At 42.2% G+C, this 59,746-nt stretch overlaps 1 protein-coding gene across 1 annotated transcript; it reads right to left on the bottom strand.

Annotated features, from left to right (window-relative positions):
- Positions 1-15,874: 15,874 nt before the first annotated feature.
- Positions 15,875-57,879, bottom strand: LOC139570615 (uncharacterized). Its single transcript, XM_071392626.1, has 10 exons — positions 57,571-57,879; positions 56,568-56,703; positions 55,373-55,483; positions 22,983-23,115; positions 20,274-20,452; positions 19,928-20,001; positions 19,624-19,786; positions 19,426-19,511; positions 18,671-18,861; positions 15,875-17,991 (listed from the first exon to the last, which is right to left on the bottom strand). The coding sequence occupies exons 1-10, from the start codon at positions 57,680-57,682 to the stop codon at positions 17,515-17,517; spliced, it is 1,662 nt and encodes a 553-aa protein (XP_071248727.1). The 5' UTR covers positions 57,683-57,879; the 3' UTR covers positions 15,875-17,514.
- Positions 57,880-59,746: the final 1,867 nt, after the last annotated feature.

Genomic DNA, 59,746 nt, shown 5'->3' with positions numbered 1-59,746 from the left:
AATGTACTACATGCATGCAATACAACATTGGTAAGGGTACTCCCCTGAAACCAGGGAAACTTCCAGCGCAGGCCGGCCCGTTCACCCAGTTAGCTATGGATTTCATAGACATGGCTGAACAAAAGGAAAGAAAGAGATACTGCCTGGTAATAATTGACCGCTTTACTAGGTGGGTTGAAGCATTTATTATAATTATTATATATTATTATATATTAGTATTCAAATTTGTTTTATCCAGTCAGATAAACACTCCAAACAGCCTACCCAACCGCTCGGAGGCATCTGCATGGTCCTAAAGCACACCGATGCCTCATTTTGTATCACATTCCAATGATAAAACTGGGCAGGACAGCACCCCTGAATTCTCTGCAAACTCAATATTTTTTATTGAACCAGGCAAGTCAGTTAAGAATTAACAAATTCTTATTTTCAATGATGGCCTAGGAACAGTGCCTTGTTCAGGAGCAAAACAAGAGAGTTTTACATTGTCAGCTCAGAGATTTGATCTTGCAACCTTTTGGTTACTAGTCCAACACTCTAACCACTAGGCCAGCCTGCCACACCACTAGACCAGCCTGCCGCACAATGATCTCCTCTTTCAACAGATTCCCTTCTAATTCTCTCAGTTTGGAGTATTGGTGTTGAATGTTGTACATGTGTTTCCACAACTTATCTTTCAATTCTTTGGATAAGACACCTTTTCTTTTACTGTCAAATGTACTGTGAACTTCTCCATGTTTCCTTCTTTGTTTTTCTTTCTCTCTCTCTTCAGCTTTGTTTTTCCACTCAAACCACCATATCTGCTCACCAGCATCAAAGTCAGATGTTTTAAGCTCTTTTGCTTGGGAAAGGGAGCACTCTTTGTGCATGCACTCTTTCTTCATTGTTGCTGCAGGTGATCACTTTGTGATACTGTAGTTTGTCGGCCATGGACTGGAGGTTGGCGTGGGTTTTGCAGAGACATGTGTCCCTATCCTGGACTGTTGGCTTGACAACCCAAAAAGGACGTCTTTTGCAGAATTCATAGTAGGACATTTTAATCTCTAAATATTCCCTCTTAAAATTCTGATAAAGGTTCGTAATTGTGCCATTCAAGAAGCCCTTCTGCTTTTCTTTCTTGTTCCTCATTAGTGTGTCCTTTTTCCCGGTTGTTGCTCTACTGTTGACATCGCTTTCATATAATCTATTGATTCTCTCTTCTTCTTGTTAACAAACTATAGTTTGGGCAAGTCGGTTAGGACATCTACGTTGTGCATGACATAAGTTATATTTCCAACAATTGTTTACAGACAGATTATTTCACTTATAATTCACTGTATCACAATTCCAGTGGGTGAGAAGTTGACATACACTAAGTTGACTGTGCCAATAAACAGCTTGGAAAATTCCAGAAAATTATGTCATGACTTTAGAAGCTTCTGATAGGCTAATTAACTATGTACTTCAAGACCTACCTTCAAACGCAGTGCCTCTTTGCTTGACATCATGGGAAAATCAAAAGAAATCAGCCAAGACCTCAGAAAAAAAATGTAGACCTCCACAAGTCTGGTTCATCCTTGGGAGCAATTTCCGAACACCTGAAGGTACCACGTTCACCTGTACGAACAATAGTACACAAGTGTAAACACCATGGGACCACGCAGCTGTCATACCGCTCAGGAAGTAGAGACATTCTGTCTCCTAGAGATGAACGTACTTTGGTGCGAAAAGTGCAAATCAATCCCAGAACAACAGCAAAGGACCTTGTGAAGATGCTGGAGGAAACAGGTACAAAAGTATCTATATCCACAGTAAAACGAGTCCTATATGGACATAACCTAAAAGGCCGCTCAGCAAGGAAGAAGCCACTGCTCCAAAACCGCCATAGAAAAGCCAGACTACAGTTTGCAACTGCACATGGATACAAAGATCGTACTTTTTGGAGAAATGTCCTCTGGTCTGATGAAACAAAAATAGAACTGTTTGGCCATAATAACCATCGTTATGTTTGGAGGAAAGAAGGGGGAGGCTTGCAAGCCGAAGAACACCATCCCAACCGTGAAGCAAGGGGGTGGCAGCATCATGTTGTGGGGGGGCTTTGCTGCAGGAGGGACTGGTGCACTTCACAAAATAGATGGCGTCATGAGGAGGGGAAATTATGTGGATATATTGAAGCAACATCTCAAGATATCAGTCAGGAAGTTAAAGCTTGGTCGCAAATGGGTCTTCCAAATGGACAATGACCCCAAGCATACTTCCAAAGTTGTGGCAAAATGGCTTAAGGACAACAAAGTCAAGGTATTGGAGTGGCAATCACAAAGCCCTGACCTCAATCCTACATAAAATGTGTGGGCAGAACTGAAATAACGTGTGCGAGCAAGGAGGCCTGCAAACCTGACTCAGTTACACCAGCTCTGTCAGGAGGAATGGGCCAAAATTCACCCAACTTATTGTGGGAAGCTTGTGGAAGGCTACCTGAAACGTTTGACCCAAGTTAAACAATTTAAATGTATTTGGCTAAGGTGTATGTAAACTTCCGACTTCAACTGTATTAACACCACTAACAAATATTCATAACAAGTGTGTTGTGAGTGGGTATTTGCAAACCTTATGGCAAAAACAAACAAAAATGTCCAGGCCTTATTTAATTTGGTACTCCTCTTACGGCCCGGTCCGGATACCCTTATACTAACAACACTGCAGAATTTCACTCACTGCTCTCCAAACACCATAGCCTCGGGAAACATTCCAAAGGGGAGATAATGAAACCCCTTCTCCTGGAAAATAAAGTGTCAATTTATTCAGCATTCACTATACTAATATCTTAATCAGCAATGCAAAAGTTTTAACTACAAACAAACCATGATAATGATAAGTCCACTATACTCCCTCAAATCATGAATCGTTTTGTTTTAACCTTAATTTAGCATGCGCTACCCTTAGACATGGCAACATGTATCTCGCCACAGAGTCTAACGATTCACTCCCATATTATATTATATGACCGGTCTCTCTTTTCCATAACCATGTAACATTATCCTGGTATTGTTACTGGACCAATGTCCAACGACATAGGTAATAGCTGTTTCACCTTAGATTATTCCTGTTACCCCTCTAAATGTAATACTTTTTCTGTCGCAAATGTAGTCAATTTCTCAGCGTAAAGAATCAGTGATATTTGATCCCAGGCATCTATTAAAAAGTTGTTTGAGACGTGGTCTCCTACGTCTCCCTTAACTTAGGGATAAGCGTCCCGTCAACGGGACAGTTGTAAATCATGCACCGCCTTGTGTCAACTGGACTGCACTGTCCAATTTACAGTAGCTATTACTGTGAAAAAAATGCCATGCTATTGATTGAGGAGAGCTCCTAACCTCAAAACACTTTTTTCACCATGATAGGTTTGATAAATTCACCTCTGAAGGTGAAATGTGTACTTACATTCTGAAATCTTGCTCTGATTTATCATCCAAAGGGTCCCACATGAAGTGTTGTTTTGTTAGATAAAATCCTTTTTCATATACTAAAAAGGTCCATATAGCATGCACGGTCGATTTTGTATTTCCACTCGTTCAATTTGCAAAGAAAGGAATCTGTGAAAATCTAACCCTAAACGTTGTTTCAACCAGTCAAATCATGTTTGTGTTTATTCCTCATAGATCCTAGAAGGTAACCAGACTTCACTATATCATTAGGGGTGTAGTATATCCTATAGGACACCAAATTTGGTCAGAGAGCGACGCCTTCATGGCACGCCGATGACGCGGGCGGTCTTCACTTCATCGACTGTAACTTTGTCAAATAAACACCAATCAGGGTCAAACAAAGCTAGCTAGATAGCCAATGAGCTGGGCTTTAGGGGAGTACCTGTAAACCCCGTGTCTGTTGCAAAATGTAGCTGCTAACCTTGTGCGACAGCATGCCTTTTCCTTTTGGACAAAAATCATAAGAATATGGAGAGTTATGAAGTTGTGATAACTGGGTGTTTTGCATATGTTGAACTTATAATATGGCTACTAATACTGGAAAAGCTAAATCAGAGTCCAAGTACACAGATTTGCCGATATTCTTGCAGAAAAATGTAATGTGAATGCAAATATCTCCTTTGAACACTGACAGTCATAGCATTTACATGCACATTTTCACATTTTAGTCTACGCCAGGGATGGCCAACCTCTCTCCCTGGGAGAGTTACAGGGTAGGCAGGATTTAGATCCAAGCCCAACCCTGCTCTTACACCTAATTCGAATCACCTGCTCATCAGGATGAGCTGAATCAGGTGTGTTAAAGCAGGATTGGAGAAAAACTTGCACACACCGTCACTCTCCAGGAGGAGGATTGACTTTATTAAGATCATTAAGTTATCATTCAGATCACTGTGTACAGACTACAGAGGATGAAAGTATCAGAAACAAACATTCAATAATGATTAGGCTAAACTTGAGACGTTTTATCCTACAGTAGAATAGCTGGCTATTTATTTCAAGACAATAATCACATCATGACACATCAAATTGTCTAATCCCCTCTGATCCTGGAAACTCAAATAAAATAAAATAAAATGTTATTGGTCACATACACGTGATTAGCAGATGTTATTGTGGGTGTAGCGAAATGCTTGTGCTTCTTGCTCCGACAGTGCAGTAATATCTAACAAATTACACAACATATACCCAATACACACAAATCTAAGTAGGAATGAATTGAGACTATATACATATGGACGAGCGATGTCAGAGTGGAACGGACTAAGATATAGTAGAATAGTATAGAATACAGTATATAAATATGAGATGAGTAATGCCAGATATGTAAACATTAAGTGACTAAGATACCGTAGAATAGTATAGAATACAGTATATACATATGAAATGAGAAATGCAAAATATGTAAACATTATTAAGTGACTAAGATACCGTAGAATAGTATAGAATACAGTATATACTACATATGAGATTAGTAATGCCAGATATGTAAACATTGTTAAAGTGACTAGTGTTCCATTCCTTAAAGTGGCCAGTGATTTCTAGTCTATGCCTATAGGCAGCAGCCTCTAATGTGCTAGTGATGGCTGTTTAACAGTCTGATGGCCTTGAGATAGAAGCTGTTTTTCAGTCTCTCGGTCCCAGCTTTGATGCACCTGTACTGACCTCGCCTTCTGAATGATAACGGGGTGAACAGGCAGTGGCTCAGATATCCTTGATGATCTTTTAGGTCTTACTGTGATATCGGGTTCTGTAGGTGTCCTTGCGGGCGGTGCAGTTGCTGTAACAGGCAATGATACAGCCCGACAGGATGCATTCAATTGTGCATCTATAAAAGTTTGTGAGGGTTTTAGGTGACAAGCCAAATGTCTTTAGCCTCCTGAGGTTGAAGAGGCTCTGTTGCACCTTCTTTGACACACTGTCTGTGTGGGTGGTCCATTTCAGTTTGTCAGTTACGTGTATGCCAAGGAAATTTAAGCTTTCCACCTTCTCCACTGCGGTCCCGTCGATGTAGATATGGGGGTGCACCCTCTGCTGTTTCCTGAAGTCCACGATCAGGCAACACACTCCCAGACCAGCTCACCAATTAACTTCTTATGGCTGCAGGGGCAGTATTGAGTAGCGTGGATGAAAGGTGCCCAGAGTAAACGGCCTGCTCCTCTGTCCCAGTTACTAATATATGCATATTATTAGTAGTATTGGATAGAAAACACTCTAAAGTTTTTAAAACTGTTTGAATTATGTCTGTGAGATTAACAGAACTCATATGGCAGGCAAAAACCTGAGAAGTTCCACTTCCTGTTTGGATTTTTTCTGGGGGTGCCATATTTTCAACCAAGCTCTCATTGAAAATACAGAGAGATATGGATTGGTTTTCACTTCCTACGGCTTCCACTAGATGTCAACAGTCAACAGTCAATAGAACTAAGTCTGATGACTCTAATGTGAAGGGGGGTCGAAGGAGACAGAAATTAGTAATCACTGCCATGAGGTGACCATGCATTCAACATGCGCGTTCACGTGAGAGGCAGCTCCGTTCCATCTCTCAATTGAAGTCGATGTAATTCTCCGGTTGGAACGTTATTCAAGATGTACAGTGGGGCAAAAAAGTATTTAGTCAGCCACCAATTGTGCAAGTTCTCCCACTTAAAAAGATGAGAGAGGCCTGTAATTTTCATCATAGGTACACTTCAACTATGACAGACAAAATGAGAAAGAAAATCCAGAAAATCACATTGTAGGATTTTTTATGAATTTATTTGCAAATTATGGTGGAAAATAAGTATTTGGTCACCTACAAACAAGCAAGATTTCTGGCTCTCACAGACCTTCTTTAAGAGGCTCCTCTGTCCTCCACTCGTTACCTGTATTAATGGCACCTGTTTGAACTTGTTATCAGTATAAAAGACACCTGTCCACAACCTCAAACAGTCACACTCCAAACTCCACTATGGCCAAGACCAAATAGCTGTCAAAGGACACCAGAAACAAAATCGTAGACCTGCACCAGGCTGGGAAGACTGAATCTGCAATAGGTAAGCAGCTTGGTTTGAAGAAATCAACTGTGGGAGCAATTATTAGGAAATGGAAGACATACAAGACCACTGATAATCTCCCTCGATCTGGGGCTCCACGCAAGATCTCACCCTGTGGGGTCAAAATGATCACAAGAACGGTGAGCAAAAATCCCAGAACCACACGGGGGGACCTAGTGAATGACCTGCAGAGAGCTGGGACCAAAGTAACAAAGCCTACCATCAGTAACACACTACGCCGCCAGGGACTCAAATCCTGCAGTGCCAGACGTGTCCCCCTGCTTAAGCCAGTACATGTCCAGGCCCGTCTGAAGTTTGCTAGAGAGCATTTGGATGATCCAGAAGAAGATTGGGAGAATGTCATATGGTCAGATGAAACCAAAATATAACTTTTTGGTAAAAACTCAACTCGTCGTGTTTGGAGGACAAAGAATGCTGAGTTGCATCCAAAGAACACCATACCTACTGTGAAGCATGGGGGTGGAAACATCATGCTTTGGGGCTGTTTTTCTGCAAAGGGACCAGGACGACTGATCCGTGTAAAGGAAAGAATGAATGGGGCCATGTATAGTGAGATTTTGAGTGAAAACCTCCTTCCATCAGCAAGGGCATTGAAGATGAAACGTGGCTGGGTCTTTCAGCATGACAATGATCCCAAACACACCGCCCGGGCAACGAAGGAGTGGCTTCGTAAGAAGCATTTCAAGGTCCTGGAGTGGCCTAGCCAGTCTCCAGATCTCAACCCCATAGAAAATCTTTGGAGGGAGTTGAAAGTCCGTGTTGCCCAGCAACAGCCCCAAAACATCACTGCTCTAGAGGAGATCTGCATGGAGGAATGGGCCAAAATACCAGCAACAGTGTGTGAAAACCTTGTGAAGACTTACAGAAAACGTTTGACCTCTGTCATTGCCAACAAAGGGTATATAACAAAGTATTGAGATAAACTTTTGTTATTGACCAAATACTTATTTTCCACCATCATTTGCAAATAAATTCATTAAAAATCCTTTAATGTGATTTTCTGGATTTTTCTTTCTCATTTTGTCTGTCATAGTTGAAGTGTACCTATGATGAAAATTACAGGCCTCTCTCATCTTTTTAAGTGGGAGAACTTGCACAATTGGTGGCTGACTAAATACTTTTTTGCCCCACTATGTTAACAACATTCTAAAGATGGATTCAGTACATCGTTTGACATGTTTCAACTGACTGTAACGGAACGTTTGGACATTTCGTCACGTTATAGTGGTCGCGCTTTGAGACTTTGGTTAGGGTGTTTGGTAAACAATTCGAAAGTAGCTAATTTGACATCAATAACGGACATTAACGAACAAATCAAGCATTTATTGTGGACCTGGGATTCCTAGGACTGCATTCTGATGAATTCATCAAAGGTAAGGAAACATTTATCATGTATTTTCTGGTTTCTGTTGAGTCCAACATGGCGGCTAATTTGGCTATTCATCTGAGCTCCGTCTCAGATTATTGCATGGTTTATTTTTCTGTAAAGTTTTTTTGAAATCTGTCACAGCGGTTGCATTAACCTTTTATGGCTGCAGTCTCGTTAACGGGATCGATATGACAACAGCCAGTCGAAGTGCAGGGCGCCAAATTCAAAAAACAGAATTCTCATAATTAAAATTCTTCAGACATTCATGTGTCTTATATCATTTTAAAGGTAATCTTGTTGTTAATCCCACCAAAGTGTCCGATTTCAAATAGGCTTTTCAGCGAAAGCACTACAAACGATTATGTTAGGTCACCACAAAACCACAATAACCACAGCCATTTTTTCCAGCTAAAGATAGCTTTCACAAAAACCAGAATAGAGATAAAATTAATCACTAACTTTTGATTATTTTAATCAGATGACACTCATAGGACTTCATGTTACACAATACATGCATGTTTTGTTTGATTAAGTTCATATTTATATCAAAAAATCTGAGTTTACATTGAGGCGTTAGATTCACTAGTTGCAAAAACATCAAGTGACTTTTCATAGCCACATCGTTTCAACAGAAATACTCAACATAAATATAAATGATAATACAAGTAATACACATAGAATTATAGATATACCTCTCCTTAACGCAACCGCTGTGACAGATTTCAAAAAAACTTTACGGAAATATAAACCATGCAATAATCCGAGACTCAGATGATTAGCCACCATGTTGGACTCAACAGAAACCAGAAAATACATGATAAATGTTTCCTTACCTTTGATAAATTCATCAGAATGCAGTCCTAGGAATCCCAGGTCCACAATAAATGCTTGATTTGTTCGTTAATGTCCGTTATTTATGTCAAATTAGCTACTTTCGAATTGTTTACCAAAAACCCTAACCAAAGTCTCAAAGTGCGACCACTATAACGTGACGAAATGTCTAAACGTTCCGTTACAGTCAGTAGAAACATGTCAAACGATGTACTGAATCAATCTTTAGAATGTTGTTAACATACATCTTGAATAACGTTCCAACCGGAGAATTAGCTCACTCTCACGTGAATGCGCCAGTTCAATGCGTGGGCACCTCATGGCAGTGATTACTCATTCCTGTCTCCTTCGAACCCCCTTCAAATTAGAGTCATCAGACTAAGTTCTATTGACTGTTGACATCTAGTGGAAGCCGTAGGAAGTGAAAACCCATCCATATCTCTCTGTATTTTCATAGAGAGCTTGGTTGAAAATCTGCCACCCCAGAAAAAATCCAAACAGGAAGTGGAACTTCTCAGGTTTTTGCCTGCCATATGAGTTCTGTTAATCTCACAGACATAATTCAAACAGTTTTAGAAACTTTAGAGTGTTTTCTATCCAATACTAATAATAATATGCATATATTAGCAACTGAGACTGAGGAGCAGGCTGTTTACTCTGGGCACCTTTCATCCACGCTACTCAATACTGCCCCTGCAGCCATAAGACGTTTTTAAGGAGAGGTATATCTATATTTCCATGTGTATAACTTGTATTATCATCTATATTTATGATGAGTATTTCTGTTGAAACGATGTGGCTATGAAAAGTCACTTGATGTTTTTGCAACTAGTGAATCTAACGCCTCAATGTAAACTCAGATGTTTTGATATAAATATGAACTTAATCAAACAAAACATGCATGTATTGTGTAACATGAAGTCCTATGAGTGTCATCTGATGAAAATAATAAGGTTAGTGATTAATTTTATCTCTATTCTGGTTTTTGTGAAAGCTATCTTTAGCTGGAAAAAATGGCTGTGGTTATTGTGGTTTTGTGGTGACCTAACATTGTAGTGCTTTCGCTGAAAAGCCTATTTGAAATCGGACACTTTGGTGGGATTAACAACAAGATTACCTTTAAAATGATATAAGACACATGAATGTCTGAGGAATTTTAATTATGAGAATTCTGTTTTTTGAATTTGGCGCCCTGCACTTCGACTGGCTGTTGTCATATCGATCCCGTTAACGGGACTGCAGCCATAAATGGTTCCAGGTAGGCTAGTTGAGAACTAGTTCTCATTTACAACTGCGACCTGGCCAAGATAAAGCAAAGCAGTGCGACACAAACAACAACACAGAGTTACACATGGAATAAACAAACATACAGTCAATAATACAATAGAGAAAGTCTATATACAGCGTGTGCAAATGAGGTAGGATAAGGGGGAAAGGAAATAAATAGGCCATAGTGGTGAAATGATTACAGTATGGCAAATTAAACACTGGGGTGATAGATGTGCAGAAGATGAGTGTGCAAATAGCGGTACTGGGGTGCAAAGGAGCAAATTAAATAAATAACAATATGGTGATGAGGTAGTTGGATGGGCTATTTACAGATTGGCTATGTACAGGTGCAATGATATGTTTGCTTAAAGCTAGTGAGGGAGATATGAGTATCTTACTTACACGCACTCTCTATCTGGATTGGTGTCCAAGGTGGCTTAGCAGTTCAGACGTCTTTTTCCGTATTGTCGTGTCGTGTCCTGTATATATATATATTTACACCTTTTCTTCGCATATCTTTTATTTATTTTATTATCCAAGAACTCAACTACAAAAGCTTTCCTGCGAAAGCTTTCCTGCAACCCGCTTCAGCAATTACAAAAAGTATTATTTACCTCAATCTGAAAATCCATCGTGGAAGCTAGCCAGGGGCTAATTCAGAAGCTAGCCTGAAAGCTAACCAGAAGCTACTCCGATAGCTAGCCAGAAGCTAATCTGTAGCTGCCCCGAAATTAGCCGGTTTGCTGGCTAGCGTTGGTGTTTCAGCTGCCCACGTTTTGTGGTCATCAGCTATTCCTTTAGCTCGATAATCTACCGGCACTTTTGTGCAACGCGACTCGGACCGGAGCATTCCGGGACTTTTTTCTCTCAGTTTCCCCGGATTCCAGCCGCAGGCTCTGGACACTTGCACCTTGATTTCGCAGCTAGCTAGCTGCATACCGTGTGACTATTGGCTTACGTCGACCCCGGAGCAAACTCAAATCATGCTGGAGCTAGCCAGCTGAGGAGTTCCATCACCATCCGGACCCGTTTCTTTTGTTGCTGCTGCAGATACGGAACCCCACCGGGCCTTCACGACTGACTGCCGCGACTGACTGCCGACGTTATCTGCCCGAGGGATTTATCCAACCGGCACCTCCGTCCCGACGTTACCTGAACGCTCATCTGAGGCCCGCTAATCGTTAGCTGTCTTATCGGCTGCTATCTGAACAAAACCCCACTACACGGAACCTACCGACGGAAACGCACGAGGTATCTACAAACAGACCTCCATCCTATGCTGCTACCGATAGCCATATACCCGGCCAGCTGTCTGGATCGCCACGACCCCAACCAACCTCTACTCACTGGACCCTTATTGATCACTCGATTAAGCATGCCTCTCCTTAATGTAAATATGCCTTGTCCATTGCTGTTCTGGTTAGTGTTTATTGGCTTATTTCACTGTAGAGATTCTAGCCCTGCTCTCTATACCATATCCAACCTCTCAGTTCCACCACCCACATATGCGATGACATCACCTGGTTTCAATGATGTTTCTAGAGACAAGATCTCTCTCATCATCACTCAATACCTAGGTTTACCTCCACTGTATTCACATCCTACCATACCTTTGTCTGTACATTATTCCTTTAAACTATTTTATCGCCCCCAGAAACTTCCTTTTACTCTCTGCTCTAGTAGCTCTAGGCGACCAATTCTCATAGCTTTTAGCCGTACCCTTATCCTACTCCTCCTCTGTTCCTCTGGTGATGTAGAGGTGAATCCAGGCCCTGCAGTACCTGGCTCCACTCCTATTCCCCAGGCGCTCTCTTTTGATGACTTCTGTAACCGTAATAGCCTTGGCTTCATGCATGTTAACATTAGAAGCCTCCTCCCTAAGTTTGTTTTGTTCACTGCTTTAGCACACTCTACCAACCCGGATGTTTTAGCCGTGTCTGAATCCTGGCTTAGAAAGACCACCAAAAATTCAGACATTTTCATCCCCAATTACAAGATTTTCAGACAAGATAGAACGGCCAAAGGGGGCGGTGTTGCAATCTACTGCAAAGACTGCCTGCAGAGTTCTGTTATACTATCCAGGTCTGTTCCCAAACAATTTGAACTTCTACTTTTAAAAATCCACCTCTCTAAAAACAAGTCTCTCACCGTTGCCGCCTGCTATAGACCACCCTCTGCCCCCAGCTGTGCTCTGGACACTATATGTGAACTGATTGCCCCCCATCTATCTTCAGAGCTCGTGCTGCTAGGCGACCTAAATTTGAACATGCTCAACACCCCAGCCACCCTACAATCTAAGCTTGATGCCCTCAATCTCACACAAATTATCAATGAACCTACCAGGTACCACCCCAATTCCGTAAACACGGGTACCCTCATAGATATCATCCTAACAAACTTGCCCTCCAAATACACCTCTGCTGTTTTCAACCAAGATCTCAGCGATCACTGCCTCATTGCCTGCATCCGTAATGGGTCAGTGGTCAAACGACCTCCACTCATCACTGTCAAACGCTCCCTGAAACACTTCAGCGAGCAGGCCTTTCTAATCGACCTGGCCGGGGTATCCTGGAAGGATATTGATCTCATCCCGTCAGTAGAGGATGCCTGGTCATTTTTTAAAAATGCCTTCCTCACCATCTTGAATAAGCATGCCCCATTCAAGAAATTTAGAACCAGGAACAGATATAGCCCTTGGTTCTCTCCTGACCTGACTGCCCTTAACCAACAGAAAAACATCCTATGGCGTTCTGCATTAGCATCGAACAGCCCCCGTGATATGCAACTTTTCAGGGAAGCCAGAAACCAATATACACAGGCAGTTAGAACAGCCAAGGCTAGCTTTTTCAAGCAGAAATTTGCTTCCTGCAACACAAATTCAAAAAAGTTCTGGGACACCGTAAAGTCCATGGAGAATAAGAACACCTCCTCCCAGCTTCCAACCGCTCTGAAGATAGGAAACACTGTCACCACCGACAAATCCACTATAATTGAGAATTTCAATAAGCATTTTTCTACGGCTGGCCATGCTTTCCACCTGGCTACCCCTACCCCGGACAACAGCACTGCCCTCCCCTCTGCTACTCGCCCAAGCCTTCCCCATTTCTCTTTCTCCCAAATACAGTCAGCTGATGTTCTTAATGAGCTGCAAAATCTGGACCCTTACAAATCAGCCGGGCTAGATAATCTGGACCCTTTCTTTCTAAAACTATCTGCTGAAATTGTTGCCACCCCTATTACTAGCCTCTTCAACCTCTCTTTCGTGTCGTCTGAGATCCCCAAAGATTGGAAAGCAGCTGCGGTTATCCCCCTCTTCAAAGGGGGGGACACCCTTGACCCTAACTGCTACAGACCTATATCTATCCTACCCTGCCTTTCTAAGGTCTTCGAAAGCCAAGTCAACAAACAGATTACCGACCATTTCGAATCACACCACACCTTCTCCGCTATGCAATCTGGTTTCAGAGCTGGTCATGGGTGCACCTCAGCCACGCTCAAGGTCATAAACGATATCGTAACCGCCATCGATAGAAAACAATACTGTGCAGCCGTATTCATTGACCTGGCCAAGGCTTTTGACTCTGTCAATCACCACATCCTCATTGGCAGACTCGACAGCCTTGGTTTCTCTAATGATTGCCTCGCCTGGTTCACCAACTACTTCTCTGATCGAGTTCAGTGTGTCAAATCGGAGGGTCTGTTGTCCGGGCCTCTGGCAGTCTCTATGGGGGTGCCACAGGGTTCAATTCTTGGACCGACTCTCTTCTCTGTTTACATCAATGATGTCGCTCTTGCTGCTGGTGATTCTCTGATCCACCTCTACGCAGACGACACTATTCTGTATACTTCTGGCCCTTCTTTTGACACTGTGTTAACAACCCTCCAGGCGAGCTTCAATGCCATACAACTCTCCTTCCGTGGCCTCCAACTGCTCTTAAATACAAGTAAAACCAAATGCATGCTCTTCAACCGATCGCTGCCTGCTCCTGCCCGCCTGTCCAACATCACTACTTTGGACGGCTCTGACTTAGAATATGTGGACAACTACAAATACCTAGGTGTCTGGTTAGACTGTAAACTCTCCTTCCAGACCCACATCAAACATCTCCAATCCAAAGTCAAATCTAGAATTGGCTTCCTATTCCGCAACAAAGCATCCTTTACTCATGCTGCCAAACATACCCTTGTAAAACTGACCATCCTACCAATCCTCGACTTCGGTGATGTCATTTACAAAATAGCCTCCAAAACCCTACTCAATAAATTGGATGCAGTCTATCACAGTGCCATCCGTTTTGTCACCAAAGCCCCATATACTACCCACCACTGCGACCTGTACACTCTCGTTGGCTGGCCCTCGCTTCATACTCGTCGCCAAACCCACTGGTTCCAGGTCATCTACAAGACCCTGCTAGGTAAAGTCCCCCCTTATCTCAGCTCGCTGGTCACCATAGCAGCACCTACCTGTAGCACGCGCTCCAGCAGGTATATCTCTCTAGTCACCCCCAAAACCAATTCTTCCTTTGGACGCCTCTCCTTCCAGTTCTCTGCTGCCAATGACTGGAACGAACTACAAAAATCTCTGAAACTGGAAACACCTATCTCCCTCACTAGCTTTAAGCACCAGCTGTCAGAGCAGCTCATAGATTACTGCACCTGTACATAACCCATCTACAATTTAGCCCAAACAACTACCTCTTTACCTACTGTATTTATTTATTAATTTATTTTGCTCCTTTGCACCCCATTATTTCTGTCTCTACTTTGCACTTTCTTCCACTGCAAACCAACCATTCCAGTGTTTTTTAGTTTTTATTTTACTTGCTGTGTTGTACTCACTTCGCCTCCATGGCCTTTTTATATTTTTATTTATTTATACATATATTTGTTTGCCTTCACCTCCCTTATCTCACCTCACTTGCTCACATTGTATATAGACTTATTTTTTTTCACTGTATTACTGACTATATGTTTGTTTTACTCCATGTGTAACTATGTGTTGTTGTATGTGTCGAACTGCTTTGCTTTATCTTGGCCAGGTCGCAATTGTAAATGAGAACGTGTTCTCAATTTGCCTACCTGGTTAAATAAAGGTTAAATAAAATAAATAAAATAAAAAATCTCTTCTCTCTGTCTCTCTCTCGCATACACACACAGTCCCTTAGTGTTCCCAGCATTCCATTCCAGCTGGTCCTTGTCCATTAGCAAATCAAATCATGTAATGTTAATTACCTCTGTGTTAAATAAAGGTGAAATAAATAAATAAAAAATAGAAAAAAAGAGAGCATGAGAAATAAAGAGGGAGAGAGATCAATACAGCAATAGAAAGGGAAATGTCTTGTCAGAGGCAGGATGGATGTTATGGAGAGTTAGAGGTCTTCTGGCCTCCTCAACCTGTAGACTGCTTTCTCCCATCGTAAACACCCTGTATATAGAGCAGGCCATAGAGGACATTCAATAACATGATGTGACATAAAAGGCTAAACCGCTCAGATACATACATTACCCAACCATACCAGGCTCAGATGACTACTGAATCATCATCCTCTGTAATCTAGTAGTAATATGGTATGTCCCTGTGGGATATTGAGGAAATCAGTGATAGTAATGGCAGATGACTGGATGTGGTTCTGCTATAAAGGAGCAGGTCAGAGAGGTAACGAGAGGTAAGCTAATGATAACACGTGTCACGAAGGATGTTTCACACAGTGAACCCCTCTCGCCTAATAAGTAACGTTGCCCGAGACCTGAAAACTTGTGTTAGTGCCTAGTGCTAATGCCTTTTTAGCTCAAAGGGCATGCAATTATCCAAATGACATTGCGGTTATAAGCTAACACTAGTCACTTACCAATGGTTTACACCACCAATAACAAAGGCAAGCATCATCATTTCATCATATTGAACTTTTATTTAAAACAACAATGACACCTAGGTTAAAAATAAATGTTCTAGTGGGAGGTATTAAAAAAACTGAGGTAACAATTCAAGAGAACAGTTATCTCCAATGAAACAGTTTTAAAATACATCCGTGCATTAAAATGTGAAACAGAGAATGAACGCCACAGGATATACTAGTTAAATAGTGGGATCCTTCACAGGCCAGACAAAATCAGTCAGTTGTTCATAAACTAGCTACATCGTTGTAGAAGTACTGTCGGCTTTAAAATAGTTCAGAGCATCACATAAAACAGAGAATTAGCTCCAAATGCATACATAGGAAATGCTTACCAAGACAGACAGGGGTTAAGTCAGTGCATTATGTGAGGAGTTTGATGTTGGTTTGTTCGCTGGCAAGATTTCCACATTCATTCTACTATAGTCTATATATTAAAAGTGTACATTTTTCAATACCTACACTACCTTTCAAAAGCTTGGGATCACTTAGAAATGTTTTTTGTCCATTAATATAACATCAAATTGATCAGAAATACAGTGTAGAGATTGTTAATGTTGTAAATGATTATTGTAGCTGGAAAAGGCAGATTTTTTATATGGAATATCTACATAGGCCCATTATCAGAAGGCCAAAATCCTGGAGTCGCCTCTTCACTGTTGACGTTGAGACTGGTGTTTTGTGGGTACTATTTAATGAAGCTGTCAGTTGAGGACTTGTGAGGCGTCTGTTTCTCAAACTAGACACACGAATGTACTTGCTCAGTTGTACACCGGGGCCTCCCACTCCTCTTTCTATTCTAGTTAGAGCCAGTTTAAGCTGTTCTGTGAAGGGAGTAGTACACAGCGTTGTATGAGATCTTCAGTTTCTTGGCAATTTCTCGTATGGAGTAGCCTTCATTTCGCAAAACAAGAATAGACTGACGAGTTTCAGAAGAAAGATCTTTGTTTCTGGCCATTTTGAGCCTGTAACTGAACCCACAAATGTTGATGCTCCACATACTCAACTAGTCTATAGGACAGTTTTATTGCTTCTTTATAAAATCAGGACAACAGTTTTCAGCTGTGCTAACATAATTGCAAAAGGGTTTTCGAATGATCAATTAGACCTTTTAAAATGCTCAACTTGGATTAGCTAACACAACGTGTCATGGGAACACAGGAGTGATGTTTGCTGATAATGGGCCTCTGCACGCCTATATAGATATTCCATTCCAGCTACAATAGTCATTTACAACATTAACAATGTCTACACTGTACTTCTGATCAATTTGATGTTATTTAAATGGGATTTTTTTTTTGCTTTTCTTTCAAAAACAAGGACATTTCTAAGTGACCCCAAACTTTTAAACGGCAGGAATGTTCCAGTATAATGTTTAACAGACATGTTTACGACCGCACTCTCAAAAGACTATCTAAGTAACATGTTATCTCTAATGTTAAGATCTCTTAGAACTCATTCTGGTCTACACACTACTTGTTATATGTTTAATAGCTGTATTTGCTTCCCGAGGTAATGCCTAGGCTTTAGCTCAACAGGCTAGAAGATCCAGCTGGTTTTAAGAATGGAAAACGGACAAAATATACATTGTTCTTCATTTCACCATAGGTTTTCATAGGAGTCCATATTATCTAAATGTCTATGGAGATCTTGTCCCCCGTGAGTCCATAATCTAACCGTCTCCTCCCCTCCAATAGGAAGGTAAGCACCGTTGTCCAGCGTTGTCCTAGCGACCGTGGCCGAGTCTCGCAGGTAGGTTTGAAGTAGGTGGTAGTTCCAATGGCGATGGCGTCAAACTGTTCCGTCAACAACCACACCTCCCAAAGGATTGTCAGAACGTTCATTATCGTCAAGGAGACCACCCAGAACTGTGCAGCTACTGCCCTAACCAATGACTGGTCCTCAAGGGACACCACGACCACATACAGGTGGTAAGTTGCCACGGCAATGAAAAGGAGGTGTGCTGTGGCCATGGAGAGGATAAAGATGATGAAGAGGCGGTGGTTGCCACCGCCAACACAGCGGTTCAGGAACAGGCAGTGGTGGTCGTAATCCCTCACACACACATCACACAATTTACAGTGTTTAGTATGGTCTGGCTGGAACAACTAGATGGAGAGAGAGGGAATAGCAGTGACAAACACTTATCTTTTCTATAATCATATCATATATAAAAACTATATGTTTTAAGTGACATAGTGTTGGCAATTCCCCAACAATTAAGGAAATTTAAATAAGCAAGCCTACCCTAAATTTGACATATGAACAATAGCTACTGCTATTGATGTGCATACACTGTACAATTTGAGTTGAGTCAACTTTTTAAAAATCAAGGCAACCAGCTGCAACACGATTTCTAGTTTACTTTGGGGCAGGAAAGGTCTGCTTACATACACTCCTGAGTTGCCTCAACACATTTGCCAAAGTTGAGTCAACTAGAAATGTCAGAATGCCAAAAATCTTTGTAAAAGAAAACTGCTGAATGGATCGAGGCGTTGTTTGATGAGCATTTAGGGAATGTAGTTCTCTGTGGATGTGCACAGTTTCGTTCAAGAATATTGAGGATTGACGAGTCAACTTAACATGCATTGCCCAATCAACACTTACTATAGTGGGGACTATAGTCGCCACTATAATACCATGACAAAAGGAGGGCAGGATAAACTGGCCACAACTAAATTCTCAGCTGGAACACTAACTTAAACTTGCTCTCCTCATGTTACAGTAGATACAGAACCTCTGTCTGTTTCAACTCATAATAAAGATTGATTGACTGGTTCTCCTCACCTCACAGTAGATGCAGAACCTCTGAGGATTCTGGTTGTTCTCCAGCAGGTCTGTTATGGAGGAGTAGCGAGGATCTGCATCTCCCGGTCCCAACTCTCCAGGATCCTGGGTTAGAACCATCCAGAACAAGACCAGAACCACAGAGAACTGGACCAGCGACACATGACCCAGAACACCATCACCCCACAAGCGTCACAGCGGGTTAAGACTCAACCAACATTATAAACTGGGTCGTTCGAGCCCTGAATGCTGATTGGCTGACAGCCGTGGTATATCAGACCATATACCACGAGTATGACAAAACATTTATTTTACTGCTGTAATTACGTTGGTAACCAGTTTATAAGAGCAATAAGGCCCCTCGGATGTTTGTGGTATACGGCCAATATACCACAGCTAAGGGCTGTATCAAGGCACTCTGCGTTGCGTCATGCATAAGAACAGCCCTTAGCCGTGGTATATTGGCCATATACCACACCCCCTTGTGCATTATTGCTTAAATATACTACATGTAGGCTACATACATATGATGTATGATGGATAGTCAGTGTAAAATATATTCATCATGATTCAGCTACAGAATAATTGACCACAACTTCCAGTAACTACAGTCACTAGCAAGGTTTGCAATTTGATGTGGTTAAAGCCACAGTCTTCATCAGGCATTCAATGTATGTGAAAAGTATATACTTTGTAATAGAATTAGGCAGTACACGATATTAGGTCATATACTATCACTGTAATATAAAGGATATTAGGCGGTAGTATTCTGTAGTAGAAGCAGACTAGAGAGTGGAACAATCCAGCTATCACAGTCCCTAGGTAGACGGGGTTGGCCAACCTGCAACACAACATAGGACAGGTAATGGAACAAAGACCAATACAATGGATGAATTTACTGTATAGTGCAGATACACACATAGTTAGCACACACACACACACAGTGTTTATACCTCTGGTAGGTCGTCATGCGGTGGAACTGGGAAAATATACTCCTGGCCAGCCAGGGGAAGAGGACGGCGCACGTTATCCCTCCGTAGCCCCCCAACATTGTTGCGATAATCAGAATAGCTCCTCCAATCAGACATGGGAAGAATAACGTCCAGTAGTAAAGGACTGGATGCATGCACGCGCAAACACACACACCCAGAGAGAGAGACGCACGCATACACGCACACACACAATTATACAGTGAAACACAATTCAATGTCATACAATGTTCATTACAGTTAAACTTATCACAGCCTCAGCACTTACGGTGGGACTCGTCCGGTTTGTTGAATGGTGGCTCCCTCATGTAGCGGGTCAGTAGTTTGGTCAGCTGCAAGTGTCTGTGGAAATACAACCCCAACATAATAGAGATGGTTAAAATGTTAAAGTGATGTTCCAGGTGACGGTATGGCAATGGGACAGTTAGATGTACAGAAGGCGTTGACAGTGTTATATATTCCTGGGTTGTATTCATTAGGTTACACAATGGAAAAGTTTTTTTAAATGTTTCACAAGATGAAAATAAAAATTACATTTTGGTCAGTTTTCTTCCGTTTTGTGCCTAATGAACAAAACCAATTTGAAGGTAAATGTTATAGATATTGGGACCCACCTGAATGTCTTTCCCTGCCTGCAGAGGTCCAGAGGCGTGTGTCCGCTATAGGTCTTCAAGTGTAGCATCCTGAAGCCGGATCTCTGTAACAGCGTCCAACACACCTCTACACAGCCCCTCTCAGCTGCCACATGGACCGCTGTCAACCCATCCTCATCCACAGTCTCCACCATACACCTCTGCCACACATACAAACAAAAAATACTTTAAAACAGTGCAGCAACAATCCTAAAAAGATAAAGGATACTACTGCCGAGGGCTCCTTCGGGCTCCAGATCTTTTAGCAAAGAGCGCATGTCACAGAGATTAGAGGTCAACCGATTATGATTTTTCAACGCCGATACCGATTATTGGAGGACCAAAAAAAGCCGATACCGATACCGATTATTGGAGGACAACAATACTGAATGAACACTTATTTTAACTTAATGTAATACATCAATAAAATCAATTTAGCCTCAAATAAATAATGAAACATGTTCAATTTGGTTTAAATAATGCAAAAACAAAGTGTTGGGGAATAAAGTAAAAGTGAAATATGTGCCATTTAAGAAAGCTAACGTTTAAGTTCCTTGCTCAGAACATGAGAACATATGAAAGCTGGTGGTTCCTTTTAACATGAGTCTTCAATATTCCCAGGTAAGAAGTTTTAGGTTGTAGTTATTATAGGAATTATAGGACTATTTCTCTCTATACGATTTGTAATTCATATACCTTTGACTATTGGATGTTCTTATAGGCACTTTAGTATTGCCAGTGTAACAGTATAGCTTCCGTCCCTCTCCTCGCTCCTACCTGGGCTCTAACCAGGAACACATCGACAACAGCCACCCTCGAAGCAGCGTTACCCATGCAGAGCAAGGGGAACAACTACTCCAAGTCTCAGAGCGAGTGACGTTTGAAACGCTATTAGCGCGCACCCCGCTAACTAGCTAGCCATTTCCCATCGATTACACCAGCCTAAACTCGGGAGTTGATAGGCTTGAAGTCATAAACAGCGCAATGCTTGAAGCACATCGACGAGCTGCTGGCAAAACGCACAAAAGTGCTGTTTGAATGAATGCTTACGAGCATGCTGGTGCCTACCATCGCTCAGTCAGACTGCTCTATCAAATCATAGACTTAATTATAACATAATAACACACGGAAATATGAGCCTTAGGTCATTAATATGGTCGAATCCGGAAACTATCATCTCGAAAACAAAACGTTTATTCTTTCAGTGAAATACGGAACCGTTACGTATTTTATCTAACGGGTGGCATCCATAAGTCTAAATATTCCTGTTACATTGCACAACCTTCAATGTTATGTCATAATTACGTAAAATTCTGGCAAATTAGTTCGCAACGAGCCAGGTGGCCCAAACTGTTGCATATACCCTGGCTCTGCGTGTAATAAACGCAAGAGAAGTGACACAATTCCACCTAGTTAATATTGCCTGCTAACCTGGATTTCTTTTAGCTAAATATGCAGGTTTAAAAATATCTACTTCTGTGTATTGATTTTAAGAAAGGCATTGATGTTTATGGTTAGGTACAGTCGTGCGACGATTGTGCTTTTTTCGCAAATGCGCTTTTGTTAAATCATCCCCCGTTTGGCGAAGTTGGCTGTCTTTGTTAGGAAGAAATAGTCTTCACACAGTTTGCAATGAGCTAGGCGGCCCAAACTGCTGCATATACCCTGACTTTGTTGCAAGAGAAGTGACACCATTTTTCCTAGTTAAAAGAAATTCATGTTAGCAGGCAATATTAACTAAATATGCAGGTTTAAAAATATATACTTGTGTATTGATTTTAAGAAAGGCATTGATGTTTATGGTTAGGTACACGTTGGAGCAACGACAGTCCTTTTTCGCGAATGCCACCGCATCGATTATATGCAACGCAGGACACGCTAGATAAACTAGTAATATCATCAACCATGTGTAGATAACTAGTGATTATGATTGATTGATTGATTGTTTTTTATAAGAAACGTTTAATGCTAGCTAGCAACTTACCTTGGCTTCTTACTGCATTCGCGTAACAGGCAGGCTCCTCGTGGAGTGCAATGTAATCAGGTGGTTAGAGCGTTGGACTAGTTAACCGTAAGGTTGCAAGATTGAATCCCCGAGCTGACAAGGTAAAAATCTGTCGTTCTGCCTCTGAACAAGGCAGTTAACCCACCGTTACTAGGTCGTCATTGAAAATAAGAATGTGTTCTTAACTGACTTGTCTAGTTAAATAAAGGTGTCCAAAAATACCGATTTATGATTGTTATGAAAACTTGAAATCGGCCATTCCGATTAATCGGTCGACCTCTAACAGAGATTCAGCACCATTCTACTGGACAGCGACGTCCACTAGAAAGTCAGCACCACATAACCGAGGACAGTGACCATCTCAAGTGCAGTCAGTCGTCACCAAGAGAGGACACGATAAGTATGCAATTGAGATTCTCCATCCCTTCACTGATTTGAATAATAAATATGGTATAATAAATATGGTGAAAACTCCCAATTGCCCATGCCTCCACAAATGCAATGCTTTTAGGAGAAAGGAGATATTATTAGTACACGACCCACAACCTTACATGCCCTGTTCGTAAGAGATAATGTGATTTGAGGAACGGAACTCTAAGGGAAACTCCATAGCAAAACTCCCCAATAGAAGTGAAACATGAACGTCATCATCAGACTTCCTTACCAAGCAAGTGTGTACGTCTCACCTTTCCTCGGAGCAGGTAACGGACCACCTCAGTGTTGCCAGTATCAGCAGCCAGGTGTAGAGGTGTAACATGGTACATGTCTCCATCACACCACCGAAACATTCCTGTCTCCCACAGGTACTGCATCGCTACACTGGGAGACACAACTCGGGGTTAGAGTGTGTGTGTTTTGATGTGTGTGCATGCGTGTGTATAATAAAAAGCATGAGCTGGAGCACACCCAGAGAAAATTATTTTACGTAGAGGTGCTGACTCTGCGAATTAACAGTAAGCTATAAAAATAAATGAGTGTCGCACACTCTATATACAGTCCCAGTTAAACGTTTGGACACACTTTTTCTTTATTTTTTAAAACTATTTTCTACATTGTAGAATAATAGTGAAGACATCAAAACTATGAAATAAAACATACGGAATCATGTAGTAATCAAAAAAAGTGTTAAACAAATCAAAATATTTGATTTGATCAAAACTTTGAGATTCTTCAAAGTAGCCACCATTTGCCTTTATGAGAGCTTTGCACACTCTTGGCATTCTCAACCATCCTCATGAGGTAGTCACCTGGAATGCATTTCAATTAACAGGTGTGCCTTGTTAAAAGTTCATTTGTAGAATTTCTTTCCTTCTTAATGTGTTTGAGCCAATCAGTTGTGTTGTGACAAGGTAGGGGTGGTAAACAGAAGATAGCCCTATTTGGTAAAAGACCAAGTCCATATTATGGCAAGAACAGCCAAAATAAACAAAGACGACAGTCCATCATTACTTTAAGACATGAAGGTGAGTCATTCCAGAAAATTTCAAGAACCATCAAGCGCTATGATGAAACTGGGTCTCATGAGGACCGCCACAGGAAAGGAAGAGCCAGAGTTGCCTCTGCTGCAGAGGATATGTTTATTAGAGTTAACTGCATGTCAGATTGTAGCCCAAATAAATGCTTCACAGAGTTCAACTGTTCAAAGGAGACTGCGTGAATCAGGCCTTCATGATCGAATAGATGAAAAGAAACCATTACTAAAGGACACCAATAATAAAAAGAGACTTGCTTGGTCCAAGAAACATGAGCAATGGACATTAGACCGGTGTAAATCTGTCCAAATTTTAGATTTTTGGTTCCAACAGCCGTGTCTTTGTGAGACGCAGAGTACAGTGGTTTCTCCTTTCAAAGTTGCGTCATACTGCGGTACACCTTGCGGGCTGCTGCAGCATTCTGTGGCACATTATTTATTTGTCAGCCATTTTTCTGTTAACTTCTTATGGCTGCAGGCGCAGTATTGAGTAGCTTGGATGAAAGGTGCCCAGAGGTGCCCATAGGAAACTGCCTGCGCCTCAGTCCCAGTTGCTAATATATGCATATTATTATTAGTATTGGATATAAAACACTGAAGTTTCTAAAACTGTTTGAATGATGTCTGTGAGTAAAACAGAACTCATATGGCAGGCAAAAACCTGAGAAGAAATCCAAACAGGAAGTGGGAAATCTGAGGTTGGTCGATTTTCAACCCTGCCCCTATTGAATACACAGTGGGATATGGATCTTTTTGCACTTCCTATGGCTTCCACTAGATGTCAACAGTCTGTAGAACCTTGTCTGATGCCTCTACTGTGAAGTGGGGCCGAAGGAGACAGGACTTAGTCAGGTCTGCCATGAGGTGACCATGCTGTGACCATGCGCGTTCACATGAGAGGGAGCTCTGTTCAATCGCACATCTGAAGTCAATGGTATTCTCCGGTTGGAACGTTATTCAAGATTTATGTTAAAAACATTCTAAAGATTGATTCAATACATCGTTTGACATGTTTCTACTGACTGTTAAGGAACTTTTTGACATTTCGTCTGCTTTTAGTGAACGCACTTCCTAACTTTGTTTACCAAACATGCTAACAAAAATAGCTATTTTGACATAATTGATGGACATTACCGAACCAAACAAACATTTCTTGTGGAAGTGGGAGTCCTGGGAGTGCATTCCGACGAAGATCAGCAAAGGTAAGTGAAGATTTATAATACTATTTATGAGTTTTGTTGACTGCACAATTTGGCAGGTAACTGTATGGCTTCCTTTTGTGGCTGAACGCTGTTCTCAGATTATTGAATATTGTGCTTTTGCCGTAAAGCTTTTTGAAATCTGACACAGCGGTTGCATTAAGAACAAGTGTATCTTTAATTCATTGTAAAACATGTATCTTTTATCAAAGTTTATGATAAGTATTTATGTTATTTGACGTGGCTCTCTGCAATTTCTCCGGATATTTTGGAGGCATTTCTGAACATGGCACCAATGTAAACTGAGGTTTTTGGATATAAATATGAACTTTATCGAACAACACATACATGTATTGTGTAACATGAAGTCCTCTGAGTGTCATCTGATGAAGATCATCAAAGGTTAGTGATTAATTTGATCTCTATTTCTGCTTTTTGTGACTCCTGTCTTTGGCTGGAAAAATGGCTGTGTTTTTCTGTGATTTTGGTGACCTAACATAATCGTTTGTGGTGCTTTCGCTGTAAAGCCTATTTGAAATCGGAACTTTGGTGGGATTAACAACAAGATTACCTTTAAAATGGTATAAGATGCATGTATGTTTGAGGAATTTTAATTATGAGATTTCTGTTGTTTGAATTTGGCGCCTTGCACAACTGGCTGTTGTCATATCATCCCGTTAACGGGATTGCATCCATAAGAAGTTTTAATGCAAGTTATTGCTAGTTTGACCACCAGAGGGCATCTTTGAGAATCATTTTATAGTCTTCTGTATTGGCATTAACAGAGAATTTAAAACCTTTTTCTAATAACATAGTATATGGGATTGATTTTAAGACATTTGGCTTAATACATTTGTTTAATATTATGGTGTTTCTATTCAGAGAAAAACAAAACCCTCAGGGTTTCCATTTGAATGGAATGGAAAATATGGCGCTGTACAACAGGAGGAAGGAGTAGGCTATCCTTGTAAATAAGAATTTGTTCTTAACTGACTTACCTAGTTAAATAAAGGTTCAATTTAAAAAAATGCTGGCAACCGCAGTGCAATCAATAGGAGGTGAAGAGTGGCTGGTGCTGAAAATATAGCTAACTTGTTATGCAAGTGTTGCACACCAACAGATGCAGAAAACCTACACCAGTCGAGCAATTCATTTCAAGAATAATCTTCATGTTGACTGAATATAAGCAGGTGATGTTTGCTAAATAATCAAGTTAGGTTTTCTCCAGAAATAAATATTTATAAATAACAAACTGGCTTTATTTACAAATTAGTGAGAATGTCTCACCCCATGTTCAAGAATTGCCTTTTTCTCACTCACTCTAGGTTAAATGAAAACGAAATCTCCAAAATATCGTTACTTTTTAAACAAAGCGATTTATTATATTTATTGTTATTAATTCATTAAGAATGATATAAAACCCCCTTAGATATTCTCAGATATTCTCACAGATCCTAACGGAAAATGCCCCTTAGATATTAATATAGAGTCCTGCAATCCTCTAAATGTAATTATTGGCGGAGAGTCACATCATTGAAAAAATATTTTCCGATATACTGTAGGCCTACCATAGGCCATATGAGTCTCACTACTGTTGAGTAATGTGCTGTTAAAAATAGTGTAGGTCTTATTTATTTAAAGAGCATATTGAAGTTAGAAGCAAAAACCTACAACTATTTTAGCACCGTTTCGCTCTGCTCTGAGGCAAGCATGGGGACTGGTCTTGATAAATCAATGAGATTTAAATGTTCACTTTATCTCTGTTTGAGTATTGGTTAGACAAGAATTAGAACATTCAGGTGCAAAAATTTTATGCTCTTAGTGTAACCTTTATTTAACTAGGCAAGTCAGGTAAGACCAAATTCATATTTACAATGAAGGCCTACGCCGGCCCAACCCGGATGACGCTGGGCCAATTGTGCGCCGCCTTATGGCACTCCCAATCACGGTCCGATGTGATAGAGCCTGAATTCGAACCAGGGACTGTATTAAAGCCTCTTGCACCTAAATGCAGTGCCTTAGACCGCTGCGCTACTTGGGAGCCATGACCCCAAAATAATAATAATAATAATAATAATAATATTATATATATACAGTGGGGAGAACAAGTATTTGATACACTGCCGATTTTGAAGGTTTTCCTACTTACAAATCATGTAGAGGTCTGTAATTTTTATCATAGGTACACTTCAACTGTGAGAGACGGAATCTAAAACAAAAATCCAGAAAATCACATTGTATTTTTAAGTAATTACTTTGCATTTTATTGCGTGACATAAGTATTTGATAACCTACCAACCAGTAAGAATTCCGGCTCTCACAGACCTGTTAGTTTTTCTTTTAGAAGCCCTCCTGTTCTCCACTCATTACCTGTATTAACTGCACCTGTTTGAACTTGTTACCTGTATAAAAGACACCTGTACACACACTCAATCAAACAGACTCCAATCTCTCCACAATGGCCAAGACCAGAGAGCTGTGTAAGGACATCAGGGATAAAATTGTAGACCTGCACAAGGCTGGGATGGGCTACAGGACAATAAGCAAGCAGCTTGGTGAGAAGGCAACAACTGTTGGCGCAATTATTAGAAAATGGAAGAAGTTGAAGATGACGGTCAATCACCCTCGGTCTGGGGCTCCATGCAAGATCTCACCTCGTGGGGCATCAATGATCATAAGGAAGGTGAGGGATCAGCCCAGAACTACGCGGCAGGACCTGGTCAATGACCTGAAGAGAGCTGGGACCACAGTCTCAAAGAAAACCATTAGTAACACACTACGCCGTCATGGATTGAAATCCTGCAGCGCACGCAAGGTCCCCCTGCTCAAGCCAGCGCATGTCCAGGCCCGTCTGAAGTTTGCCAATGACCATCTGGATGATCCAGAGGAGGAATGGGAGAAGGTCATGTGGTCTGATGAGACAAAAATAGAGCTTTTTGGTCTAAACTCCACTCGCCGTGTTTGGAGGAAGAAGAAGGTTGAGTACAACCCCAAGAACACCCTCCCAACCGTGAAGCATGGAGGTGGAAACATAATTATTTGGGGATGCTTTTCTGCAAAGGGGACAGGACGACTGCACCGTATTGAGGGGAGGATGGATGGGGCCATGTATCGCGAGATCTTGGCCAAAAACCTCCTTCCCTCAGTAAGAGCATTGAAGATGGGTCGTGGCTGGATCTTCCAGCATGACAACGACCCAAAACACACAGCCAGGGCAACTAAGGAGTGGCTCCGTAAGAAGCATCTCAAGGTCCTGGAGTGGCCTAGCCAGTCTCCAGACCTGAACCCAATAGAAAATCTTTGGAGGGAGCTGAACGTCCGTATTGCCCAGCGACAGCCCCGAAACCTGAAGGATCTGGAGAAGGTATGTATGGAGGAGTGGGCCAAAATCCCTGCTGCAGTGTGTGCAAACCTGGTCAATAACTACAGGAAACGTATGATCTTTGTAATTGCAAACAAAGGTTTCTGTACCAAATATTAAGTTTTGCTTTTCTGATGTATCAAATACTTATGTCATGCAATAAAATGCAAATTAATTACTTAAAAATCATACAATGTGATTTTCTGGATTTTTGTTTTAGATTCCGTCTCTCACAGTTGAAGTGTACCTATGATAAAAATTACAGACCTCTACATGCTTTGTAAGTAGGAAAACCTTCAAAATCGGCAGTGTATCAAATACTTGTTCTCCCCACTGTATATATATATATATACACTGCTCAAAAAAATAAAGGGAACACTTAAACAACACAATGTAACTCAAGTCAATCACACTTCTGTGAAATCAAACTGTCCACTTAGGAAGCAACACTGATTGACAATACATTTCACATGCTGTTGTGCAAATGGAATAGACAACAGGTGGAAATTATAGGCAATTAGCAAGACATCCCCCAATAAAGGAGTGGTTCTGCAGGTGGTGACCATAGACCACTTCTCAGTTTCTATGCTTCCTGGCTGATGTTTTGGTCACTTTTGAATGCTGGCGGTGCTTTCACTCTAGTGGTAGCATGAGACGGAGTCTACAACCCACACAAGTGGCTCAGGTAGTGCAGCTCATCCAGGATGGCACATCAATGCGAGCTGTGGCAAGAAGGTTTGCTGTGTCTGTCAGCGTAGTGTCCAGAGCATGGAGGCGCTACCAGGAGACAGGCCAGTACATCAGGAGACGTGGAGGAGGCCGTAGCAGGGCAACAACCCAGCTGCAGGACCGCTACCTCCGCCTTTGTGCAAGGAGGAGCAGGAGGAGCACTGCCAGAGCCCTGCAAAATGACCTCCAGCAGGCCACAAATGTGCATGTGTCTGCTCAAACGGTCAGAAACAGACTCCATGAGGGTGGTATGAGGGCCCGACGTCCACAGGTGGGGGTTGTGCTTACAGTCCAACACCGTGCAGGAGGTTTGGCATTTGCCAGTGAACACCAAGATTGGCAAATTCGCCACTGGGGCCCTGTGCTCTTCACAGATGAAAGCAGGTTCACACTGAGCACGTGACGAACGTTCTGCTGCCTGCAACATCCTCCAGCATGACCGGTTTGGCGGTGGGTCAGTCATGGTGTGGGGTGGCATTTCTTTGGGGGGCCGCACAGCCCTCCATGTGGTCGCCAGAGGTAGCCTGACTGCCATTAGGTACCGAGATGAGATCCTCAGACCCCTTGTGAGACCATATGCTGGTGCGGTTGGCCCTGGGTTCCTCCTAATGCAAGACAATGCTAGACCTCATGTGGCTGGAGTGTGTCAGCAGTTCCTGCAAGAGGAAGGCATTGATGCTATGGACTGGCCCGCCCGTTCCCCAGACCTGAATCCAATTGAGCACATCTGGGACATCATGTCTCGCTCCATCCACCAACGCCACGTTGCACCACAGACTGTCCAGGAGTTGGCGGATGCTTTAGTCCAGGTCTGGGAGGAGATCCCTCAGGAGACCATCCGCCACCTCATCAGGAGCATGCCCAGGCGTTGTAGGGAGGTCATACAGGCACGTGGAGGCCACACACACTACTGAGCCTCATTTTGACTTGTTTTAAGGACATTACATCAAAGTTGGATCAGCCTGTAGTGTGGTTTTCCACTTTAATTTTGAGTGTGACTCCAAATCCAGACCTCCATGGGTTGATAAATTTGATTTCCATTGATAATTTTTGTGTGATTTTGTTGTCAGCACATTCAACTATGTAAACAAAAAAGTATTTAATAAGAATATTTCATTCATTCAGATCTAGAATGTGTTATTTTAGTGTTCCCTTTGTTTTTTTGAGCAGTGTATATATGCATATTATCGAACAAAACACACAATATATGTATAACATGATGTCCTATGACTGTCATCTGATGAAGTTAATCGAAGGTTAGTGATTCATTTTAACTATATTTCTGCTTTTTCTAACTCCTATTGTTGGCTGAAAAAATGGCTGTGTGTGTTTGTGACTTGGCTCTGACCTAACATAATCATATGTTGTGCTTTCACTGTAAATCATTTTTGAAATCGGACACCATGGGCAGATTAACAAGATGTTTATCTTTCATTTGCTGTATTGGACTTGTTAAAACCTGTTCGGGATAGAGGGCACTATTTTCACTTTGGGGAAAAATCGTGCCCAATTTAAACGGCCTCGTGCTCTATTCTTGCTCGTACAATATGCATATTATTATTACTATTGGATAGAAAACACTCTCAAGTTTCTAAAACCGTTTGAATTATATCTGTGAGTAAAACAGAACTCATTTTGCAGCAAACTTCCTGTCAGAATGTGAAAAATCTCAAATTGAGGCTCTGTTCCAGGCCCTCCCTATCATTTTGCTTGAGATTTATGACTATACATGCACTTCATACGCCTTCCACTAGATGTCAATAGGCTGTGAGAGGTGAAATGGGATCTCTAGCTCTTTCTATGGTGAAAAGAGGCCTCTTGGAATGACAGGACCCCAATTTCCTCTGTTCAGGATGACGCGGGATCGACATCAGCTTTGGCTTCTGAAAAGCTTTCCCTATAGACGTGTAATATCTCCGGCTTTGATTTTATTTGATAAATGTGACAATATCATCGTAAAGTATGTTTTTTCAATATAGTTTAATCAGATTATTGATTTTTTTCGGGAGTTTTTGCGTGTTCCGTTCACTGCGTTTGTTCACGAAGGAGAGTTTAGCGGCACTTGGCTGGTTTTGCTTGCTAATTCGCGAGGGAAAAAGGCCATTCTAAAACCAAACAACGATTGTTCTGGACAAAGGACCACTTGTACAACATTCTGATGGAAGATCATCAAAAGTAGGACCCATTTATGATGTTATTTCATATATCTGTCGAAAATTGTTTACTATTAGTTTGCGCTCAGATTTTGGGCACTCTCTCGCCATAACGTAAGCTGGATGTCGTACTAAAGTTATTTTTAGAATTCTAACATGGCGATTGCATTAAGAACTAGTGTATCTATCATTTCCTATACAACATGTATTTTTTAGTCAAGTTTATGAATAGTTATTTGGTCAGAATAGGTGGGTGTCAGAAAGAGATCCGGACATTCTGGGAAAAAGATGCTACATGTTTACAATGTATAACCACGGAATTCAGCTCTAAATATGCACATTTTCGAACAAACCATATATGTATTGTGTAATATGATGTTATAGGACTGTCATCTGATGGAGTTTGAGAAGGTTAGTGAAAAAATTAATATCTTTTGCTGGTTTATTCGCTATGCTTTTTTGTGCATGCTACCTCTGCTGTGAAAAATGTCTGTGCTTTTTTGTATTTGGTGGTGAGCTAACATAAATATACGTGGTGTTTTCGCTGTAAAACATTTAAAAAATCGGACATGTTGGCTGGATTCACAAGATGTTTATCTTTCATTAGCTGTATTGGACTTGTTAATGTGTGAAGGTTAAATATTTAAAAAAAATATTTTTTGAATTTCGCGCTCTGCCTTTTCAGTGGAATGTGGGAGGAGTGGCGCTAGAGGAACCCCTGTCCTAGACAGGTTTTAATGTGTGAAAGTTAAATATTTCAAAAAAATATATATTGAATTTCGCGCACTGCCTTTTCAGTGGAATGTTGTGGGTGTTCCGCTAGCGGAACCCCGGGGCTAGAAAGGTTAACTAGACTGAGGCAGACCGTCTGATCGCTGTGTAATCCTGAATTCAGAGTCAGAGGTGGAAGTGAGACACACAGAGCTAATTTCTACTAGAAGAGAGAATTAACTTCTTATGGGCAGGTGGGACGGTGGCGTCCCACCAGGCCAACATCCGGTGAAATTGCAGAGCGGGAAATTAAAAAATACCAAATTCAAATACTTAACTTTCTTGAAAATACACTGCTCAAAAAAATAAAGGGAACACTTAAACAACACAATGTAAATCCAAGTCAATCACACTTCTGTGAAATCAAACTGTCCACTTAGGAAGCAACACTGATTGACAATAAATTTCACATGCTGTTGTGCAAATGGAATAGACAAAAGGTGGAAATTATAGGCAATTAGCAAGACACCCCCAATAAAGGAGTGATTCTGCAGGTGGTGACCACAGACCACTTCTCAGTTCCTATGCTTCCTGGCTGATGTTTTGGTCACTTTTGAATGCTGGCGGTGCTCTCACTCTAGTGGTAGCATGAGATGGAGTCTACAACCCACACAAGTGGCTCAAGTAGTGCAGCTCATCCAGGATGGCACATCAATGCGAGCTGTGGCAAGAAGGTTTGCTGTGTCTATCAGCGTAGTGTCCAGAACATGGAGGCGCTACCAGGAGACAGGCCAGTACATCAGGAGACGTGGAGGAGGCCGTAGGAGGGCAAGAACCCAGCAGCAGGACCGCTACCTCCGCCTTTGTGCAAGGAGGAGCACTACCAGAGCCCTGCAAAATGACCTCCAGCATTGAAAATGCAGAGCGCCAAATTCAAATAAATTACTATAAAAATTTAACTTTCTTGAAATCACACATGTAATACACCAAATTAAAGCTACACTTGTTGTGAATCCAGCCAACGTGTCAGATTTCAAAAAGGCTTTACGGCGAAAGCAAACGATGCTATTATCTGAGGACAGCACACCAGCAAACAAACACAGTCAATCATATTTCAACCCTCCAGGCGCGACAAAAAACGCAGAAATAAAGATATATTTAATGCCTTACCTTTGACGAGCTTCTTCTGTTGGCACTCCAATATGCCCCATAAACATCACAATTGGTCCTTTTGTTCGATTAATTCCGTCGAAATATATCCAAAATGTCCATTTATTTGGCGCGTTTGATCCAGAAACACACCGGTTTCAACTCGGGCAACATGACTACAAAATTTCTCATAAGTTACCTGTAAGCTTTGTCCAAACATTTCAAACTACTTTCCTAATACAACTTTAGGTATTTTTTTACGTAAATAATAGCTAAAATTTAAGACGGGACTAACTGTGTTCAATACCAGAGGAAAACAAAGTGTAGCGTGCTTTTCAGGTCACGCGCCTCTATCAAAGAGTACACTTCTCTCTACCCTTGTTCTGAACAGTGCTACTTCTTAATTCTCAAAAGGAAAAACCTCAACCAATTTCTAAAGACTGTTGACATCCAGTGGAAGCGAAAGGAACTGCAAGAAAGTCCCTTAGGAATCTGGGTACCCAATGAAAACCCATTGAAAAGAGTGACCTAAAAAAAAAAAGTCTGAATGGTTTGTCCTCAGGGTTTCGCCTGCCAAATAAGTTCTGTTATACTCACAGACATGATTCAAACAGTTCTAGAAACTTCAGAGTGTTTTCCATCCAAATCTACTAATAATATGCATATCTTAGCTTCTGGGCCTGAGTAGCAGGCAGTTTACTTTGGACACGCTTTTCATCCGGACGTGAAAATGCTGCCCCCTATCCCAAATACGTTTTAACATACACTGAGGTTGGGGTCATTAAAACTCGTTTTTCAAACACTTCACTAATTTCTTGTTAACAAACTATAGTTTTGGCAAGTCGGTTAGGACATCTACTTTGTGCATAACACAAGTAATTTTCCCCAAAAATGTTTAAAGACATTACATTATTTGACTTATAATTCATTGTATGACAATTCCAGTGGGTCAGAAGTTTACATACACTAAGTTGACTGTGCCTTTAAACAGCTTGGAAAATTCCAGAAAATGATGTCTTGGCTTTAGAAGCTTCTGATAGGCTAATTGACATCATTTGAGTCATTTGGAGGTATACCTGTGGATGTATTTTAAGGCCTACCTTCAAACTCAGTGCCTCTTTGCTTGACTTCATGGGAAAATCAAAAGATCTCAGCCAAGACCACAGAAGAAAAAAAAATTGTAGACCTCCACAAGTCTGGTTCATCCTTGGGAGCAATTTCCAAATGCTTGAAGGTAGCATTTTCATCTGTACAAACAATAGTACGCAAGTATAAACACCATGGGACCACGCAGCCGTCATACTGCTCAGGAAGGAGACGCATTCTGCCTCCTAGAGATGAACGTACTTTGGTGCGAAAAGTGCAAATCAATCCCAGAACAACAGCAAAGGACCTTGTGAAGATGCTGGAGGAAACAGGTACAAAAGTATCTATATCCACAGTAAAACGAGTCCTATATCGACATAACCTGAAAGGCCGCTCAGCAAGGAAGAAGCCACTGCTCCAAACCCGCCATAAAAAAGCCAGACTACGGTTTGGAACTGCACATGGGGACAAAAATCGTACTTTTTGGAGAAATGTCCTCTGGTCTGATTAAATAAAAATAGAACTGTTTGGCCATAATGACCATCGTTATGTTTGGAGGAAAAAGAGGGAGACTTGCAAGCCGAAGAACACCATCCCAACCGTGAAGCATGGGGGTGGCAGCATCATGTTGTGGGGGTGCTTTGCTGCAGGAGGTACTGGTGCACTTCACAAAATAGATGGCATCATGAGACAGGAAAATTATGTGGATATATTGAAGCAACATCAGTCAGGAAGTTAAAGCTTGGTCGCAAATGGGTCTTCCAAATGGACAATGACCCCAAGCATACTTCCAAAGTTGTGGCAAAATGGCCTAAGGACAACAAAGTCAAGGTACTGGAGTGGCCATTACAAAGTCCTGACCTCAATCCCATAGAAAATGTGTGGGCAGAACTGAAAAAGTGTGTGCGAGCAAGGAGGCCTACAAACCTGACTCAGTTACACCAGCTCTGTCAGGAGGAATGGGCCAAAATTCACCCAACTTATTGTGGGAAGCTTGTGGAAGGCTACCCGAAACGTTTTACCCAAGTTAAACCATTTAAAGGCAATGCTACCAAATACTAATTGAGTGTATGTAAACTTCTGACCCACTGGGAATGTGATGAAAGAAATAAAAGCTGAAATAAATCATTCTCTCTACTATTATTCTGACATTTTGCATTCTTATAATAAAGTGGTGATAATAACTGACCTAAGACAGGGTCTTTTTACTAGGATTAAATGTCAAGAATTGTGAAAAAGTGAGTTTAAATGTATTTGGCTAAGGTGTATGTAAACTTCTGACTTCAACTGAATTTACACACACACACATTTATTTGTATTTTTTTCCAGAACATTAACCGTGTGTATGTAGATGTGTGTAGGTAGATGCGGAAAGATAGATACAAATTTTTTGTTGCAAGTTGGGGGGGGGGGGGGGGGGGTTTCACACCTAGCCCGGTTATTAACAATTCTTTAGTAAAGGTTGAATAGTCTATTGTTCAGCTAATAGCCCATCCTGCTACATTTGTGAAAAAAATATTATTATTAGTTTTTCCCTTTCCACATGTTTAAGACTCCAATTGCTAAAGTGTCTTTAGCCACAATCGTCCCCAACCCCAATTAATACATTTGGGCACAGTGGATAGCCTGCTGGACTTCGGGCCAGAATGTTGAGGGTTCGAAACCTGCTCCCTGCTTGTTTCATTACATGATTATGCCAGTCTCAGAGCAAATAGCCTGGATTGTTACTTCCATCTCGTTCCTGCTCTCATCCACGTGTCATTCTCCTCTGGAGTGGCTTGCTTGTGGGCGTGCTGGCAGGATGTTTTTATTCTGTATATATGAATTGTAAATCAGCCTTTACTTAAATCATGTTCCTAGATACAATATGTAATCATTGATGTCCCAGTAGCAGGAGTGGTAAACACTGTTGAAGTGTATAATTATAATACATACATGCAGACACAGCACCATTCACAGAATGGAGTTTGATACACCTGGTATTGGAAATGACTGAAAAAACTTGATAAATAGCCAACTTTATGACAACAAAAAAATATGCACAATCGTTTGTCTCTACATTAAATAACATATTCCTCTCAATTGTAAATTTTTTGCTTGACTCGTTATGACGTTATAATTCCTTAAATTAGCTTCCACCGTAATGTTTTGTCAGCCATCTTTGCTGAAGAACATCACCAGGGATGGGTGGCTCGCGTCAAATTCGTCATTGGAACCACTCGATGTGATTGGTCATATAAAAACCTTGGGACCTGTCAACGATTGGGTGCAGAGATGTAGCGGAGTCAGGCGCAGGACACAGGTTTGAGCAAAACAACTGAGTTTACTCGCAATATTCCAATAAGGAAAATACAGACAGAATAACACCTACACGAACCACTAAGACACCAACAATCACGGACAGAACAGAAAGGTATGCCAGAGGGTTAAATAAGGAACATGATATGGGAATTGAAACCAGGTGTGTGTAATACAGACAAAACAAAACGAAAATGAAACATGGATCGGTGGTGACTAGAAAGCCGGTGACGTTGACCGCCGAACGCCACCCGAACAACGAGAGGGGCCGACTTCGGCGGGAGTTGTGACAGTACCCCCCTTCATGCGCGGCTCTAGCAGCGCGCCGACACCGGCCTCGGGGACGACGGGACGCAGGGCGATCCGGGTGGAGACGGTGAAACTCCTGTAGCAATGAAGCATCTAGGATGTCCTCCACCGGTACCCAGCATCTCTCCTCCGGGCCGTACCCCTTCCACTCCACGAGGTACTGAAGGCCCCTCGCCAACGCCTTGAGTCCATGATGGCTCGTACGGTATACGCCGGGACCCCCTCGATGTCCAGAGAGGGCGGAGGAACCTCCCGCACCTCAGACTGCTGGAGCGGACCAGCCACCTCCGGCCCGAGGAGAGACACATGGAACGAGGGGTTAATACGATAATCAGGGGGGAGTTGTAACCTATAACAGACCTCGTTCAGTCTCCTCAGGACTTTAAATGGCCCCACAAACCGCGGACCCAGCTTCCGGCTGCCCCCAGGTGAAGGGGCAGGTTTCGGGTCGAGAGCCAGACCCGGTCCCCCGGTGCATACACCGGGGCCTCACTGCGGTGGCGGTCGGCACTCGCCTTTTGCCACCTGACGGCCCGTTGTAGCCGCACATTGGCAGCGTTCCATGTCTCCTCCGAGTGCCGAAACCATTCATCCACTGCAGGAGCCTCGATCTGGCTCTGATGCCATGGGGCCAGGACCAGCACACACTGAAACGGTGATAGGTTGGTAGAGGAGTGGCGGAGGGAGTTTTGGGCCATCTCTGACCAGGGGATGAAAACCGCTCACTCCCCCGGCCGGTCCTGGCAATAGGACCGCAGAAACCTACCCACATCCTGGTTGACTCTCTCCACCTGCCCGTTACTCTCGGGGTGGAAACCTGAGGTAAGGCTGACTGAGACCCCCAGGCGTTCCATAAACGCACCCCAGACTCTAGACGTGAATTGGGGACCCCGATCAGAAACTATATCCTCAGGCACCCTGTAGTGCCGGAATACGTGGGTGAACAGGGCCTCTGCAGTTTGTAGAGCCGTAGGGAGACCGGGCAAAGGAAGGAGACGGCAGGACTTAGAAAACCGATCCACAACGACCAGGATTGTGGTGTTACCGCGCGACGGGGGAAGATCCGTCACGAAATCCACCGATAGGTGTGACCACGGTCGTTGTGGAACGGGAAGGGGTTGTAATTTCCCTCTGGGCAGATGTCTAGGTGCCTTGCACTGTGCGCATACCGAACAGGAGGAAACATAAACCCTCACGTCCTTAGCTAAAGTGGGCCACCAGTACTTCCCAGCAAGGCAGCGCACCGTCCGACCGATGCAAGGATGACGTGTGAGCCCAACAGATCAAACGATGGCGGACATCAAACGGAACACCCAACTGGACACTGAGGGGGAGTGGGCTCTGCACGTGACGCCCGCTCGATGTCCGCGTCCACCTCCCATACCACCGGTGCCACCAGGCAAGAAGGTGGAATTATGGGAGTGGGATCCGTGGACCACTCCTCTGTATCATACAGCCGGGACAGTGCGTCTGCCTTAACGTTCTGGGAACCTGGTTTGTAGGATAGGGTGAAAACAAAGCAGGTGAAAAACATGGCCCACCTTGCCTGGCGAGGGTTCATTCTCCTCGCCGCCCAGATGTACTCCAGATTGCGGTGGTCAGTCAAAATGAGGAAAGGGTGTTTAGCCCCCTCAAGCCAATGCCTCCATGCCTTCAGAGCCTTGACAACAGCCAACAGCTCCCGGTCCCCCACATCATAGTTTCGCTCCGCCGGGCTGAGCTTCTTCGAATAGAAAGCACAGGGGCGGAGCTTCGGTGGCGTACCCGAGCGCTGAGACAGCACAGGTCCTATCCCAGCCTCGGACGCGTCCACCTCTACTATGAATGCCAAGGAGGGATCAGGATGAGCCAGTACGGGAGCCGAGGTAAACAGAGCCTTCAGGTGACCAAAAGCCCTGTCCGCCCCAGCTGACCACTGCAGTCGCACCCCCCCTTCAGCAAGGAGGTAATGGGAGCCGGTACCTGACCAAAGCCCCGGATAAACCTCCGGTAGTAGTTGGCAAACCCTAAGAACCGCTGCACCTCCTTTACCGTGGTTGGAGTCGGCCAATTACGCATGGCTGAAATGCGGTCATTCTCCACCCCTGACGCGGAAAAGCGGTACCCTACCAAGGAGACGGACTGTTGGAAGAACAGACATTTCTCTGCCTTGACGTATAGGTCATGCTCCAACTGTCGACCAAGCACCCTGCGCACAAGGGACACATGCTCGGCGCGGGTAGCGGAGTATATTAGAATGTCATCTATATACACCACCACGCCCTGCCCGTGCAGGTCCCTGAAAATCTCATCCACAAAGGATTGGAAGACTGATGGAGCATTCATTAACCCATATGGCATGACGAGGTACTCATAGTGCCCAGAAGTGGTGCTAAATGCCGTCTTCCACTCATCTCCTCCCCGGATACGCACCAGTTTGTAAGCGCTCCTGAGGTCCAATTTTGTGAAGAAGCGCGGCCCGTGCAATGACTCTGTCATACTGGCGATGAGAGGTTGCGGGTAACTGTATTTTACCGTAATCTGATTTAAACCTCGATAATCAATACACGAGCGTAAACCTCCATCCTTCTTCTTCACAAAAAAGAAACTCGAGGAGACAGGTGAAGTGGAAGGCCGAATGTATCCCTGTCCCAGAGATTCGGTGACATATGTTTCCATAGCCGCCATCTCCTCCTGTGACAGAGGATACACGTGACTCCTGGGAAGTGCAGCGCCTACCAGGAGATTTATCGCACAATCCCCCTGTCGATGGGGTGGTAATTGAGTCAGGTGAGTGCCAAATCGGCATATTCGGGGGGAATGTGCATGGTGGAAACCTGGATTGGACTTTCCACCGTAGTGGCACCTAAGGAAACACCTACACACCTCCCTGAACACTGACAGGACCATCCCTTGAGAGCCCTCTGTTGCCACAAAATAGTAGGATCACGAGAGGCCAACCAGGGAAGGCCCAACACAACAGGAAACGCAGGAGAGTCGATCAGGAAGAGACTAATTCTCTCCTCGTGACCCCCCTGCGTTAGTAATGGGAGCTGTGACCTCCCTAATTAGCCCCGACCCCAAAGGACGACTATCTAAGGCATGTACAGGGAAGGGAACATCAACAGGAACAATTGGAATCCCTAATCTATGTGCCAAGGAGCGGTCAATAAAGTTCCCAGCTGCGCCTGAATCTACTAGCGCCTTATGCTGGGAATGCGGGGAAAACTCTGGAAATTCTATAGGTAGCCACATGTGTGCAACAGGGGGCTCTGGGTGAGTTGTGTGCCTACTCACCTGGGATGACCCACCAGTGCTCCGCCTGCTACCTCGACTTCCTGGAGAACCACCCCAGCACCGACCAGCAGTGTGGTCTCTGCGGCCACAGCTGGTGCAGGGAATGGTCCCCCCTCATAGCAGCCCCTCCCAACTCCATCGGTGTTGGATCCAAGGTGCTGGGGGATGGAACGGACGGACCCAGATCCGGACGTCCGCGGGAAGCCAACAGGTTATCCAGCCGGATAGACAAGTCCACCAGCTGGTCCAGGTTGTGAGTGGTGTCCCTGCAGGCTAGCTCCCTACGAACGTCCTCTCGTAAACTACACCTGTAGTGGTCGATCAGGGCCTGCTCATTCCATCCCGCACCAGCGGCCAGAGTTCTGAAGTCCAGTGCGAACTCTTGGGCGCTCCTCATCCCCTCTCAGATGGAAAAATCACTCTCCCGCCGCTCTCCCTCCAGGTGGATGATCAAAAACTGCCCGGAAGCAGCTGGAGACGTCCTCGTAGTCATCCAGAGTCGGGCCTTCCCTTCCCCAGATGGCGTTGACCCAGTCCAGGGCTTTTCCAGTCAGGCAGAAGATGAGGGCGCTCACTCTCTCGCATCCCGAAGGGGCCGGCTGAACAGCTGCAAGGTAGAGCTCCAGCTGGAGTAGGAACCCCTAGCACCCGGCAGCTGTTCCGTCATACGCTCCCGGGAGCGAGAGCCGAATCCCACTGGGTCCTGACGACGGAGGGGTGGACATCGGTGTAGGTTGAGGTGCGGGCGGAGGTGATGTTGTTGGATTTACAGGAAAGCCTCCTCTCTCCCATCTGTCCATTGTTTGCAGCACGTGATTCATGGCTGTCCCGAGACTTTGTAACATGGTCGCGTGCTGCTGGACGCGCTCCTCTACTGGGAGAGAAGGGCTGGCTGCACCTGCTGACTCCATTTGAATGGTCCGTGATTCTGTCAACGATTGGGTGCAGAGATGTAGCGGAGTCAGGCGCAGAACACAGGTTTGAGCAAAACAACTGAGTTTACTCACAAAAAAGGCAAGCAATATTCCAATAAGGAAATTACAGACAGAATAACACATACACGAACCACTAAGACACCAACAATAATGGACAGAACAGACAGGTATGCCAGAGGGTTAAATAAGGATGATATGGGATGATATGGGAATTGAAACCAGGTGTGTGTAATACAGACAAAACAAAACGAAAATGAAACATGGATCGTGGTGACTAGAAAGTCGGTGACGTCGACCGCCGAACGCCACCCGAACAAGGAGAGGGGCCGACTTCGGCGGAAGTCATGACAGGACCCAAATGCATAATGAGTGCTCTAACTCCCCCTTGCAGTGGTCTGGAGCAATGAAGCAGTGACACTGGGTACCTCTAAGTCCCGCGATGTAAGCTCGCAACTTTTAAAGGAGGAACCACTGTAGGTGAACTGATTATCTCTGCATTTGAAGTTCCCACCATGAAGCATGGAGGAGTAGGTGTGATGGTACATTGCTGGTGACACTGTCTGTGATTTATTTAGAATTTAAGGCACACTTAACCAGCATGGCTACCACAGTATTGTGCAGTGATACGCCATCCCAACTGGTTTGGGCCTAGTTGGACTATCATTTGTTTTTCAACAGGACAATGAACCAACACACCTCCATGCTGTGTAAGGGGTATATGACCAAGAAGCAGAGTGATGGAGTGTTACATCAGATGACCTGGCCTCCACAATCACCCGAACTCAACCCAATTGAAATGGTTTGGGATGAGTTGGACCACAGAGGGAAGGAAAAGCAGCCAACAAGTGCTCAGCATATGTGGGAACTCCTTCAAGACTGTTAGAAAAGCATTCCAGGTGAAGCTGGATGAGAGAATGCCAAGAGTGTTCAAAGCTGTCACCAAGGCAAAGGGTGGCTACTTTGAAGAATCTAAAATCTAAAATATATTTTGATTTGATTAACACTTTTTGGTTACTACATGACTCCATGTGTTATTTCAAAGTGTTGATGTATTCACTATTAATTTACAATGTAGAAAATAGTGAAAATAAAGAAAAACCCTTGAATGAGTAAGTGTGTCCAAACTTTTGACTGGTACTATACAGTATGTATGTGAACCCTTTGGAATGACCTGGATTTCTGCATAAATTGGTCATAAAATGTGATCTGATCTTCATCTAAGTCACAACAATAGACAAACACAGTGTGCTTAAACTAATAACACACAAATTATTGTATTTTTCATGTCTATATTGAATACATAATTTAAACATTCACAGTGTAGGTTAGAAAAAGTATGTGTACCCCTTGGCTAATGACTTTTCCAAAAGCTAATTGGAGTAGGAGTCAGCTAACCTGGAGTCCATTCAATGAGACGAGATTGGAGATGTTGGTTAAAGTTGCTCTGCACTATTAAAAAAACTCGCAAAATTTGAGTTTGCTATTCACAACAAGCAGTGCCTGATGTGAACCACACCTCGAACAAAATAGGTCTCAGAAGACCTAAAATTAAGAATTGTTGACATAAAGCTGGAAAGGGTTACAAAAGTATCTCTAAAAGCCTTGATGTTCATCAGTCCACGGTAAGACAAATGGTCTATAAATGGAGAGACTGCAAGAGCACAGAGCAGAATGCTCAATGAGGTTAAGAAGAATCCTGGAGTGTCAGCTAAAGATTTACAGAAATCTCTGGAACATGCTAACATCTCTGTTGATGAGTCTACAATACATAAAACACTAAAGAATAATGGTGTTCCATGGGAGGAGACCACAGACGAAGCCACTGCTGTCCAAAAGAAACATTGCTGCACGTCTGAAGTTCGCAAAAGAGCACCTGGATGTTCCACAGCGCTACTGGCAAAATATTCTGTGGACAGATTAAACTAAAGTTGAGTTGTTTGGAAGGAACACACAAAACTATGTGAGGAGAAAAGACACTGCACACCAATATCAAAACCTCATTCCAACTGTAAAGTATGGTGGAGGGATTATCATGGTTGCGGCTGCTATGCTGCCTCAGGGCCTGGACAGCTTGCTATCATTGACGGAAAAATGAATTCCGAAGTTCATCAAGACATTTTGCAGGAGAATGTAAGGATATCTGTCCGCCAATTGAAGCTCAACAGAAGTTGGGTGATGCAACAGGAAAACGAGCCAAAACACTGAAGTAAATTAACAACAGAATGGCTTCAACAGAAGAAAATACGCCTTCTGGAGTGGCCCAGTCAGAGTCCTGACCTCAACCCGATTTAGATGATGTGGTATGACCTCAAGAGAGCGGTTCACCCCAGACATCCCAAAAATATTGCTGAACTGAAACAGTTTTATAAAGAGGAATGGTCCAAAATTCCCCCTGACCATTGTGCAGGTCTGATCCGCAACTACAGAAAACGTTTGGTTGAGGTTCTGCTAAAGGAGGGTCAACCAGTTATTAAATCCAAGGGTTCACATACTTTTCTCACCCTGCACTGTGAATATTTACATGGTGTGTTCAATAAAGGCATTAAAATGTATAATTGTGTTTGTGTTTGTGTATTGTTGTGACTGAGATGAAGATCAGATCAAATCTTATGACCAATTTATGCAGAAATCCAGGTAATTCCAAAGGGTTCACATTCTTTTTCTTGCGACTGTATTTATATATAAATAAATATGTATTAGTGTGTGACTCTTTATGTTTATAGCTCATGAAAATCATATCTAATGACATCATGTCGCTTATGCACTACATATATACAGTATACTGAACAAATACAGTGCATTTGGAAAGTATTCAGACCCCTTGACTTTTTCCACATTTTGTTACATTTCTGCCTTATTCTAAAATGGATGAAATATATTTCCCCCCTCATCAATCTACACACAATACACCATAATGGCAAAGCAAAAATGTGACCGACCCGCTCAAATCGGTCTTATGTAACAACATTTGAAATTGTGTTTCTTACATTGGATAAAAGTAGAGACTCCGAGCTAGAAAATGGTATATCATTCACTACATTTGAGGAACAATGGGAAAGTAATTATACTTTGAAACTTGATAAAACTGACTTTTGAGAAAATGGCCTTTGAATATTTTGGTACACCTACTGGAGAGCTCTTCTTTGTCTACACCCATTCAGCATCGTTCACGCCCTCTTAAGCTTCAGCCCCGTCCGTAAACTCAGAGCGTTGTCAGATTATCAGTTCGTCAATTCAGAGCGTTTCGCTCTCGGAGCATTCAGAGCGCACACTGGACGCTCTGGTCGAGGAGTAGGGTTGATCTGAGCATTCTGTACTAATAACAGCAGTCAAGCACCCAAGCTAACTGGCTAACGTTGGCTAGCTACTTCCAGACACAAATGAGAGAACAGCTCACTCTGACCATTTTATTCGCCCTAGCAGAGCTGGTTAGGCTGTTTTATGTTATCCAGGGTGTTGGTGACTGCAACTGTGCTGCTGGCAACAATTTAATTACGCTTTTTCATCAGTTATTCTGCGCTCTGGCACACTCAGACGAGAGTGCCCCCGAAATTGGAGTAGATAGCCAGAGAGAATTTATTATCAACAGTTGTCCCAGTGACATCATGAACATTCTATTGAAATGGTTATTGCATAGTGGAGTCTTTTGTTAAGACATGTTACTAGCTAGCTAAACAATGAACCATAATCCCAACTCATGACGTTACTACCCTGCATGAATCTGCAGGTAGCTCATGAACCAGGTTTAATGTTAGCTAGCTAACATTAGGCTATAACTAGCAAAGCAAATGGCTGAGATACGAATAATATTACTACACAGATCATACATGTAACGTTAGCTAGCGAGCCAGCCAGCTAATGTTAGTACACTTTAACTTTAAATGAAAATGACTGACAAAATTAGAAACGTGTAATATCTGAAAATGCAGCTACAGTGGTTCTTCTTTTAAAAGTTGCGTCCTACTGCAGCACAGCTTGCGGGCTGCCGCAAAATTCTATGGCACGTTATTTAAGTGTCAGCCATTGTTGCCATTAATGCTAGTTAGTGCTAGTTTGACCACCAGAGGATATCTTTGAGTAACGTTTGACTGTTTTTAATATTGGCTGTACTAGAGAATTTAAAACCTTTTTTTTGTAAGAACATAGTATATGGGATTGATTTTAAGAAATGTAGCTTAATTAATTTGATTAACATTATGGTGTATCCATTCCAAGAAAAACAAAAAATGATTCTGAATCCGGCGCTGTTTGTTAGATGTAACACTAAACAAGGATTAGATGGAGGCAGACGTTATAGGAAGAGCCATTGATGTGTAGCTGAGGGAAAGGTGGGAAGTATCTGGGCAACTACAGTACCTTTGATTAGCTAGAAAATAGGAGAATAAGAAAGAGAAAAAGTTTTTTTAACACGGGGGGGGGGGGGGGGGGGGGGAAACAGTGACTGGCTTTCAAAAGTTGGCGCTGTACAACGTAACTGGTCGGGAGTAGGCTACTAACTGAGATTCAGTGAAAATAAAAATCAATCAATAAAAATAGATTTATCAAGACCAGTCCCCATTCTTGTCTCAGAGCAGCGCAAAACAGTGCTGAAATAGTTGGCCACACGCGGGTAGGCTGTTGCTTCAATCCTATTATAACAATTGGAGGACTTTGCGTGTTCCAGTAAGTAACAATTTGTTGCCTTGATTAGCCTACTTTATTCTTAAAAGAACTCTAGCACAGAGAAGAGAAAGGAGCCTTAACTTCTTGAGGGCAGGGGGCAGCATTTTCACTTTCGGATAAATAGCATGCCAAAATTCAACTGTCTGCTACTCATCCCCAGAATATAAGATATGCATATTATTAGTAGACTTGGATAGAAAACACTCTGAAGTTTCTAAAACTGTTTGTGTCTGTGAGAATAACATAACTTATGTAGCAGGCAAAACCCTGAGGACAAACCATTCAGATTTTTTTTTTTTTTTGATGTCACTGTCTTTTCAATGAGTTTTCTTAGAGACACCAGATTTCTAATGGACTTGCTTGCAGTTCCTACCGCTTCCACTGGATGTCACCAGTCCTTGGAAATCGGTTGAGGTTATTCCTTTGTGTAATGAAGAAGTAGGGCTATCGTAAATGAGGGTCACATGAAGTACATTTTTTGAGAGAGGCACGTTATGAAAAAAGTTGCGTCAGTTTGTTTTCTTTTTGTATTGAACACAGATCATCCCGTCTTCAAATTGATCGATTATTAACGTTTAAAAATACCTAACGTTGTATTACAAAAGTAGTTTGAAATGTTTTGGTAAAGTTTACATGTATTTTGTAGTGAAGTGGCGAAAGTTGGAAGCTGTGTTTTTCTGGATGAAACGGTCCAAATAAATTGACATTTTGGATATATATCGACGGAATTAATCGAACAAAAGGACCATTGGTGATGTTTATGGGACATATTGGAGTGCCAACAAAATAATTTTGTCAAAGGTAAGGCATGATTTATATTTTATTTCTACGTTTTGTGTCGTGCTTGCAGTGTTGAAATATGCTATTCCCTTTGTTTACTGTTGTGCTATCATCAGATAATAGCATCTATTGCTTTCACCGAAAAGCCTTTTTGAAATCGGACATGTTGGCTGGATTCACAACGAGTGTAGCTTTAATTTGGTATCTTACATGTGTGATTTAATGAAAGTTTGATTTTTATATCATTTTATTTGAATATGGCGCGCTGTATTTTCCCTGGCTATTGGACGGTGGGACGATTCAACAATAAAGTGATTTAATTCACAAATGCATTTGACAATTTTTTATATTGGCCATCAACCAAAAACACAGCATCTACCGTGGTATTCCATTTCTAGCGAGACTATTCAAGCCATCGACTCACTGATGGTTGAAGATGATGAGCGATCGGCAAAGGCAATCTGGAATCTACTGGGATCACATCAACATCATTCTAATCACAGTCAGAAGACAGTTGAAGAAATTGGAATGGACTTATGGAAAGGCTCTGTAAGACATTTCAATTTAAGTATAACTTCTGTATGATTGACGCCTTAGTGAGAGGTCTAATGCCTTAATATTTCCTAATTTCTGCCCTCCGAATTCATATTCATTATATAAATAGGCCCATGATTGATTTATCAAGACCAGTCCCCATGCTATGTCATTCAGTGATATTTATTCCCATAGTAATTCATTATGGATCATTAATATATTTAAAGTCCCTAAACTCAGCAAGAGTCTATGGTCCTGCTATAGTTGAAATAAACATCTGCATTTTGAAAGAGTATTTGTATCATTATTTTATTAACGAAAGCATAAAGATGTTGATGAAGAAATACTGTACAGTATATGCTTTACCCAACATTTTGTGGTTGCATGATGTTTGTAGTTAGGAATACAAAAAACTTTAGAGTACATTACAGTACATTAAGTAGGGGGATTTTTATTTTTCACACCTAGCCCAAGCTATCCTTTTGTAAAGGTTGAAGAGTCTATTATCCTGCTAATAACCATCATGGAAACGTTTGCACCCGTAGGTTTTAGGCCTGCAGTAGGATATAATAATCCATGCTTTCTGGGAATGTTTAAAAGTCCAAAAGTTATGGGTGGAGTTAGAATTTTCACTGTCAGAAGTATTAAAATCAACTAATGTCAGCCTTTAAATGCTTTCTTATCCAAATGTTTAAAAGTGTGTGTGGGCGACAGAGATAATGCATTTGATTGCTTTTAATATTAGGGCTTTCAGGAGGAACAGAAAATTGCGTGTCAATTCATAAACCATGTGCCATGGAATCCTTACATCGAAAATCTCTTCCCAACTATTTTGCAATCTATATGGCACTGCTGTCAATTTTTTGGTCCTTAATTAAATGAAACTGGCATACAGTGAGGGAAAAAAGTATTTGATCCCCTGCTGATTTTGTACGTTTGCCCACTGACAAAGAAATGATCAGTCTATAATTTTAATGGTAGGTTTATTTGAACAGTGAGAGACAGAATATCAACAAAAAAATCCAGAAAAACGCATGTCAAAAATGTTATGAATTGATTTGCATTTTAATGAGGGAAATAAGTATTTGACCCCTCTGCAAAACATGACTTAGTACTTGGTGGCAAAACCCTTGTTGGCAATCACAGAGGTCAGACTTTTCTTGTAGTTGGCCACCAGGTTTGCACACATCTCAGGAGGGATTTTGTCCCACTCCTCTTTGCAGATCTTCTTCAAGTCATTAAGGTTTCGAGGCTGACGTTTGGCAACTCGAACCTTCAGCTCTCTCCACAGATTTTCTATGGGATTAAGGTCTGGAGACTGGCTAGGCCACTCCAGGACCTTAATGTGCTTCTTCTTGAGCCACTCCTTTGTTGCCTTGGCCGTGTGTTTTGGGTCATTGTCATGCTGGAATACCCATCCACGACCCATTTTCAATACCCTGGCTGAGGGAAGGAGGTTTTCACCCAAGATTTGACGGTACATGGCCCCGTCCATCGTCCCTTTGATGCGGTGAAGTTGTCCTGTCCCTTTAGCAGAAAAACACCCCCAAAGCATAATGTTTCCACCTCCATGTTTGACGGTGGGGATGGTTTCTTGGGGTCATAGGCAGCATTCCTCCTCCTCCAAACACGGCAAGTTGGGTTGATGCCAAATAACTCAATTTTGGTCTCATCTGACCACAACACGTTCACCCAGTTGTCCTCTGAATCATTCAGATGTTCATTGGCAAACTTCAGACGGGCATGTATATGTGCTTTCTTGAGCAGGGGGACCTTGCGGGCGCTGCAGGATTTCAGTCCTTCACGGCATAGTGTGTTACCAATTGTTTTCTTGATGACTATGGTCCCAGCTGCCTTGAGATCATTGACAAGATCCTCCTGTGTAGTTCTGGGCTGGTTCCTCACCGTTCTCATGATCATTGCAACTCCACGAGGTGAGATCTTGCATGGAGCCCCAGGCTGAGGGAGATTGACAGTTCTTTTGTGTTTCTTCCATTTGCGAATAATCACAGAAACTGTTGTCACCTTCTCACCAAGCTGCTTGGCGATGGTCTTGTAGCCCATTCCAGCCTTGTGTAGGTCTACAATCTTGTCCCTGACATCCTTGGAGAGCTCTTTGGTCTTGGCCATGGTGGAGAGTTTGGAATTTGATTGATTGATTGCTTCTGTGGACAGGTATATTTTATACAGGTAAGAAACTGAGATTAGGAGCACTCCCTTTAAGAGTGTGCTCCTAATCTCCGTTCGTTACCTGTATGAAAGACACCTGGGAGCCAGAAATCTTTTTTGATTGAGAAGGGGTCAAATACTTATTTCCCTCATTAAAATGCAAATCAATTTATAACATTTTTGACATGCATTTTTCTGGATATTTTTGTTGTTATTCTGTCTCTCACTGTTCAAATAAACCTACCATTAAAATTATAGACTGATAATTTCTTTGTCAGTGGGCAAACGTACAAAATCAGCAGGGGATCAAATACTTTTTTCCCTCACTGTATATTTTTATTTATCACAATTATCTTTAACCAATTTTGGTCTTTAATGCAGGGCCGACAGACAAGTTCCTTACTTTTTCCCCTACCACTTGATAAAGGTTCCGATTGATAAAGTAATTTCTAATGTAACAAGATACTGTAGCACCATGCCCAGGCTCTCTATTCATTTATAAGTGATCAGATTAGGGCTTTCAGGAGGAATGGAAAATCTACCGGAGACATTTCAAAAATAGTGTTAGACTTGGTCACGGACAGTGATATTCACAAACACTATCATCAGATTCCTGTGTTATGCCAAACGAGAAATCCCAGGAAAATGGTCAGGTACAGTAGGCTACAATACTGTACCGTAGGCCTAATAATGCTAAAAAATAATGCTAAAATAAATCTATTGCTGGTCTTTACTGTCTGCTGCACATTTTTACATTGTATTCCATTTCCATTTCAAGCGATCGACTCCCTGATGGATGAAGATGATGAGCGATCGGCAAAGGCCATCTGGAATCTACTGGCATCACGGCACAATGTCACCATCGCTCTAATCACAGTCAGAAGACAGTTGAAGAAACTGCGTGGACTTATGGAAAGGCTTGGTAAAGACATTTTATATATCACACACACCACCGTTCAAAAGTTTGGGGTCAGTTAGAAATGTCCTTGTTTTTGAAAGAAAAGCACATGTTTTGTCCATTAAAATAACATCAAATTGATTAGAAATACAGTGTAGACATTGTTAATGTTGTAAATGACTATTGTAGCAGGACATTTTTTATGGAATATCTACATAGGCGTACAGAAGCCCATTATCAGCAACCATCACTCCTGTGTTCCAATGGCACATTGTGTTAGCTAATCCAAATGTATCATTTTAAAAGGCTAATTGATCATTAGAAAACCCTTTTGCAATTATGTTTGCACAGCTGAAAACTGTTGTTCTAATTAAAATACCAATACAACTGGCCTTCTTTAGACTAGTTGAGTATCTGGAGCATCAGCATTTGTCAGTTCGATTACAAGCTCCAAATGGCCAGAAACAAATATATTTTTTCTGAAACTTGTCAGTCTATTCTTGTTATGAGAAATTAAGGCTATTCCAAGCGAGAAATTGCCAAGAAACTGAAGATCTCGTACAACGCTGTGTACTACTCCCTTCACAGAACAGCGCAAACTGGCTCTAACCAGAATAGAAAGAGGAGTGGGAGGCCCCGGTGCACAACTGAGCAAGAGGACAAGTACATTAGAGTGTCTAGTTTGAGAAACAGACGCCGCACAAGTCCTCAACTGGCAGCTTCATTAAATAGTACCCGCAAAACACCAGTCTCAACGTCAACAGTGAAGAGGTGACTCTGGGATGCTGGCCTTCTAGGCAGAGTTGCAAAGAAAAAGCCATATCTCAGACTGGTCAATAAAAAGAAAAGAATAAGATGGGCAAAAGAACACAGACACTGGACAGAGGAACTCTGCCTAGAAGGCCAGCATCCCAGAGTCGCCTCTCACTGTTGACGTTGAGACTGGTGTTTTGCGGGTACTATTTAATGAAGCTGCCAGTCAATTTCTCGCAAGGGACCAGGCCCATATTTGATTTTTGATGGTAAGTTTATCTATTTACAAAGCCAAAGGTACACAAAATACTGTAGCCTACACCTCACGGACTGCTATGTGCTCCACAATAATTCACTGTTGCCTCCTTTTTCAGGTATCATGGCTCGAGATTTCTTTGAGGAAGAAATCATCAAGAAATACGCTGGACCCTACGTCAGAGAGGTGTTTCTGGGTACACATCGTTTCTTTCAAGGTAGGATTACAGCAATATTTTGTTACGTTTAGGCCTATTTACATTTCTATTTCTATTATTGTACCTAATTTTGACTGTTAGGCTAAATGTGTTTTTTTATTCTCCAAATACAGACAATGACCCAAAACATACTGCCGCCCAGGTTTGCATTGCAAATGAGGGAATAAACTGGGTCAAGACGCCAGCAGAGTAAGTAGACCTTTATGTAGTAAAATAAAGGTAAAATAAAAATAAATAAACAAATAAATAAAAGACCTACAACACATTACTCAACACTAGTGAGACTCATGTCGCCTACGGTAAGCCTACAATATATCTAAAAATCTACTGAAAACATTCATCCGTAACTCTGCCAAGCCAACAAGCAAAGATGAACTGGTGAAGGCCATCAAGACGTTTTGGCTTGAGAAATTGACGATACAACAAATACATTGATCATCTCAGAAAGGTTTTACCCGTGGTCGTGGAGCTGGGGGAAAGTGCAACTAAAATGTAGTTGAATGTAATACATTGCAGTTGGGGGATTTTCACACCTACAGTAGCCGGGCTATTAAATTACCATTTTCTAAATAAATCGATGTATGAAGAGTCTATTGTCCTGCTAATAACCCATCATGGAATGACTAAATATGTTAAATCAGGGTGATTTTTCCACAAATAGACAGGTATTTTCATGCAGAGTCCACAAACAGGAGGTGGAGTTCCAGAGCTTACAGGTGTGCCTGGCATGGATTGTGTCGCCATCTTGTTCCTCGCCATCTTCAACGCCTCATTTCCCGCCTTCTATCTTCAATATAATAATTAATTCAGAAGGTTAAACCCATAGGTTTAGGCCTGCAGTAGGTTATAATAAACGGAAAATTGCGTGTCAATTCATAAACCATGTGCCATGGAATCGGTACATCGAAAATCTCTCCCCAACTATTTTGCAATCTATATGGCACAGCTGTCAATTTTTTGGTCCTTAAATTAAACTGGTATATATTTGTAGTCATCACAATTTTCTTTAAACAATTTTGGTCTTTAATGCAGGGCAAACAAGTTCTTACTTTTTTATTTTAATTTTTTTACTGAAATTGCACCAACTTTCTATAGCTTGTTTAAAAAATATAAATCTTTTGGAGAGGATTTTGTTTCAAATAACCGAATGTGAGCGATTGTAATCTGAATAAAGGAAAAAGACCATTCTTGAACATGGGCTGAGACATTCTTACTAATTTGTAAATAAAGCCAGTTTCTTATTTAGAATTATTCATTTCTGTTTTTAGAGGGAGAGAAACCAAAAGCCCACCGTGGCTATTTTTCAGAAATCGTCAGTCCAAGTATCAAGTTAAATTCCACATTGTATTTACCCAAGTTCTCTCTTAACTCCAGGACCACCGACAGTTTTTGTTATTGTTGCCTGATGCAGGACTCTAGTACCAGAGAAGAGACTCTTAGACTGAAAACGGCTCCATTAATTGCCACAGTTTAGACTACCGACAGATCAGTTTTCTAACTCCCCCTTGTGATAGTGTGGTGTAATGACAGAATACCACCATCTACCACTAACGGCGTGGCACAAGCTCGTAACCTTTAAAGGAAGAACCACTGTAGCTAGATTATCTGTATGCATGGATGGACGCGTCTCCCTCTCTGTCACGGATGCCATGGTTGCCCTTAGTTTACCTACACATACTGACCAGCTCAAATAGACAGAAGCAAGCTACATGGCAGACCAATCCAAACTCATCTATCAGCATGTCCAGCCCACTCCTTATCTCAGAAAATCATGGCTAGCGGGAAGGTTGCTGGCTTTTTCTGTGGCTAAACCAACTAGGCTCATAATTTAACAATTGTATTCGTATTTACAGATGGCATACAAGTTTGTTACTTATGTGAACTTTCATGTGCCTATTACAGAAAGCGTTTCTACCCCCCCCCCCCCCTCCCCTCCAACAAAAAGCCTAGGTTCCTGAAACGAGTCACAAACAGGTTTTAGAAATGTTTGCAAATGTATTAAAAATAAACATTTTTACATTTACTTACATTTACATAAGTATTCAGACCCTTTACTCAGTACTTTGTTGAAGCACCTTTGGCAGTGATTACAGCCTCAAGTTGTATTCTGTATGACGCTACAAGCTTGGCACACCTGTATTTGGGGAGTTTCTCCCATTCTTCTCTGTAGACCCTCTCAAGCTCTGTCAGGTTGGATGGGGAGCGTCACTGCACAGCTATTTTCAGGTCTCTCCAGAGATGTTTGATCGGGTTCAAATCTCTGGCTGGGCCACTCAAGGACATGCAGAAACTTGTCCCGAAGCCACTCCTGCGTTGTCTTGGCTGTGTGCTGGCTGTGTGTTGTCCAGTTGGAAGGTGAACCTTCGCCCCAGTCTGAGGTCCCGAGCACTCGGAGAAGGTTTTCATCAAGGATCTCTTTATACTTTGCTCCGTACATCTTTCCCTCAATCTTGACTAGTCTCCCAGTCCCTGCTGCTGAAAAACATCCTCACAGCATGATGCTGCCACCACCATACTTCACTGTTGGGATGGTGCAAGGTTTCCTCCAGACGTGACACTTGGTATTCAGGCCAAATAGTTCAATCTTGGTTTCATTAGACCAGAGAATCTTGATTCTTATGGTCTGAGAGTCCTTTAGGTGCCTTTTGGCAAACTCCAAGCAGGCTGTCATGTGCCTTTTACAGACAGGTGTGTGCCTTTCCAAATCATGTCCAATCAATTGAAATTTACCACAGGTGGACTCCAAGTTGTAGAAAAATCTCAAGGATGATCAATGGAAACAGAATGCACCGGAGCTCAATTTCGAGCCTCATAGCAAAGGGTCTGAATACTTATGTACATTTCTGTATAATTCTTTTAATTTGCAAACATTTCTAAAAACCTGTTTTCGCTTTGTCATTATTGGGTATTGTGTGTAGATTGATTAGGGAATTTTTTATTTAATCCATTTTAGAATAAGGCTGTAACGTAACAAAATGTGGAAAAAGTCAAGGGGTCTGAATACTTTCTGAATGCACTGTCTATAAACGCAACATGTAAAGTGTTATTCCAATGTTTCATGAGCTCAAATAAAAGATCACAGAAATTTGCCATATGCACAAAAAGCTTATTTCTCTTAGAATTTTGTTCACAAATTTGTTCACATCCCTGTTGGTGAGCATTTCTCTTTCCTAAGAAGATCCATCCATGTGACAGGTGTGGCATATCAAAAAGCTGATAAAACAGAATGGTTGTTACACAGGTGCACCTTGTGTTGGGGACAATAAAAGGCAACTCTAAAATGTGCCATTTTGTCACACAACACCATGCCACAGATGTCTCAAGTTTTGAGGGACTGCAGGACTGTCCACCTGAGCTGTTGCCAGAGAATTGATTGTTCATTGTTCCGAATTGAATTGATTATTCCGTCATTTTAGAAGATTTGGCAGTGCGTCCAAACGGCCTCACAACCACAGACCACGTGTAAACACGCCACCCCAGGACCTCCACATCCGGCTTCTTCACCTGTGGGATCGTCTGAGGGGAGGGAGGGGGTTTGCTGAGGAGTATTTCTGTCTGTAATAAAGCCCGTTTGTGGCTGGTCCTGGCTCCCCTGTGGGTGGGCCTGGTCACCCATGGCCCATCCATGCCTGCACCCGTGCCCAGTCATGTGTAACCCATAGATTAGGACCTAATGAATTTATTTAAATGTAATGATTTCCTTATATGAACGGTAACTCAGTAAAATCTTTAAAATTGTTGCATGTTGCATTTAAATTTTGGTTCAGTATATATACACACATATATTTTTTACTTGTATAGTGCTTTTCAAAGAATTTTAAAATGCATAAAAAGTTAAACAACAAACAAAACATTTTAATGATGGAGATTTAAAATCTGTCGTCTTGGGATGAAGTTGATATATAATATAATATATAACATTATGCAGCTATGTGTGTGTGTTAATGTCTGTTTATGTGTGTGTGTTAATGTCTGTTTATGTGTGTGTGTGTGTGTGTGTGTGTGTGTGTGTGTGTGTGTGTGTGTGTGTGTGTGTGTGTGTGTGTGTGTGTGTGTGTGTGTGTGTGTGTGTGTGTGTGTGTGTGTGTGTGTGTGTGTGTGTGCGTGTGTGTGTGTGTGCGTGCATTTACATGTTCCCTCCACATACTCCATGGTGTAGGGCAGTTTTGCCCTGATGGTCTACCATGCGCAGGTCAGCTCCATGCTGCATCATCTGGCGCATCACGTATACATTACCATGCCTAGAGAGACAGATACATTACCATCAATAATATATTAATAGCATTAATTAGTAGTCCAATTACATTTCTCCCTGAAGTGTATACTCAGTCACTCCCCCTCAAGCATTTAAAAGCATTGGATTGATGTAAGTACAGGCTGGAGGGAGGTTCAACCATATTTCTTACACCAGTCCTCTCCATTTACATCCATGAGGGGGACTGTAGGAGTGCACACTTCAGAGAGAAGAAGAGAGGGGCATTTCTAGGAGAGAGCGGCATTTCTGCTCCAGGTGCCTTGGGCTGACACAATTACCATATAACCAACGGTTACGGATGAAGACCGTCATGAAAATAAAATAACCATCATAACCAGTTTTTTTTGTGTGGAACGAACAGCCGGGCGTTCGTGCGGTTGAGTCCGTTTCTGCTGTAACATGGACTCTTAACAACGTGATGAAACGTTGTTGCTCCTTGCTGAAACAAGCAAGGTGTTGTAGCAAACGAGTATTTGGTTTCCTAGGCAACGCCCCACTCCCTGCAGCAGCAGCACACATAGAAATAGAATGAACAGAACAGGCTTGGAACCTTTAACCCCGGTAATTTGACTGGTAAACTCATGGGTACACTCGCAATTGCTGCCTGGTGTTGTGATGCAATAATTTCCATAGTAATGTAGAATGTTCATTCAAATGATGATGTGGCTCATGCAATGGAATGTATTTTTTGTAATGTCAGTTGAGTTAAATCAACAAATCAAAGCAAATATTGATTGGTAAATGTTCTGCTTTTACTTCCTACTTTAACTTCCTGCTTTTCTCCTATGGGTACACTCGCAATGGCCACCTGTCCACCCATTACGCCATCATTGACTTGAATGGGGACACCAGTTCTATTCATTCTATGAGAAAATACGTCTTCATTTATTTTTTTGATAATTGAACGGTCATTACCGTGACCGCAGTCATTTGGCTAGCCAATTACCTTCACCCAAAATTCCATGTCCGTCACAGCCCTACAGGGGCCCAACGCTCTTCCCCTAGTCCCTTTCCACAGATTTAATAGGAGTGGATAGTGGGGCCTACCCAGTCCAATCAGTGTTACTGACCTGCAGGCGAAATGGAAGGCCGTCATTCCTGCATCACAGGTCAGGTTGGGGTCAGCTCCGTTGCTTAGCAACATGTCAACCATGGCACGGTTACCATGGAGGGACGCAAAGTGGAGAGGACTAAAACCACCCCAACCTACACACACAAACACATACACACATGACAAGTCTCATCAGCATGAAAAGCCTGTGTTTCGCTGTTAAAAGGAGACAGTCTTGACTGAAGAACTTTAGAGAAGATATTGAACATCTCACAGTAAAATAAATGTTGGTGTTTAAAGATGCTTCAAGTACTATGACTGTAAATGATCACATTTATTCCATTACTTTGAGATAGTGTCACTCCCTAACCACCCAAAGAGCAGTAGGCCTACTATTGTCTCTTTACTACTGTCAGGAGCTGTAAGTGTCTGAGAGAATAGACTGAACAACTACCCATCTCAGATCACTGATAAAACACAGACAGGTTAAGGTATCTCTCTCTCTGACAACATGACAAAATCACAACAGGAGACATCAGCAGTCAGCTTTCAGCTGTCATCTTGAAAAGCTGGTGTTGATGCATTCTGGAACTGTGATTGGACTCTGAAACTTGCTATTTTTAAAACTTGACAGAATTAAAACTAGGCCTACTATGGCCAGTAGTTTTAAGATAGCTAGATTGGTTATAAAACAATACATAAACCATTATCTGCTGCTGGTACCAAAGCAATTTACTCATGCATATTTGATGCAACAAAGTGACTGGGTAAGACATTCTAATGGTAAAGATCTGACGACAGACATCTTTACTGACATCCTTTTTATTCAGCATTTAACTACAGAAAGTAATAACAAATTCCCGAGAATAATGGTATGGTAAGCACCTTTCCCGGAAGTGACATTAGAATAGGCTACAGTCGGGTAGCTAGGCTAGTTGAAAAATAGAATCCATTCCCCAAATGTGTGTGCAGTAAATTATATAGGCTAATGCATACTCCAAACATGCATAGGTAAGCCTTACCTTTCTCTTTGAGGATAGATCGATCATGTTGAATGATATGTGCACAATGTTCAACGTTCCCTCGTTGAACACAGTCAAAAATGTCCCCATCGACACTAGGCATTGGAAGCATTATGCGAATACTGCATACGATCGACCCTGTGCCGCCTGACTATTACTCTGTCAATGTAAACAAAATATCCATACAGAGACGATACATTGTAACAACAATTACACATTCATTTAACAGAGATCCTACGCGACTAAGTAGCTGGATATTTTTTTTTGTGAAAAACGATTGTACTGCAGTAAGCTTGACAGACTCCGCCTAGGGAATCTGATTGGATAGAGACACATGTGACCTGGCTCTGCATTTTCGTAATCTCAACATGGGATCGTCACTAGTTACCACAGCAGAAAAGTCATAAACACCGCCTATTTCTACAATGTATCTTCTTAAAATATGATTTAAAACCTAACCACACTGCTAATCCTATGCATAACACTAACCTTAAATTAAGACCAAAAAGGCACATTTCTGTTTTAATTTTTACTATAGCCAATTATGACTGTGTGGCTGTGGTAACTTGACAGTATGGACTCGCCGATTATACCCGTGAAACTGAAACATTAAAAATGAATTGTCTTCCATTGAATGCGCCATTTAAACATAACTTAATGTTGCTGGCTGTGGCTGCAAACGTTGCCAGTCGGATAAACGCCTACATCAAGACACGGGACTGTTATAGCCTCACTCAACGCTGAGTAACATTGTATCAATATTGTGTCAACATTCCAACGCTTTGGTCTGGAGCGGCCTGAAAATGAACACAAGAATATGGTGTCATTGAAATCATAAACTCAGAATAAAGACAGTAGGTTGGCAATGTTTAATAACCACTTGCTCAATTTACTGTTCAGCGGTAAGTCAGTGGCAAAATGTAGGGGATAATATACGTTTATTGGTTTAAAGCTCCTCCTATGAAGTTTTTGTTGATACAATAAGACCAACGTTTAGGAACGTATCGGTTGATTGACACTTCAGGCAAACAAATAGAAGGCATTTATTATGGTAAATATACCTATACATGACTTGCCTATCTATTTAAAACCCTGAACACGTTTAAAACTGTGAAAGACATAGTTTATGAGAATTTAACTGCCCAGTTTGAATCAAATCAAATTTTATTGGTCACATACACATAGTTAGCAGATGTTAATGGGAGTGTAGTGAAATGCTTGTGCTTCTAGTTCCGACAATGCAGTAATATCTAACAAGTAATCTAACAAATTCACAACAACTAACTTATACACACAAATGTAAAGGGGTGAATAAGAATATGTACATATAAATATATGGATGAGCGATGGCGGGGTGCTCCCTCTGCTGTTTCCTGAAGTCCACGATCATCTCCTTTGTTTTGTTGACATTAAGTGAAAGGTTATTTTCCTGACAACACACTCCGAGGGCCCTCACCTCCTCCCTGTAGGCCGTCTCGTCGTTGTTGGTAGTCATGCCTAACACTGTAGTGTCGTCTGCAAACTTGCTTCTTCACCTGCATTGCTTGCTGTTTGAGGTTTTAGGCTGGGTTTCTGTACACTTTGTGCACTTTGAGATATCAGCTGATGTAAGAAGGGCTATATAAATACATTTGATTTGATTTGATTATTGAGTTGGAAGCGTGCATGATCAAGCAGTCATGGGTGAACAGGGAGTACAGGAGAGGGCTGAGGACGCACCCTTGTGGGGCCCCAGTGTTGAGGATCAGCGGGGTGGAGATCAAATCAAATGTATTCATAAAGCCCTTCTTACATCAGCTGATATCTCAAAGTGCTGCACAGAAATCCAGCCTAAAACCCCAAACAGCAAGCAATGCAGGTGTAGAAGCACAGTGGCTAGGAAAGACTCCCTAGAAAGGCCAAGGAAGAAGAATGGATCCAGGCTATGAGGGGTGGCCAGTCATCTTCTGGCTGTGCCGGGTGGAGATTATAACAGAACATGGCCAAGATGTTCAAATGTTCATAGATGACCAGCAGGGTCAAATAATAATAATCACAGTGGTTGTCGAGGGTGCAACAGGTCAGCACCTCAGGAGTAAATTTCAGTTGGCTTTTCATAGCTGATCATTCAGAGTATGTCTACCGCTCCTGCTGTCTCTAGAGAGTTGAAAACAGCAGGTCTGGGACAGGTAGCACA

The sequence above is a fragment of the Salvelinus alpinus genome, chromosome 3 (genome assembly GCF_045679555.1).
Source record: "Salvelinus alpinus chromosome 3, SLU_Salpinus.1, whole genome shotgun sequence".
NCBI lineage: Eukaryota > Metazoa > Chordata > Actinopteri > Salmoniformes > Salmonidae > Salvelinus > Salvelinus alpinus.
The sequence above is the reverse complement of the archived record's forward strand: the minus strand, read 5'-3'. Positions and strand labels throughout refer to the sequence as shown.

What these genes read in the sequence shown, in the direction of transcription:
- LOC139570615 (XM_071392626.1), bottom strand. Translation starts at nt 57,682, where the DNA reads ATGCTTCCAATGCCTAGTGTCGATGGGGACATTTTTGACTGTGTTCAA. An exon ending in GCCTTCCATTTCGCCTGCAG is followed by an intron (nt 55,484 to 56,567) that starts GTCAGTAACACT and finishes CTGTCTCTCTAG; the next exon opens with GCATGGTAATGTATACGTGA. An exon ending in GGAGTATGTGGAGGGAACAT is followed by an intron (nt 23,116 to 55,372) that starts GTAAATGCACGC and finishes TGTGTCTCCCAG; the next exon opens with TGTAGCGATGCAGTACCTGT.